General features: G+C 46.8%; 1 protein-coding gene and 1 long non-coding RNA gene across 3 annotated transcripts; both read left to right on the forward strand.

The window, feature by feature from the left end:
- Window positions 1–35,155: 35,155 nt before the first annotated feature.
- Window positions 35,156–42,647, forward strand: LOC109746846 (O-methyltransferase 1, chloroplastic). Of its 2 annotated transcripts, XM_020305951.2 has the most exons (7): window positions 35,156–35,543; window positions 37,728–37,903; window positions 37,974–38,094; window positions 38,471–38,595; window positions 41,167–41,295; window positions 41,387–41,557; window positions 42,321–42,647. In XM_020305951.2, exons 1-7 carry the CDS (start codon window positions 35,171–35,173, stop codon window positions 42,390–42,392), a joined length of 1,167 nt encoding a protein of 388 aa, XP_020161540.2. In that variant the 5' UTR covers window positions 35,156–35,170; the 3' UTR covers window positions 42,393–42,647. The 2 variants fall into 2 exon arrangements, with proteins under 2 accessions (XP_020161540.2, XP_040245204.1); XM_040389270.1 differs by lacking the exon at window positions 38,471–38,595 and having other exon boundaries at window positions 37,990–38,094.
- A 1,124-nt stretch (window positions 42,648–43,771) lies between these two features.
- Window positions 43,772–45,926, forward strand: LOC109746845 (uncharacterized). The gene is made up of 3 exons (XR_012184506.1): window positions 43,772–44,897; window positions 44,994–45,106; window positions 45,185–45,926. It is a non-coding gene; the product is annotated as an uncharacterized lncRNA (long non-coding RNA).
- The last annotated feature ends 26,163 nt before the right edge of the window (window positions 45,927–72,089 follow it).

Here is a 72,089-nt window from a genome sequence, read left to right on the forward strand (position 1 = left end):
CGATGAGACCTTCTCACCCGTAGCGATGCTTAAGTCCGTTCGAATCATGTTAGCAATTGTCGCATTTTATGATTATGAAATTTGGCAAATGGATGTCAAAACTGCATTCCTTAATGGATATCTTAAAGAAGAGTTGTATATGATGCAACCAGAAGGTTTCGTCGATCCAAAAGGTGCTAACAAAGCGTGCAAGCTCCAGCGATCCATTTTATGGACTGGTGCAAGCCTCTCCGAGTTGGAATATACGCTTTGATAGTGTGATCAAAGCATATGGTTTTATACAGACTTTTGGAGAAGCCTGTATTTACAAGAAAGTGAGTGGGAGCTTTGTAGCATTTCTGATATTATATGTGGATGACATATTGTTGATCGGAAATGATACTAAATTTCTGAATGGCATAAAAGGATACTTGAATAAGAATTTTTCAATGAAAAACCTCGGTGAAGCTGCTTATATATTAGGCATTAAGATCTATAGAGATAGATCAAGACACTTAATTTGACTTTCACAAAGCACATACCTTGATAAAATTTTGAAGAAGTTCAAGATGGATCAAGCAAAGAAAGGGTTCTTGCCTGTGTTACAAGGTGTGAAGTTGAGTCAGACTCAATGCCCAACCACTACAGAAGATAGAGAGAAAATGAAGGTCATTCCCTTTGCTTCAGCCATAGGTTCTATCATGTATGCAATGTTGTGTACCAGACCAGATGTGTGCCTTGCTATTAGTTTAGCAGGGAGGTACCAAAGTAATCCAGGAGTGGATCACTAAACAGTGGTCAAGAACATCCTGAAATACCTGAAAAGGACTAAGGATATGTTTCTCGTTTATGGAGGTGACAAAGAGCTCGTCGTAAATGGTTACGTCGATGCAAGCTTTGACACTAATCCGGATGACTCTAAGTCACAAACCGGATACATATTTTTATTGAATGGAGGAGCTATCAGTTGGTGCAGTTCCAAGCAGAGTGTCGTGGCGGGATCTACGTGTGAAGCGGGGTACATAGCTGCTTCGGAAGCAGCAAATGAAGGAGTCTGGATGGAGTCCATATCCGATCTAGGTGTCATACCTAGTGCATCGGGTCCAATGAAAATCTTTTGTGACAATACTGGTGCAATTGCCTTGGCAAAGGAATCCAGATTTCACAAGAGAACCAAGCACATCAAGAGATGCTTCAATTCCATCCGCGACCAAGTCAAGGAGGGAGACATAGAGATTTGCAAGATACATACGGATCTGAATGTTCCAGACCCGTTGACTAAGCCTCTCTCAGGAGCAAAACATGATCAGCACCAAGACTCCATGGGTGTTAGAATCATTACAATGTAATCTAAATTATTGACTCTAGTGCAAGTGGGAGACTGAAGGAAATATGCCCTAGAGGCAATAATAAAGTTGTTATTTATATTTCCTTATATCATGATAAATGTTTATTATTCATGCTAGAATTGTATTAACCGGAAACTTAGTACATGTGTGAATACATAGACAAATAGAGTGTCACTAGTATGCCTCTACATGACTAGCTCGTTAATCAAAGATGGTTAAGTTTCCTAGCCATGGACAAGAGTTGTCATTTGATGAACGGGATCACATCATTAGAGAATGATGTGATTGACTTGACCCATCCATTAGCTTAGCACTGTGATCGTTTAGTTTATTGCTATTGCTTTCTTCATAACTTATACATGTTCCTATGACTATGAGATTATGCAAATCCCGAATACCGCAGGAACACTTAGTGTGCTATCAAACGTCACAACGTAACTGGGTGATTATAAAGATGCTCTACAGGTGTCTCCGATGGTGTTTGTTGAGTTGGCATAGATCGAGATTAGGATTTGTCACTCCGATTGTCGGAGAGGTATCTCTGGGCCCTCTCGGTAATGCACATCACTATAAGCCTTGCAAGCAATGTGACTAATGAGTTATTTACGGGATGATGCATTACGGAACGAGTAAAGAGACTTGCCGGTAATGAGATTGAACTAGGTATGATGATATCGACGATCGAATCTCGGGCAAGTAACATACCGATGACAACGGGAACAACGTATGATGTTATGTGGTTTGACCGATAAAGATCTTCTTAGAATATGTAGGAACCAATATGAGCATCCAGGTTCTGCTATTGGTTATTGACCGGAAGTGAGTCTCGATCATGTCTACATAGTTCTTGAACCCGTAGGGTCCGCACGCTTAACGTTCGATGACGATCGGTACTATGAGTTTATGTATTTTGATGTACCGAAGGTAGTTCGGAGTCCCAAATGTGATCACGGACGTGGCGAGGAGTCTCAAAATGGTCGAGACATAAGGATTGATATATTGGAAGGCTATGTTTGGACACCGGAATGGTTTCGGATAAGTTCGGGCAATTACCGGAGTACCGGGGGGTTACCGAAACCCCCCGGGGAGTCAATGGGCCTTGTTGGACCTTAGTGGAAGAGAGGAGGAGGAGGCCAAATGCCCCCCCCCCAAATCCCAAGCCGAATTCGGGTGGGGGCCGGGCCCCTTTCCTTCTCTCCTTCTCCCTCTTCCTTCTTCTCCTACTCCAACTAGGGAAGGGGGGGCCTACTCCTACTAGGAGTAGGAATCCCCTTTGGGGCGCGCCATAGAGAGGGCCGGCCCTCCCCTCCTCCACTCCTTTATATGCGGGGGAGGGGGGCACCCCATAGACACACAAGTTGATAGTTGTCTTAGCCGTGTGCGGTGCCCCCTCCATAGATTTCCGCGGTCATATCGTTGTAGTGCTTAGGCGAAGCCCTGCGTCGGTTACTTCATCATCACCGTCATCACGCCATCGTGCTGACGAAACTCTCCCTCGGCCTCAACTGGATCAGGAGTACGAGGGATGTCACCGAGCTGAACGTGTGTAGATCGCGGAGGTGCCGTGCGTTCGGCACTTGATCGGTTGGATCGCGAAGACATTCGACTACATCAACTGCGCTACTTAACACTTCCGCTTTCAGTCTACGAGGGTACGTGGACACACTCTCCCCGCTCGTTGCATCACCTAGATGGATCTTGCGTGTGCGTAGGATTTTTTTTTTGAAATTACTGCGTTCCCCAACAGTGGCATCTGAGCCAGGTCTATGCGTAGATGTTATATGCACGAGTTTAAGACAAAAGTTGTGGGTGATAATAGTCATAGTGCTTACCAGCATGTCATACTTTGATTCGGCGGTATTGTTGGATGAAGTGGCTCAGACCGACATTAGGCGTACGCTTACGTGAGACTGGTTCTACCGACATGCTTCGCACACAGGTGGCTAGTGGGTGTCTGTTTCTCCAACATTAGTTGAATCGAGTGTGACTACGCCCGGTCCTTGTTGAAGGTTAAAATAGCAAACTTGACAAAAAATCGTTGTGGTTTTGATGCGTAGGTAAGAACGGTTCTTGCTAAGCCCATAGCAGCCACGTAAAACTTGCAACAACAAACTAGAGGGCGTCTAACTTGTTTTTGCAGGGCATGTTGTGATGTGATATGGTCAAGACGTGATTACATAAATTGTTGTATGAGATGATCATGTTTTGTAACACAGTTATCGGCAACTGGCAGGAGCCATATGGTTGTTGCTTTATTGTATGAAATGCAATCGCCATGTAATTGCTTTACTTTATCACTAACCGGAAGCGATAGTCGTGGAGGCAATAGTTGGCGAGACGACAACGATGCTTCGATGGAGATCAAGGTGTCAAGCCGGTGACGATGGTGATCATGACGGTGCTTTGGAGATGGAGATCAAAGGCACAAGATGATGATGGCCATATCATATCACTTATATTGATTGCATGTGATGTTTACCTTTATGCATCTTATTTTGCTTAGTACGATGGTAGCATTATAAGATGATCTCTCACTAAATTTCAAGGTATAAGTGTTCTCCCTGAGTATGCACCGTTGCTACAGTTTGTCGTGCCGAGACACCACGTGATGATCGGGTGTGATAAGCTCTACGTTCACATACAACGGGTGCAAGCCAGTTTTGCACACGTAGAATACTCTGGTTAAACTTGACGAGCCTAGCATATGCAGATATGGCCTCGGAACACTGAGACCGAAAGGTCGAGCGTGAATCACATAGTAGGTATGATCAACATAGTGATGTTCACCATTGAAAACTACTCCATCTCACGTGATGATCGGACATGGTTTAGTTGATATGGATCACGTGATCACTTAGATGATTAGAGGGATGTCTATCTAAGTGGGAGTTCTTAAGTAATATTATTAATTGAACTTTAATTTATCATGAACTTAGTACGTGACAGTATTTTGCATGTCTATGTTGTTGTAGATAAATGGCCTGTGCTGTTGTTCCGTTGAATTTTAATGCGTTCCTAGAGAAAGCTAAGTTGAAAGATGATGGTAGCAATTACACGGAATGGGTCCGTAACTTGAGGATTATCCTCATTGCTGCACAGAAGAATTACGTCCTGGAAGCACCGCCAGGTGCCAAACCCGCTACAGGAGCAACTCCAGATGTTATGAACGTCTGGCAGAGCAAAGCTGACAACTACTTGATAGTTCAGTGTGCCATGCTTTACGGCTTAGAACCGGGACTTCAACGACGTTTTGAACGCCATGGAGCATATGAGATGTTCCAGGAGTTGAAGTTAATATTTCAAGCAAATGCCCGAATTGAGAGATATGAAGTCTCCAATAAGTTCTATAGCTGCAAAATGGAGGAGAATAGTTCTGTCAGTGAGCATATACTCAGAATGTCTGGGTACCACAATCACTTGACTCAGCTGGGAGTTAATCTTCCAGTTGATAGTGTCATTGACAGAGTTCTTCAATCACTGCCACCAAGCTAGAAGAGCTTCGTGATGAACTATAATATGCAAGGGATGGATAAGACAATTCCCGAGCTCTTCGCAATGCTAAAGGCTGCGGAGGTAGGAATCAAGAAGGAGCATCAAGTGTTGATGGTCAACAAGACCACTAGTTTCAAGAAAAACGGTAAAGGGAAGAAGGAGAACTTCAAAAAGAACAGCAAACACGTTGCTTCTCAAGTGAAGAAACCCAAGTCTGGACCTAAGCCTAAGACTGAGTGCTTCTACTGCAAAGGGACTGGTCATTGGAAGCGGAACTGCCCCAAGTATTTGGCGGAGAAGAAGGATGGCAAAGTGAAAGGTATATTTGATATACATGTTATTGATGTGTACCTTACTAATGCTCGCAGTAGCGCCCGGGTATTTGACATTGGTTCTGTTGCTAATATTTGCAACTCGAAACAAGGGCTACGGATTAAGCGAAGATTGGCTAAGGATGAGGTGACGATGCACGTGGGAAATGGTTCCGAAGTCGATGTGATCGCCGTCGGCACGCTACCTCTACATCTACCTTCGGGATTAGTTTTAGACCTGAATAATCGTTATTTGGTGCCAGCGTTAAGCATGAACATTATATCTGGATCTTGTTTGATGCGACACGGTTATTCATTTAAATCAGAGAATAATGGTTGTTCTATTTATATGAGTAATATTTTTTATGGTCATGCACCCTTGATGAGTGGTCTATTTTTACTAAATCTTGATAGTAGTGATACACATATTCATAGTATTGAAGCCAAAAGATATAAGTTCAATAATGATAGTGCAACTTATTTGTGGCACTGCCGTTTAGGTCATATTGGTGTAAAGCGCATGAAGAAACTCCATTCTGATGGGCTTTTTTGGAATCACTTGATTATGAATCACTTGATGCTTGCGAACCATGCCTCATGGGCAAGATGACTAAGACTCCGTTCTCCAGAACAATGGAGCGAGCAACAGACTTGTTGGAAATAATACATACTGATGTATGCGGTCCGATGAGTGTTGATGCTCGCGGCGGGTATCGTTATTTTCAGACCTTCATAGATGATTTGAGCAGATATGGGTATATCTACTTGATGAAACATAAGTCTGAAACATTTGAAAAGTTCAAAGAATTTCAGAGTGAAGTGGAAAATTATCGTAACAAGAAAATAAAGTTTCTACGATCTGATCGTGGAGGAGAATATTTGAGTTTCGAGTTTGGTCTTCATTTGAAACAATGCGGAATAGTTTCGCAACTCATGCCACCCGGAACACCACAGTGTAATGGTGTGTCCGAACGTCGTAATCGTACTTTATTAGATATGGTGCGATCTATGATGTCTCTTACTGATTTACCGCTATCGTTTTGGGGTTATGCTTTAGAGGTGGCTGCATTCACGTTAAATAGGGCACCATCTAAATCCGTTGAGACGACACCATATGAACTGTGGTTTGGCAAGAAACCCAAGTTGTCGTTTCTTAAAGTTTGGGGCTGCGATGCTTATGTGAAAAAGCTTCAACCTGATAAGCTCGAACCCAAATCGGAGAAATGTGTCTTCATAGGATACCCAAAGGAGACTATTGGGTACACCTTCTATCACAGATCCGAAGGCAAGATATTCGTTGCTAAGAATGGATCCTTTCTAGAGAAGGAGTTTCTCTCGAAAGAAGTGAGTAGGAGGAAAGTAGAACTTGATGAGGTAACTGTACCTACTCCCTTATTAGAAATTAGTTCATCACAGAAATCAGTTCCAGTGATTCCAACACCAGTAAGTGAGGAAGCTAATGATGATGATCATGAAACTTCTGATCAAATTACTACCTAACCTCGCAGGTCAACAGGAGTAAGATCCGCACTAGAGTGGTACGGTAATCCTGTTCTGGAAGTCATGTTACTTGACCACGACGAACCTATGAACTATGAGGAAGCGATGATGAGCCTAGATTCCGCAAAATGGCTTGAGGCCATGAAATCTGAGATGGGATCCATGTATGAGAACAAAGTGTGGACTTTGGTTGACTTGCCTGATGATCAGCAAGTCATAGAGAATAAATGGATTTTCAAGAAGAAGACTGACGCTGACGGTAATATTACTGTCTACAAAGCTCGACTTGTTGCGAAAGGTTTTCGACAAGTTCAAGGGGTTGACTATGATGAGACCTTCTCACCCGTAGTGATGCTTAAGTCCGTCCGAATCATGTTAGCAATTGTCGCATTTTATGATTATGAAATTTGGCAAATGGATGTCAAAACTGCATTCCTTAATGGATATCTTAAAGAAGAGTTGTATATGATGCAACAAGAAAGTTTCGTCGATCCAAAAGGTGCTAACAAAGTGTGCAAGCTCCAGCGATCCATTTATGGACTGGTGCAAGCCTCTCGGAGTTGGAATATACGCTATGATAATGTGATCAAAGCATATGGTTTTATACAGACTTTTGGAGAAGCCTGTATTTACAAGAAAGTGAGTGGGAGCTCTGTAGCATTTCTGATATTATATGTGGATGACATATTGTTAATCGGAAATAATACTGAATTTCTGAATGGCATAAAAGGATACTTGAATAAGAATTTTTCAATGAAAGACCTCGGTGAAGCTGCTTATATATTAGGCATCAAGATCTATAGAGATAGATCAAGACGCTTAATTGGACTTTCACAAAGCACATACCTTGATAAAATTTTGAAGAAGTTCAAAATGGGTCAAGCAAAGAAAGGGTACTTGCCTGTGTTACAAGGTGTGAAGTTGAGTCAGACTCAATGCCCGACCACTGCAGAAGATAGAGAGAAGATGAAGGTCATTCCCTATGCTTCAGCCATAGGTTCTATCATGTATGCAATGTTGTGTACCAGACCAGATGTGTGCCTTGCTATTAGTTTAGCAGGGAGGTACCAAAGTAATCCAGGAGTGGATCACTAGACAGCGGTCAAGAACATCCTGACACACCTGAAAAGGACTAAGGATATGTTTCTCGTTTATGGAGGTGACAAAGAGCTCGTCGTAAACGGTTACGTCGATGCAAGCTTTGACACTGATCTGGATGACTCTAAGTCACAAACCGGATACATATTTTTATTGAATGGAGGAGCTGTCAGTTGGTGCAGTTCCAAGCAGAGCATCGTGGCGGGATCTACGTGTGAAGCGGAGTACATAGCTGCTTCGGAAGCAGCAAATGAAGGAGTTTGGATGAAGGAGTTGATATCCGATCTAGGTGTCATACCTAGTGCATCGGGTCCAATGAAAATCTTTTGTGACAATACTGGTGCAATTGCCTTGGCAAAGGAATCCAGATTTCACAAGATAACCAAGCACATCAAGAGACGCTTCAATTCCATCCGCGACCAAGTCAAGGAGGGAGACATAGAGATTTGCAAGATACATACGGATCTGAATGTTGCAGACCCATTGACTAAGCCTCTCTCACGAGCAAAACATGATCAGCACCTAGACTCCATGGGTGTTAGAATCATTACAATGTAATCTAGATTATTGACTCTAGTGAAAGTGGGAGACTGAAGGAAATATGCCCTAGAGGCAATAATAAAGTTGTTATTTATATTTCCTTATATCATGATAAATGTTTATTATTCATGCTAGAATTGTATTAACCGGAAACTTAGTACATGTGTGAATACATAGACAAATAGAGTGTCACTAGTATGCGTCTACTTGACTAGCTCGTTAATCAAAGATGGTTAAGTTTCCTAGCCATGGACAAGAGCTGTCATTTGATGAACGGGATCACATCATTAGAGAATGATGTGATTGACTTGACCCATCTGTTAGCTTAGCACTATGATCGTTTAGTTTATTGCTATTGCTTTCTTCATAACTTATACATGTTCCTATGACTATGAGATTATGCAACTCCCGAATACCGCAGGAACACTTAGTGTGCTATCAAACGTCACAACGTAACTGGGTGATTATAAAGATGCTCTACAGGTGTTTCCGATGGTGTTTGTTGAGTTGGCATAGATCGAGATTAGGATTTGTCACTCCGATTGTCGGAGAGGTATCTCTGGGCCCTCTCGGTAATGCACATCACTATAAGCCTTGCAAGCAATGTGACTAATGAGTTAGTTATGGGATGATGCATTACGGAACAAGTAAAGAGACTTGCCGGTAACGAGATTGAACTAGGTATGATGATATCGACGATCGAATCTCGGGCAAGTAACATACCGATGACAAAGGGAACAACGTATGTTGTTATGCGGTTTGACCGATAAAGATCTTCGTAGAATATGTAGGAACCAGTATGAGCATCCAGGTTCCGCTATTGGTTATTGACCGGAAGTGAGTCTCGGTCATGTCTACATAGTTCTCGAACCCGTAGGGTCCGCACGCTTAACGTTCGATGACGATCGGTATTATGAGTTTATGTATTTTGATGTACCAAAGGTAGTTCGGAGTCCCGGATGTGATCACGGACATGACGAGGAGTCTCGAAATGGTCGAGACATAAAGACTGATATATTGGAAGGCTATGTTTGGACACCAGAATTGTTTCGGATAAGTTCGGGCAATTACCGGAGTACCGGGGGGTTACCGGAACCCCCCGGGGAGTCAATGGGCCTTATTGGGCCTTAGTGGAAGAGTGGAGGAGGCGGCCAAGTGGGCCCCCCCAAGGCCAATCGTGTTTTGGTGATTGATGACAATGCTTTTGCGTACTAATCGTGTGCCTTGAGTTTCAGAGACGTTTCATCGCTAGGCACAAGACGGTTTGGTGCCCCTCGAAGATTATTGAAGACGGCGTTTTTCTACGTTTCTTTTTGGTGGATTTGAGTCGTAGGAAAGCCGTACTATTAAGAGGGGGTCCGCGTCAGAAAGGTTCGGGTGGAATCATCACATACACATTTTCTTCCTTGTCTCCACCTTTCCCGTGCACTTTGGAGCATCCTCCGTTTATCCTCTATGCATTATGCCTTGGTTGCTGATACTGGGCTTGCGGTAGTACTGCTCCCTGGAGCGGTAGTACCGCAGGCACCTGCGGTAGTACCGTACCTCGGCGCGGTAGTACCGCAGGAGCCCACGGTAGTACCGCTCCTCTGGAGTTGTAGTACCGTGGCCCCTAGGCCAAGTGCCGCTGCATTGCGGTAGTAGGGGCGGATGTAATTTTTTACATCCGCGCCTCCGCGGTAGTACCGCACCTTGTGCACGGTAGTACCGCGCGCGGCCTCGCTCAGCTGCCACGCGATAGTACCGCTCCTCCAGCTGTAGTACCGTGTCGGATTTTTGCATCGTCTGATTTTCAGCGGCAGTAGGCACGGATGTATTTTTATTCATCCGCGCCCTTCCCAGGCTAGGCCATTCCTGCCTTGCGGTGTACCGCAAGGGGGAGCGGTAGTACCGCGCCTGCGGAAGTACCGTTCTCAGCCTCTGTGCTTCAGGCTTGTTCTAGCTCCTGCCGTTGCAGCGGTAGTACCGCGGTCTCTCGCGGTAGTACCGTTTGGCTGTGCGGTAGTACCGCTTGTCAGGGGCGGTAGGACCGCAAGTCGCGGGCTGGTTAGGTGGATAACGGTTGGATTTCGTTCTCAACTATAAAAGGGGTGTCTTCTTCCTCTAGTAGACCACCTCTTCCAACTCTAAGCTCCATTGTTGCTCCAAGCTCCATTTTCTCCTGATCTCACTCCCTAGCCAATCAAACTTGTTGATTTGCTCGGGAGTGGTTGAGAAGGCCCCGATCTACACTTCCACCAAGAGAAATTTGATTCCCCCCACTAATCCCTTGCGGATCTTGTTACTCTTGGGTGTTTGAGCACCCTAGATGGTTGAGGTCACCGCGAAGCCATAGTCCATTGTGGTGAAGCTTCGTGGTGTCGTTGGGAGCCTCCAATTAAGTTGTGGAGATTGCCCCAACCTTGTTTGTAAAGGTTCGGTCGCCGCCTCCAAGGGCACCAATAGTGGAATCATGGCATCTTGCATTGTGTGAGGGCGTGAGGAGAATACGGTGGCCCTAGTGGCTTCTTGGGGAGCATTGTGCCTCCACACTGCTCCAACGGAGACGTACTTCCTCTCAAAGGGAAGGAACTTCGATAACACATCCTCGTCTTCACCGGCTCCACTCTTGGTTATCTCGTGTCTTTACTTGTGCAAGCTTATTTGTGCTATATCTCTTGCTTGCTTGTGTGCTTATTGTTGTTGCATCATATAGGTTGCTCACCTAGTTGCATATCTAGACAACCTACTTTGATGCAAAGTTTAAATTGGTAAAGAAAAGCAAAAAATTGTTAGTTGCCTATTCACCCCCCCCCTCTAGTCAACTATATCGATCCTTTCAATTGGTATCAGAGCCTCGTCTCTTTATTAAGGACTTTACCGTCCGAAGAGTATGGTTGACGTCGTAGAAGGTGTGGAGGAGCACTCCGGTGCGAATCCGGTCTCTTCTACGGGAGATGGGGGAACCGCGGTCTCTCGTGAGGAATTCAATGTGGCGTTGGACACATTGAAAACCTCCATGACGACCGAGGTCGAAAGCATGTTTAATAAAATTCTTAGAAGGGCTTAAACTTTCCACCGCACCGTTGAAAGTGGGTGATCCCGCCGACAAGGTGATGGATGCTACCTCCGACATGGGGGAAGCTACTAGTGAGAAAGCCCCTTCTTCTAGTGGTAAAAATGGCACCGGCATCTTTGCCCATGTGGAACCTCCACTTGTCTATGGTGGACCACTTCCTTCCACTCATTTGAATCATGCCGGCCCGGCCCCTAAGATTGAGAAGAATGTAGCATTTGATTCTTGGGTCTATCGTTTTAAGCGTCATTTAAATCATGTGAACACTAACCTTTGGAGAATCATTGAAGAAGGTTTCTATCCGCATGATCGAAGTAACTTCACTCCTAGAGAAGCCGTGGACAATCAATTCAATGAGAATGCTCTCTTCATCATCCAAGAAGCAATCCCACCCGAAGATCTTCCTCATCTCCGGCCCTACTCCATGGCCAAAGATGCTTGGCACCAAGTGGTTTCCCTCTATCGGGGAAGCGCAAGCATTCAACGCTCCAACTATGAAGTGGTGCAAGATGAGGCCGATGAGTTTGCAATGAAAGAAGATGAAGAACCTCGTGAGCTTTATCAGAGGGTAACGAAACTCGCGGTCTCTCTCCGAGATCATGGAAGTAAGGATACGGATGACAATTGGATCAAGCGCAAATTCCTCAAAGCAATGATGCCCTACCACAAAGCCATGTCCTCCGTCATTCGTCAAAGGCCGGACTTCCACACCCTGTCCTCAAGTGAAGTGTTGGATGAGTTCATTGCTATGAGCACCTTGGACAAGACCGCCGATAATGCGGTACTTCGCTCTCAAAGAGTTAAGAAGCCCAACCTTGCTCTAAAGGCCAAGGTTAGTATGGAGGAAGAGGACGAGGAGGAAGAAGAGGAGAGCAACCTCGAAGATACGAAGTATGCCTATCATGAACACATGGCGCTTGCTTCAAGGCAATTTTGGATCAAGAAGAACTCAAGGCCCAACTTCAACAAGAACAATTCAAGTGGCGCAAAGGGCAAGCAACGAGTGAGGACTTGTTTCAATTGTGGCAATGTGAGCCACTTTGTTGCGGAGTGCCCTTATGAGAAGAGGGAAGACAATGGTGGCAAGCTCATCCGAAAGGACAAGGCCAAGTCGTTCCCCAACAAGAGCAACTTCACCAAGAAGACTCCTCCCAAGGCATTGGTGGTACAAGAAGAGTACAATGAGGATGATGACGATGAGGAAGATGGTGAGTCGGTTGCCATGGCCTCCGTTGCCATTGCGACGACTCCACAGGTGTCTCTCTTTGACTCACCCAATGAGAACATCACCGCCAAGTGCCTCATGGCTAAAGCCACCAACAAGGTAACCCCCAACATCAAAACTACCATCATTAATCATCCTTCTTCGGATAGCATTGATGAACATGAGGGGACAAATGTGGAGGAGAATGAGTTTGAGACCTTTATGGGTAAACTCAAGGGTAAATCCAAGAAGCACTTTGTTGCTCTCTTGGAACAACTTGGTGAAGCCAATGACATGATCGAGGCTCACGAAGATACCATCTCTAAGATGGAGGGGCATAGTCGGGACTATGCTAATGAGATTTTGGATCTTTCCAATGCTCTTGACGAAGAGCGTGGTCTTCGTTTGGCTCTTGAGGAGTCACACAACGATGATCATGCTAAGTTAAAGAAAGACCTTGATCATGCTCTTGTTGTTTCTCGTGTGCTAAACTCTGAGAAGGCAAAGCTTGGGGTTGATCTTGCTAGACTCAAAGAGGAGTTTTACATTCTCGACAAGGCTCACAAAGTCTTGAAGGGTGTTCATGCTAGCCTCAAGGAGTCTCATGATCAACTCCAAGTGAAGCTAACCAAGGAGAAAGCCACCTTTCCTCATATGGTGTTAATTGATAATGCAAATGCTACTAACCCGTGTTGTGAGCATGTGCATCTTGTTGAGGAGAATGCTAAGTTGAAGGAGCAACTTTAGAAAGGCCTTGTGTCATGCATACAAGGTGAGAAGAACCTCAACGACCTTTTAAGCAATCAAAAGGAAGTTGTGGCCAAGGAGGGGATTGGGTTCGCACCCAAGCCCAAGAACAAGAAGAAGAATGTCAAGACCAAACGACCTCCTCCACTCAAGCAAACTATTGTGAAGGAGGGAGAGGGTGCTTCCAAGGAGAAGAAGAACAATGCGAAGGGTGGCGATGTCAAGAAGGGCAATGCCACCCCTCCCAACAAAGCCGGCGACTTTAACCCTTCTTATGTGTTATGCCGTGCTAGTGATGGGCATGTTTATGCCAAATTTGTTGGTTCTCCTCATGAGTATATTGAATGGTCTATTTGGGTTCCTAAGACCCTTGTTACTAACATCAAAGGACCCATTACAAAATGGGTACCTAAAACCAAGCATTGATCTCTTGTAGGTGTTTGCTTCTGGTGGGGGATCATGGTTGCTCGATAGTGGAGCTACAAATCATATGACTGGAAGCAAGGACTTGGTGGTGGACGTGCACAAGATTCCATCTATGCCCACCAATGTCGAGTGGGGTGATGCCTCGTCTTCTAAGGTATTGGGACTCGGCAAAGTTGTCATTTCTCATGATCTCACGATCGAGAAGGTCATGCTTGTTGAGTCCCTTGCATACAATTTACTTTTCGTTCGTCAACTTGCAATCATGGGCTTTGCCACTTTCTTTGATATTGATACCGTGGCCCTCTTGTGGAGCAAGACTCTTAAAGTAGCCTTTGTTGGGCATGTCGAGAACGGTCTCTATGTGATTAACTTTTCGGAGCGACCCACTAAGACCGCGACATGCCTAATGGCTAAAGTTGACGTGGGATGGCTTTGGCATTGCCGTTTAGCCCATGTCAATATGAGATCTTTGCAAAGTCTTCTCAAGGGGGACCATGTCCGTGGACTAACGAATGTTAGTTTTGCTAAAGATCGTGCTTGCAGTGCTTGTATCGAAGGAAATCTACATGAGAAGGCTCACCCTCCCACGACTATCATTTACTCGAAGAGGCCTTTGGAGCTCCTTCATTTGGATCTCTTTGGGCCTCCATCCTTTGATAGTCTTGGGGGTAGAAAGTATTGCTTGGTGATTGTGGATGACTATTCAAGATACACTTGGGTGTATTTCTTCAAGAGGAAGAGCGAGACCCAACAAACCGTCATTGACTTTGCAAATGAAGCCCAGCGTCAACACAATGCAAAGATCTTGACAATATGAAGTGACAACGGCACCGAGTTCAAGAACTACACCTTGGATGAGTTTCTTAGTGATGAGGGGATCAAGCATCAATATTCCGCACCTTACACCCCTCAACAAAACGGTGTTGCGGAGAGGAAGAACCGGACGTTGATGGATGCGGCAAGGACCATGATGGCGGAGTTCAAGTCTCCATACAACTTTTGGGCCGAAGCCATCAACACCGCGTGTCATGCATCCAATCGGCTCTACCTCCGTAAGGGTTTGAACAAGACTCCATACGAAATACTCACCGGTAACAAGCCCAACCTCAAGTACTTTCGGGTGTTCGGGTGTACGTGTTTCATTCTCAAGAAAGGTGTTCGGTTGTCTAAATTTGAGGCTAGAGCTTATGAGGGCATATTTGTTGGTTATGATACAAACTCTCATGCTTACCGTGTCCTCAATAAATCCACGGGACTTATTGAGGAGACATGTAACGTGGAGTTTGATGAGAATAACGGCACCCAAGTGGAGCAAAGTGGCACTTGTGATGTAGGTGATGAAATTCCTCCCCAAGCCATAAGAAGAATGGGTGTTGGTTTTATCCTACCCATTGAGGAACCCCTTGTGGCCGAAGGAGAAGGACAATGCTCCACTGAAGTGGAGCCATCACCAACCCAAGGCCCACATGCTTCCGAAGAACAAAGTGAAGGCCCTCAACCTCATGAACAAGACCAAGGGCAAGATCATCCTCAAGACGGTGTTGATACACCAAGTGATGCCCAAGCTCAAGTTCTCTCCTCCGAGCAAGTTCAATATCAAGAACAAGCTCAAGACGGTGCTCAAGATGATCAAGTGACCGCTCCTCAATTCACCACCGAGGAGGAATTGGAGCGTCGTGCCGCCAAGATTGCTTCCAAGCTCTCCACCAAGGGTCATCTCGTGAAGAATGTACTTGTAAGAATTCAAAAGGGGGTAGGCACTCGTAGACAATTGGCAAACTATTGTGAACATCACGCGTTTGTCTCTTGTGTTGAACCCCAAAAGGTATATGAAGCACTCGAAGATCCGGATTGGCTTAATGCCATGCATGAAGAACTCAACAACTTCGAGTACAACAAGGTGTGGAGATTGGTGCCAAGGCCAACGGGGAACCACAATGTCATTGGAACCAAGTGGATATTCAAGAACAAGCAAGATGCTCATGGGACCATCATTCGCAACAAGGCAAGATTGGTGGCACAAGGCTACTCCCAAGTCGAGGGTATCGACTACGGTGAAAACTTTGCCCCCGTTGCTCGCCTTGAAACCATTCGTTTGTTGATTGCTTATGCTTCTCATCACAACTTTAAGTTGCAACAAATGGATGTGAAGAGTGCTTTTCTTAATGGTCCTATTAATGAGTTGGTCTATGTCAAGCAACCCCCCGGGTTCGAGGATCCCTACTTTCTCGATCATGTGTATCAACTCGATAAGGCACTCTATGGGCTTAAACAAGCCCCACGTGCGTGGTATGGCCACCTTACCGAGTTGCTACAAGATCATGGGTTTGAAGTTGGGCTAATCGACCCCACTCTTTTTACTAAGAAGGTCAAAGGGGAGTTGTTTGTATGCCAACTATATGTTGATGACATTATCTTTGGTTCCCCTAACAAAGCTTTCAATGAGGATTTCGCCGCTCTCATGACCTCAAAATTCAAAATGTCTTCCATGGGAGAGTTGAAGTTCTTTCTAGGGTTCGAAGTGAAGCAAAGAAGAGAAGGAACCTTCATCAACCAAGCCAAATACACTCAAGACATGCTCAAGAGATTCAAGCTAAGTGATGTCAAGCTGGCTTCCACTCCAATGCCCACCAAGTGCCAACTTGACATCGATCCCAATGGTAAAGCGGTGGATCAAAAGGTATATCGCTCCATGATTGGATCCTTGCTTTATCTTTGTGCATCTAGACCGGATATCATGTTGAGTGTGGGAATTTGTGCACGGTTTCAAGCCGCACCTAAGGAAAGCCACTTTGTGGCGGTCAAGCGAATCTTTCGATATTTGGCTCATACCCCAAACTTTGGCTTATGGTACCCAAGAGGAGCAAACTTCAAGCTTGTAGGGTATTCGGACTCCGATTGGGCGGGAGACAAAGTGGATAGGAAGTCCACTTCCGGAGGGTGCCAATTCCTTGGTTGCTCTTTGGTAAGTTGGTCTTCCAAAAAGCAAAGTTGTGTGTCTCTCTCGTCCACCGAAGTGGAGTATGTGGCAGCCGGTAGTTGTTGTGCACAACTCTTATGGATGAGGCAAACTTTAAAGGATTACGGTGTCATTTGTGACAAAGTGCCTCTTTGGTGTGACAATGAAAGTGCCATCAAGATTTCTCTCAACCCGGTGCAACACTTCAAGACGAAGCATATTGAGATTTGGTATCACTTCATCTGGGATCACATTAGACGAGGGGAGATCGAGCTCAACTACGTCAACACTCATGATAACCTTGTAGATATTTTCACGAAGTCATTGGATGAAGCAAGATTTCGCGAGTTAAGGCATGAGCTAAATGTCATTGATTCGAGCAATGTTGCTTGAACCCTTGCACACCCCACCATACTCAACTTGTTGTCTTGTTTAGATGTAGGCATGGACATAGGGGGAGTGTTGTTCTCTCAATGAGCTCTCCCTCCCCCCATTATGCATAAATTGATCAACTCTTTCACATTAGCCATTTTTTATGGTACTTGTGCTTCAAAGACGAGTTTTGGTCATGGGCCCAAGGATAATTCTTCGCGGTGCCATACCAAGTGACTCAAACATAGGTGGCTCCGGCCACCGCCCTCTCTTTAGAGAGATGGTGTCTCTAGGTTGAGTCTTGTTGTCTTTTTCCCCTCTCTCTTCATGTTGACCGTGTGCTTGTGGTGTCTCGTTTGTTTGAAGTTTCCATGCAAAGACCTCTGTTTCTTTATGTTTGAAACGTGCTTTTTCTTGAGATCACGGTACTACCGCGGCCTGCCACGGTACTACCGCGTGTAGAGAGCACGGTACTACTGCACCCAGCGCGGCAGTAATTTTTTACTGCCGCCTGGGAGAGCGGCACTACCGCTTTGGTGCGGCTCTTCTGCCCGAGCGGTAGTACCGCGATGAAGCGCGGTACTACCGCGCTAACGAGAACGCGTGGGGGTTATGACTCGGGCAAGGGAGTTCCAACTCCCCATACCCATTCATTTATCTCTCATCCCCGCCGCCTCTCTCTCTCGCTCGCTCAAGAACGGCGCCGGAGACCCTCGCCGGATCTCCGTCTCCGGCCACTCTCCTCGGATTCCGACCGGTGGGATCGTTCCCCACCACTTCCTCTTGCCATGGACCAAGGTTTCTCCCCAACTCCCTCTCTCTTTTGGTTGTTCTTTTGCCTCTAGGTTTTTGGGGAGATGCATGTGTTCTTGAGATTTTAGGCCAAATCTATGCAAGAGTAGGATGTAGGAGAGTAGTGTTGCGTAGAAATTATACTTGATATGTTGTCCCGTGGTAGATTTGATCAATCGTAGTACCGCCGCGTTTTCGCGGTCTTTCTCAGATTCAAAATGGTTTGGATCTGCCGCCGTGCGGTACTACCGCATCTCCTGTGCGGTACTACCGCGGGTCCGGTACTACCGCCCGTTAGGTGCGGTACTACCGCACGTGGTGTGGTACTAAGATCCTACTACCGCTCCAAGCCCCGGTACTACCGTGTCTTCACACGGTACTATCGCGACTAGGAGCGGTACTAAAATTTTAGTACCGCGCGACCTGGCAGTACTACCGTTGTTGTCCAATCTTCTTTGTGGCAATTACCACGTATGCTTTCTACTTGTTTCCCTTGTTTTGCTAAGGTCTTTGCATTGATTCTTTTCGCTCTTTGTGTGTGCTTTTGCTTTGTGTCTTAGGTGGTGGCTCCGGTGCCCCTGCTCGCCGTTCCAATCCCAGTCGTGACACAGGCTCCAAGCGACTGCGCAATCAAGATGAAGCACCAGAGGGCTCCAGTGCCCCCAAGTGCAATGTCAAGACCTCAGCTAGCAAGTACAAGGAACCTGCTAAGGGCATCAACGAGATTCCACTTTCTGAGTTTATCCCTCGCAGGCAGATCAACCCATATGTGAATGCCCGTGCTATCTTCAGAGGCAATGACTTGTTCTGGACCAAGCAGCAGACTCTCATTTATGTGGATGTGATCAAGGCCAAGCAAAACACCTACGTGGATGTCAAGTGGATTGACATGAATCACATGAGGAAGGACAAGTATCGTGAGTACTTTGGGGAGGCTCTGGATTTGGTGGAGCAGTTTGGTATTGAACATGTGATCTCCTTCCATCTGGACTATGACCCTGAGCTTATCTGTCAGTTCTTTGCCTCAGTTCACTTTCACCCTGGGGAGGAGCGGAGGATGACTTGGATGACCAATGGTCGTCAGTTGACTGCTACCTGGAAGGATTTCATGGATCTGCTACAGGTTCCGGATGACGGGCTCACCACTCCCGTAGGTGTTCGCCCTCATGCCAACCCTAAGTCCGCAAGCAAGAACAGGCTCCAGCAGTACTATGTTGAGAAGGTGCTTCCCAGTGGCAAGTCGACGTTCTGTTTCCTCGCATTGGCGACAAGGACAAGGTACATGCCTATCTGGTGGATATGATGCTCCTGTGCGAGGAGGCACGTGTGTCTCAGACTCAACCACTTGATATCTCACACATCATGTGGTGTGAGCTTCTGTTCGCGGTGTTCAACCACAAGGTGCCTATCTATGGACCGTACCTGTTTCTGTTGATCTCCAAGACTTGGTAGCAGCTGTTCCCTGGTGATGAGTTACTTGCTCCCGACTGGATTCGGCATGAGTCCATCAGTCTCCGTGTCAAGCCCAAGTGGGCCAACACTACTACTCGTGCTGAGGCGTCTGCTGCTAGGAGGGCTGTTGTGACGGAAATATGCCCTAGAGGCAATAATAAAGTATTATTTATTTCCTTATATCATGATAAATGTTTATTATTCATGCTAGAATTGTATTAACCGGAAACATAATACATGTGTGAATACATAGACAAACAATGTGTCACTAGTATGCCTCTACTTGACTAGCTCGTTAATCAAAGATGGTTATGTTTCCTAGCCATAGACATGAGTTGTCATTTGATTAACGGGATCACCTCATTAGGAGAATGACATGATTGACTTGACCCATTCCGTTAGCTTAGCACTCGATCGTTTAGTATGTTGCTATTGCTTTCTTCATGACTTATACATGTTCCTATGAACATGAGATTATGCAACTCCCGTTTACCGGAGGAACACTTTGTGTGCTACCAAACGTCACAACGTAACTGGGTGATTATAAAGGTGCTCTACAGGTGTCTCCAAAGGTACTTGTTGGGTTGGCGTATTTCGAGATTAGGATTTGTCACTCCGATTGTCGGAGAGGTATCTCTGGGCCCACTCGGTAATGCACATCACTATAAGCCTTGCAAGCATTGTGATTAATGAGTTAGTTGCGGGATGATGTATTACGGAACGAGTAAAGAGACTTGCCGGTAACGAGATTGAACTAGGTATCGAGATACCGACGATCGAATCTCGGGCAAGTAACATACCGATGACAAAGGGAACAACGTATGTTGTTATGCGGTCTGACCGATGAAGATCTTCGTAGAATATGTAGGAACCAATATGAGCATCCAGGTTCCGCTATTGGTTATTGACCGGAGAGGTGTCTCGGTCATGTCTACATAGTTCTCGAACCCGTAGGGTCCGCACGCTTAACGTTACGATGACAGTTATATTATGAGTTTATATGTTTTGATGTACCGAAGGTTGTTCGGAGTCCCGGATGTGATCACGGACATGACGAGGAGTCTCGAAATGGTCGAGACATAAAGATTGATATATTGGACGACTATATTCGGACACCGCAAGTGTTCCGGAGAAGTTTCGGATAAAACCGGAGTGCAAGAGGGGTTACTAGAACCCCCCGGGGAAGTATTGGGCCTTAGTGGGCCTGAGGGGAGAGAGAGGGAGCAGCCCAGGAGGTGGCGCGCCCCCTCCCATGAGGAGTCTGAATTGGACTAGGAGAGGGGGGCGCGGCCCCTCTTTCCCTCTCCCTCTCCCTCTCTTTCCTTCCGCCTTCTCTCTTCCTAGTTGGACTAGGAAAGGGGAGTCCTATTCCTACTAGGAGGAGGACTCCCCCCTCCTTGGCGCGCCCCAAGGGCCGGCCGGCCTCCCCCTTGCTCCTTTATATACGGGGGCAGGGGGCACCTCTGAACACACAATTGATCTACGATCTTTTAGCCGTGTGCGGTGCCCCCCTCCACCATATTACACCTCGATAATATCGTTGCGGAGCTTAGGCGAAGCCCTGCGTCGGTAGAACATCATCATCGTCACCACGCCGTCGTGCTGACGAAACTCTCCCTCAACACTCGGCTGGATCGGAGTTCGAGGGACGTCATCGAGCTGAACGTGTGCTGAACTCGGAGGTGCCGTGCGTTCGGTACTTGATCGGTCGGATCGTGAAGACGTACGACTACATCAACCGCGTTGTGATAACGCTTCCGCTTTCGGTCTACGAGGGTACGTGGACAACACTCTCCCCTCTCGTTGCTATGCATCACCATGATCTTGTGTGTGCGTATGATTTTTTTTGAAATTACTACGTTTCCCAACAGTGGTATCAAAGCCTGGTTTTATGCGTTGATGCTATGCACGAGTAGAACACAAGTGAGTTGTGGGCGATATAAGTCATACTGCTTACCAGCATGTCATACTTTGGTTCGGCGGTATTGTGAGATGAAGCGGCCCGGACCGACATTACGCGTACGCTTACGCGAGACTGGTTTCACCGTTGCGAGCACTCGTTGCTTAAAGGTGACTGGCGGGTGTCTATCTCTCTCACTTTAGTTGAACCGAGTGTGGCTACGCCCGGTCCTTGCGAAGGTTAAAACAGCACCAACTTGACAAACTATCGTTGTGGTTTTGATGCGTAGGTAAGAACGGTTCTTGCTAAGCCCGTAGCAGCCACGTAAGACTTGCAACAACAAAGTAGAGGACGTCTAACTTGTTTTTGCAGGGCATGTTGTGATGTGATATGGTCAAGACATGATGCTATATTTTATTGTATGAGATGATCATGTTTTGTAACCGAGTTATCGGCAACTGGCAGGAGCCATATGGTTGTCGCTTTATTGTATGCAATGCAATCGCCATGTAATTGTTTTACTTTATCACTAAGCGGTAGCGATAGTCGTAAAAGCAATAAGTTGGCGAGACGACAACGATACTACGATGGAGATCAAGGTGTCGCGCCGGTGACGATGGTGATCATGACGGTGCTTCGGAGATGGAGATCACAAGCACAAGATGATGATGGCCATATCATATCACTTATATTGATTGCATGTGATGTTAATCTTTTATGCATCTTATCTTGCTTTGATTGACGGTAGCATTATAAGATGATCTTTCACTAAAATTTCAAGATAAAAGTGTTCTCCCTGAGTATGCACCGTTGCGAAAGTTCTTCGTGCTGAGACACCACATGATGATCGGGTGTGATAGGCTCTACGTTCAAATACAACGGGTGCAAAACAGTTGCACACGCGGAATACTCAGGTTAAACTTGACGATCCTAGCATATGCAGATATGGCCTCGGAACACGGACACCGAAAGGTCGAGCGTGAATCATATAGTAGATATGATCAACATAGTGATGTTCACCATTGAAACTACTCCATCTCACGTGATGATCGGACATGGTTTAGTTGATTTGGATCACGTAATCACTTAGATGATTAGAGGGATGTCTATCTAAGTGGGAATTCTTAAGTAATATGATTAATTGAACTTGAATTTATCATGAACTTAGTACCTGATAGTATCTTGCTTGTCTATGTTAATTGTAGATAAATGGCCCGTGCTGTTGTTCCGTTGAATTTTAATGCGTTCCTTGAGAAAGCAAAGTTGAAAGATGATGGTAGCAATTACACGGACTGGGTCCGTAACTTGAGGATTATCCTCATTGCTGCATAGAAGAATTACGTCCTGGAAGCACCGCTAGGTGCCAGGCCTCCTGCAAGAGCAACACCAGAAGTTATGAACATCTGGCAGAGCAAAGCTGATGACTACTCGATAGTTCAGTGTGCCATGCTTTACGGCTTAGAACCGGGTCTTCAACGACGTTTTGAACGTCATGGAGCATATGAGATGTTCTAGGAGTTGAAGTTAATATTTCAAGCAAATGCCTGGATTGAGAGATATGAAGTCTCCAATAAGTTCTACAGCTGCAAGATGGAAGAGAATAGTTCTGTCAGTGAGCATATACTCAAAATGTCTGGGTATAATAATCACTTGATTCAACTAGGAGTTAATCTTCCGGATGATAGCGTCATTGACAGAATTCTTCAATCACTGCCACCAAGCTACAAGAGCTTCGTGATGAACTATAACATGCAAGGGATGGATAAGACAATTCCCGAGCTCTTCGCAATGCTAAAGGCAACGGAGGTAGAAATCAAAAAGGAGCATCAAGTGTTGATGGTCAGTAAAACCACTAGTTTCAAGAAAAAGGGCAAAGGGAAGAAGAAGGGGAACTTCAAGAAGAACAGCAAGCAAGTTGCTGTTCAGGAGAAGAAATCCAAGTCTGGACCTAAGCCTGAAACTGAGTGCTTCTACTGCAAGCAGACTGGTCACTGGAAGCGGAATTGCCCCAAGTATTTGGCGGATAAGAAGGATGGCAAGGTTAACAAAGGTATATGTGATATACATGTTATTGATGTGTACCTTACTAATGCTCACAGTAGCACCTGGGTATTTGATACTGGTTCTGTTGCTAATATTTGCAACTCGAAACAGGGGCTACGGATTAAGCGAAGATTGGCTAAGGACGAGGTGACGATGCGCGTGGGAAATGGTTCCAAAGTCGATGTGATCGCCGTCGGCACGCTACCTCTACATCTACCTTCGGGATTAGTATTAGACCTAAATAATTGTTATTTGGTGCCAGCGTTGAGCATGAACATTATATCTGGATCTTGTTTGATGCGAGACGGTTATTCATTTAAATCAGAGAATAATGGTTGTTCTATTTATATGAATAATATCTTTTATGGTCATGCACCCTTGAAGAGTGGTCTATTTTTAATGAATCTCGATAGTAGTGACACACATATTCATAATGTCGAAGCCAAAAGATGCAGAGTTGATAATGACAGTGCAACTTATTTGTGGCACTGCCGTTTAGGTCATATCGGTGTAAAGCGCATGAAGAAACTCCATACTGATGGACTTTTGGAATCACTTGATTATGAATCACTTGGTACTTGCGAACCGTGCCTCATGGGCAAGATGACTAAAACACCGTTCTCCGGAACTATGGAGAGAGCAACAGATTTATTGGAAATCATACATACAGATGTATGTGGTCCGATGAATATTGAGGCTCGTGGCAGATATCGTTATTTTCTCACCTTCACAGATGATTTGAGCATATATGGGTATATCTACTTAATGAAACATAAGTCTGAAACATTTGAAAAGTTCAAAGAATTTCAGAGTGAAGTTGAAAATCATCGTAACAAGAAAATAAAGTTTCTACGATCAGATCGTGGAGGAGAATATTTGAGTTACGAGTTTGGCCTACATTTGAAACAATGTGGAATAGTTTCACAACTCACGCCACCCGGAACACCACAGCGTAATGGTGTGTCCAAACGTCGTAATCGTACTTTATTAGATATGGTGCGATCTATGATGTCTCTTACTGATTTACCGCTATCATTTTGGGGTTATGCTTTAGAGACGGCTGCATTCACTCTAAATAGGACACCATCGAAATCCGTTGAGACGACGCCTTATGAACTATGGTTTGGCAAGAAACCAAAGTTGTCGTATCTTAAAGTTTGGGGTTGCGATGCTTATGTGAAGAAACTTCAACCTGATAAGCTCGAACCTAAATCGGAGAAATGTGTCTTCATAGGATACCCAGAGGAGACTGTTGGGTACACCTTCTATCACAGATCCGAAGGCAAGATATTCGTTGCTAAGAATGGATCCTTTCTAGAGAAGGAGTTTCTCTCGAAAGAAGTGAGTGGGAGGAAAGTAGAACTTGATGAGGTAACTGTACGTGCTCCCTTATTGGAAAGTAGATCATCACAGAAATCAGTTTCTGCGACACCTACACCAATTAGTGAGGAAGTTAATGATAATGATCATGAAACTTCAGATCAAGTTATTACTGAACCTCGTAGGTCAACTAGATCAAGATCTGCACCAGAGTGGTACGGTAATCCTGTTCTGGAGGTTATGTTACTAGACCATGACGAACCTACGAACTATGAAGAAGCGATGGTGAGCCCAGATTCCGCAAAATGGCTTGAAGCCATGAAATCCGAGATGGGATCCATGTATGACAACAAAGTATGGACTTTGGTTGACTTGCCCGATGGTCGGCAAGCCATTGAAAATAAATGGATCTTCAAGAAGAAGACTGGCGCTGATGGTAATGTTACTGTCTATAAAGCTCGACTTGTTGCGAAAGGTTTTCGACAAGTTCAAGGGATTGACTACGATGAGACCTTCTCACCCGTAGCGATGCTTAAGTCTGTCCGAATCATGTTAGCAATTGCCGCATTTTATGATTATAAAATTTGGCAAATGGATGTCAAAACTGCATTCCTGAATGGATTTCTGGAAGAAGAGTTGTATATGATGCAACCGGAAGGTTTTGTCGATCCAAAGGGAGCTAACAAAGTGTGCAAGCTCCAGCGATCCATTTATGGACTGGTGCAAGCCTCTCGGAGTTGGAATAAACGCTTTGATAGTGTGATCAAAGCATTTGGTTTTATACAGACTTTTGGAGAAGCCTGTATTTACAAGAAAGTGAGTGGGAGCTCAGTAGCTTTTCTGATATTATATGTGGATGACATATTGCTGATTGGAAATGATATAGAATTTCTGGATAGCATAAAGGGATACTTGAATAAGAGTTTTTCAATGAAAGACCTCGGTGAAGCTGCATATATATTAGGCATTAAGATCTATAGAGATAGATCAAGACGCTTAATTGGACTTTCACAAAGCACATACCTTGACAAAGTTTTGAAGAAGTTCAAAATGGATCAAGCAAAGAAAGGGTTCTTGCCTGTACTACAAGGTGTGAGATTGAGTAAGACTCAATGCCCGACCACTGCAGAAGATAGAGAGAAGATGAAAGATGTTCCCTATGCTTCAGCCATAGGCTCTATCATGTATGCAATGCTGTGTACAACACCTGATGTGTGCCTTGCTATAAGTTTAGCAGGGAGGTACCAAAGTAATCCAGGAGTGGATCACTGGACAGCGGTCAAGAACATCCTGAAATACCTGAAAAGGACTAAGGATATGTTTCTCGTTTATGGAGGTGACAAAGAGCTCATCGTAAGTGGTTACGTTGATGCAAGTTTTGACACTGATCCGGACGATTCTAAATCGCAAACCGGATACGTATTTACATTGAACGGTGGAGCTGTCAGTTGGTGCAGTTCTAAGCAAAGTGTCGTGGCGGGATCTACGTGTGAAGCGGAGTACATAGCTGCTTCGGAAGCAGCAAATGAAGGAGTCTGGATGAAGGAGTTCACATCCGATCTAGGTGTCATACCTAGTGCATCGGGACCAATGAAAATCTTTTGTGACAATACTGGTGCAATTGCCTTAGCAAAGGAATCCAGATTTCACAAGAGAACCAAACACATCAAAAGACGCTTCAATTCCATCCGGGATTTAGTCCAGGTGGGAGACATAGAATTTTGCAAGATACATACGGATCTGAATGTTGCAGGCCCGTTGACTAAGCCTCTTCCACGAGCAAAACATGATCAGCACCAAGACTCCATGGGTGTAAGAATCATTACTGTGTAATCTAGATTATTGACTCTAGTGCAAGTGGGAGACTGAAGGAAATATGCCCTAGAGGCAATAATAAAGTATTATTTATTTCCTTATATCATGATAAATGTTTATTATTCATGCTAGAATTGTATTAACCGGAAACATAATACATGTGTGAATACATAGACAAACAGTGTGTCACTAGTATGCCTCTACTTGACTAGCTCGTTAATCAAAGATGGTTATGTTTCCTAGCCATAGACATGAGTTGTCATTTGATTAACGGGATCACCTCATTAGGAGAATGACGTGATTGACTTGACCCATTCCGTTAGCTTAGCACTCGATCATTTAGTATGTTGCTATTGCTTTCTTCATGACTTATACATGTTCCTATGACCATGAGATTATGCAACTCCCGTTTACCGGAGGAACACTTTGTGTGCTACCAAACGTCACAACGTAACTGGGTGATTATAAAGGTGCTCTATAGGTGTCTCCAAAGGTACTTGTTGGGTTGGCGTATTTCGAGATTAGGATTTGTCACTCCGATTGTCGGAGAGGTATCTCTGGGCCCACTCGGTAATGCACATCACTATAAGCCTTGCAAGCATTGTGACTAATGAGTTAGTTGCGGGATGATGTATTACGGAACGAGTAAAGAGACTTGCCGGTAACGAGATTGAACTAGGTATCGAGATACCGACGATCGAATCTCGGGCAAGTAACATACCGATGACAAAGGGAACAACGTATGTTGTTATGCGGTCTGACCGATAAAGATCTTCGTAGAATATGTAGGAACCAATATGAGCATCTAGGTTCCGCTATTGGTTATTGACCGGAGAGGTGTCTCGGTCATGTCTACATAGTTCTCGAACCCGTAGGGTCCGCACGCTTAACGTTACGATGACAGTTATATTATGAGTTTATATGTTTTGATGTACCGAAGGTTGTTCGGAGTCCCGGATGTGATCACGGACATGACGAGGAGTCTCGAAATGGTCGAGACATAAAGATTGATATATTGGACGACTATATTCGGACACCGGAAGTGTTCCGGAGAAGTTTCGGATAAAACCGGAGTGCCGGAGGGGTTACCGGAACCCCCCGGGGAAGTATTGGGCCTTAGTGGGCCTGAGGGGAGAGAGAGGGCAGCAGCCCAGGAGGTGGCGCGCCCCCTCCCACGAGGAGTCTGAATTGGACTAGGGGAGGGGGGCGCGGCCCCTCTTTCCCTCTCCCTCTCCCTCTCTTTCCTTCCGCCTTCTCTCTTCCTAGTTGGACTAGGAAAGGGGAGTCCTACTCCTACTAGGAGGAGGACTCCCCCCCTCCTTGGCGCGCCCCAAGGGCCGGCCGGCCTCCCCCTTGCTCCTTTATATACCGGGGCAGGGGGCACCTCTGAACACACAATTGATCTACGATCTTTTAGCCGTGTGCGGTGCCCCCCTCCACCATATTACACCTCGATAATATCGTTGCGGAGCTTAGGCGAAGCCCTGCGTCGGTAGAACATCATCATCGTCACCACGCCGTCGTGCTGACGAAATTCTCCCTCAACACTCGGCTGGATCGGAGTTCGAGGGACGTCATCGAGCTGAACGTGTGCTGAACTCGGAGGTGCCGTGCGTTCGGTACTTGATCGGTCGGATCGTGAAGACGTACGACTACATCAACCGCGTTGTGATAACGCTTCCGCTTTCGGTCTACGAGGGTACGTGGACAACACTCTCCCCTCTCGTTGCTATGCATCACCATGATCTTGCGTGTGCGTAGGATTTTTTTTGAAATTACTACGTTTCCCAACATGTTGATGAGGAGGAGGCTGAGGTAGAGGATGTTGCTGACGACCATGCTGCTGGGTATACCCATCGTTCCTCTGAGCCCTCATGGGCCAAGAAGCTGAAGGACAAGATGAAGACTCTGTTCTGCATGTAGGCAAAGGGGCAGTACAGGACTCACGTTGCCTCCAAGGAGGCTCGCCGCCGCGACAAGAGGAGCATGAAGGTTTTTGGTGAGGCAGAATCCAGCGGGTCAGAGAAGCACATCACCCCGGAGGCAGAATGGATGGCGAAGCAAGGCTACAAGTGGACTGATTCTATCGAGGACATCGAGGAGTCCGTCCCCGCCGCCGAGTCTGACGGGGAGCGTTGGAGCGATTTCTCTGCCTGAGCCACCCCTTGTGTGTAGGTGTCCTCTCTGCCTTTTTGGCGTCTCGATGCCAAAGGGGGAGAGAGTGTAGGGATTTGCGTGCTTGCGAGTCGTGTGTCGTGTTTGGTGTGTTTGCTTTATCGTTTGAACCTCGTTTGCTTTGGTTTGGTTTGCGCCTTTGAGACTTATCCTTCATATGGTGTAAGACATATGCACTCTATCCTATCTTAGCGAGCTTATGATATATTGTGCTACTTATGTTATGCTCCTATTTGCTATCTTGTCTAGTGTTAGTCTTTCTATTGCAAGATATGCTTTGTCTCTAAAATATAGGGGGAGTGTTGATCCTAGTATGTGTGATGTGCAGTCCAAAGCACCCATCTAGATTGCACACATCTAGGGGGGAGCCCGTCTATATCTTAGAGAGGAGGGGTTTGCGTTTGCTCAATTTTATTTCCCACTATGCAAATCTCGTATTGTCATCAATCCACCAAAAAGGGGAGATTGTAAGGGCATATTTATCCCTAAGGTGTTTTGGTGATTGATGACAATGCTTTTGCGGACTAATCGTGTGCCTTGAGTTTCACAGACATTTCATTGCTAGGCACAAGACGGTTTGGTGCCCCTCGAAGACTATTGAAGACGGCGTTTTTCTACGTTTCTTTTTGGTGGATTTGAGTCGTAGGAAAGCCGTACTATTAAGAGGGGGTCCGCGTCGGAAAGGTTCGGGTGGAATCATCACGTACACATTTTCTTCCTTGTCTCCACCTTTCCCCTGCGCTTTGGAGCATCCTCCGTTTATCCTCTATGCATTATGTCTTGGTTGCTGATATTGGGCTTGCGGCAGTACTGCTCCCTGGAGCGGTAGTACCGCAGGCACCTGCGGTAGTACCGTACCTCGGCGCGGTAGTACCGCAGGAGCCCATGGTAGTACCGCTCCTCTGGAGCCATAGTACCGTGGCCCCCAGGCCAAGTGCCGCTGCATTGCGGTAGTAGGGGCGGATGTAATTTTTTACATCCGCGCCTCCGCGGTAGTACCGCACCTTGTGTGCGGTAGTACCGCGCGCGGCCTGGCTCAGCTGCCACGCGGTAGTACCGCTCCTCCAGCTGTAGTACCGTGTCGGATTTTTGCATCGTCTGATTTTCAGCGGAAGTAGGCACGGATGTATTTTTATTCATCCGCGCCCTTCCCAGGCTAGGCCATTCCTGCCTTGTGGTAGTACCGCAAGGGGGAGCGGTAGTACCGCGCCTGCGGAAGTACCATTCTCAGCCTCTATGCTTCAGGATTGTTCTAGCTCCTGCCGTTGCAGCGGTAGTACCGCGGTCTCTCGCGGTAGTACCGTTTGGTCGTGCGGTAGTACCGCTTGTCAGGGGCGGTAGTACCGCAAGTCGCGGGCTGGTTAGGTGGATAACGGTTGGATTTTGTTCTCAACTATAAAAGGGGTGCCTTCTTCCTCTAGTAGACCACCTCTTCCAACTCTAAGCTCCATTGTTGCTCCAAGCTCCATTTTCGCCCGATCTCACTCCCTAGCCAATCAAACTTGTTGATTTGCTCGGGAGTGGTTGAGAAGGCCCCGATCTACACTTCCGCCAAGAGAAATTTGATTCCCCCCACTAATCCCTTGCGGATCTTGTTACTCTTGGGTGTTTGAGCACCCTAGATGGCTGAGGTCACCGCGAAGCCATAGTCCATTGTGGTGAAGCTTCGTGGTGTCGTTGGGAGCCTCCAATTAAGTTGTGGAGATTGCCCCAACCTTGTTTGTAAAGGTTCGGTCGCCGCCTCCAAGGGCACCAATAGTGGAATCACGGCATCTCGCATTGTGTGAGGGCGTGAGGAGAATACGGTGGCCCTAGTGGCTTCTTGGGAGCATTGTGCCTCCATACCGCTCCAACGGAGACGTACTTCCTCTCAAAGGGAAGGAACTTCGGTAACACATCCTCGTCTTCACCGGCTCCACTCTTGGTTATCTCGTGCCTTTACTTGTGCAAGCTTATTTGTGCTATATCTCCTGCTTGCTTGTGTGCTTATTGTTGTTGCATCATATAGGTTGCTCACCTAGTTGCATATCTAGACAACCTACTTTGATGCAAAGTTTAAATTGGTAAAGAAAATCAAAAAATTGTTAGTTGCCTATTCACCCCCCCTCTAGTCAACTATATCGATCCTTTCAGTTTAGTTTATTGCTATTGCTTTCTTCATAACTTATACATGTTCCTATGACTATGAGATTATGCAACTCCCGAATACCGCAGGAACACTTAGTGTGCTATCAAATGTCACAACGTAACTGGGTGATTATAAAGATTCTCTACAGGTGTCTCCGATGGTGTTTGTTGAGTTGGCATAGATCGAGATTAGGATTTGTCACTCCGATTGTCGAAGAGGTATCTCTGGGCCCTCTCGGTAATGCACATCACTATAAGCCTTGCAAGCAATGTGACTAATGAGTTAGTAACGGGATGATGCATTACGAAACGAGTAAAGAGACTTGCCGGTAACGAGGTTGAACTAGGTATGATGATATCGACGATCGAATCTCGGGCAAGAAACATACCGATGACAAAGGGAACAACGTATGTTGTTATGCGGTTTGACCGATAAAGATCTTCGTAGAATATGTAGGAACCAGTATGAGCATCCAGGTTCCGCTATTGGTTATTGACCGGAAGTGAGTCTCGGTCATGTCTACATAGTTTTTGAACCCGTAGGGTCCGCACGCTTAACGTTCGATGACGATCGGTATTATGAGTTTATGTATTTTGATGTACCGAAGGTAGTTCGGAGTCCCGGATGTGATCACGGACATGATGAGGAGTCTCGAAATGGTCGAGACATAAAGATTGATATATTGGAAGGCTATGTTTGGACACCAGAATGGTTTCGGATAAGTTCGGGCAATTACCGGAGTACCGGGGGTTACCGGAACCCCCGGGGAGTCAATGGGCCTTATTGGGCCTTAGTGGAAGAGAGGAGGAGGCTGCCAAGTGGGCCCCCAAGCCCAATCCGAATTCGGGAGGGGGCCGGGCCCCCTTTCCTTCTCTCCTTCTCCCTCTTCCTTCTTCTCCTACTCCAACTAGGGAAGGGGGGGGGGACCTACTCCTACTAGGAGTAGGAATCCCCCTTGGGGCGCGCCATAGAGAGGGCCGGCCCTCCCCTCCTCCACTCCTTTATTTACAGGGGAGGGGGCACCCCATAGACACACAAGTTGATAGTTGTCTTAGCCGTGTGCAGTGCCCCCCTCCACAGATTTCTACCTCGGTCATATCGTTGTAGTGCTTAGGCGAAGCCCTGCGTCGGTAACTTCATCATCACCGTCATCACGTCGTCGTGCTGACGAAACTCTCCCTCGGCCTTAGCTGGATCAAGAGTACGAGGGACGTCACCGAGCTGAACGTGTGTAGATCGCGGAGGTGCCGTGCGTTCGGTACTTGATCGGTTGGATCGCGAAGACGTTCGACTACATCAACTGCGTTACTTAACGCTTCCGCTTTCAGTCTACGAGGGTACGTGGACACACTCTCCCCGCTCGTTGCTATGCATCACCTAGATGGATCTTGCGTGTGCGTAGATTTTTTTTGAAATTACTGTGTTCCCCAACAGTGCTGTCCATCCTTGGTTCTGCTAGGGCACCAGGCACACAGAGAGTCATCCGTTGTTGGTGTTCATCCTAGTGCCTCCATTGCCGTCGCTAGTTGGTACCATACTTCTCTGGCCAACACACAGTTAATGCCAGTTGGCAGGCGAACGAACGGATAGCATCGCATGCGGGCGTTGTAGTAGGTTCCTGGGCAATTGTGCATGTGTAATGGAGGGAGGCGCATGGACAGGTGCCATTTGAATGCGGAGAGAAGGCGCGTCCCGTGCAGGCTTTGCTCTCGGCTGACGTTCCACTTAAATGCTGGCTCCAGTGAGAGGTCGCGTCTGGTATGACCCAACATGAAAGCGTCTAGCAGTGGTCCTGATGCCCGCAAACCTCATGTCTGCTTCCTGTTTACTGTTTACGGAAAACGGATGTTCGGACCAGTCCATGAAGGGATGCGGGGCCGCGTTGTCCGAACAGAAGGGGTCTAAGACTACCCACGATGGGAGTAACATATGTGGTAACATCACATATATTTAGACAAAATAGATGATGTAGCAAGTAATTATGAAGAAAGAGAGTGATGTGGTAGCATAGGTAGTTAGGCTAGTCGTAATGGGAGTAACATAAGTAGTAACATACATGCCACATAAGCAAAAAAGATGATGTGTCATGTACATTAAAAAGGAGAGAGAGAAATAGAGTAACATAATATGTTACCATCACATAGCGGTTTCCAATACAAAATGAGTCGACAAAGCAATAAATGAAGATATATATGTTACTACACCCATGACACTTCCACTATGAAGGTAGTAACATAGACTAGTGACATATATATGTTACTAGTCTAAGTTACTCCCCACTATGACTAGCCTTAGACTAGTAACATGCATATGTTACTAGTCTATGTTACTACCTCTATAATGGGGAGTAACATATGTGTGGTGTTATGCAACACTTCATTTATTAGGTTGTAGACTCATCTTGTCTTGGTATGTGTGATGTTACAGTAACTAGCTGTATTACCACATGCTCCTCTTTTCTCGTTAATTACTCACCACATCATCGGTTTTGCTTAGAGATGTGTGATGTTACCTTCTTTGTTACTTCCACTGTGGGTAGTCTTACTAGTAGTATGAGTAACATCACACTACCAAGACAAGATGAGTCTACAACTTAATAAATGAAGTGTTGCATGACACCACACATATGTTACTCCCCATTGCGAAGGTAGTAACATAGACTAGTAACATATGCATGTTAGAGCATCTCTAGCCGCACCCCCAACACGCTCCCTAGGCGATTTTTTCTCGCCGACGCCCAAAAATCGGCCCAGCCGCGCCCCCAGGAGCCCGATTTTCGCCGGTTTGGGCCGAAACTGGCGCCAGCGGACCCAGGCCGAACCCGACGCGCTGGAGGGCGCCTGGGGGCGCCGGGGAAAGCGATTTTGGCACGAACGGGGATGGGCCCGCCACGTCAGCGAGACGCCGCTTTGTCGTCCTCATTGCCTCGGTTCCCGCGGGAATCAATGCGAGGCTGGCCAAGGATGCCGCGCTGCCGCGCCGGTTAGCCTCCATTGATGCCTCACGGGCGGCGCAGTGAAGGTGCCACCGACGCGCGTCCCGCCCGCTCCCGCCACGCGTCGCCCGGCATGCAGGCTCTCGCCGCCCGGCTGCGGCTATAAAAGCCCATCCCCTGCCGGTGAACGCCACAGCTGCCACACCACGCCTCGCATCGCCACACAGAGCAGCACACCGCCCCCTTCCCGCCGACGAGCAACTGGCTGAGAGGTTCCACGGCGACGGCGAACGGCTTCGGCCGTCGCCATCTCCAAGAGCCGGAGGCGCGCCTCCTTTACGAGGCCGAGTATCCGGCGCCCCCGGACATGTGTGTGTCAGGGGCGTGGAGGCTGAGCGCCGGCGGTGCCACCGGTGCCCGAAGGGGCCGCACGGCGGGCCGAGATCGCCCGCATCCGCTCGTCCCTGCCGCCGGAGCAGCGGAACGAGCCAAGGTACGTCGCCGACAGCCACATGATGTGGACCATGTACTCCGCGCGCTGCCGTGAAGAACAGATCGCCTCCGCCAACGGCGTCATCCCCCGCGCCCGCCTCAACGCCGACGGGCGGCGCGAGTGGTGGGGCGTGCCAGGCCGCACGCTCGAGGCTATCCTCGACCACATCGAGAACGGCAACGTGCCACGCCTCGAGTACCCGCTGCGGCCGTCCTTCTCTCGCCGCCGTGGCAGCTCCTGGACGCCGCGGCGAATGGAGCCGGGGACGTCCTCGTCGTCGGGCTCCGGCTCCCTCTCCTCCGCCTCGCCGGCGCTTCGCCCGTCAAGCCGGAGCCAGAGGAGACGCCGCTCGGGCGCCGCACCCGCAGCGGCGCCCTCGTCATCAACGAGGGTGCCCGCCCCTCCCCGCGCTCCCTCCGCCTGGTCCGGCCGAAGCCCGAGCCGGGCCTGCAGCCGGAGCACGTCAGCATGGTGGCCCCCGACGACGAGGCGGCCCTAAAATGGGCGAAGAAGGACTACCTTCGCGAGCAGGTGTGCCGCCAGCGCCGAGCATACAAGGAGCTCCAAGCCCGGCGCCGCGGGCGCGAGGAGGGCGTCGTCATCGTCCTCGTCCTCGACAGCGACGAGGAGGACGAGGCCGGGCCGTCCAGCGCCCCACCGCATGTCGGCGACCCTGGCCAGGGGTGCAGCAGGGACGGCGGCGGCTCCGGCGGGGCGCGCGACAACGACGGCGGCGGCGACTACACCCGTTTCTACAGGCTTCTCGGCATGTAGAAGGCGGCAGTGGGCTCCGGCGGGCGGCGGCAGCGACGTAGTAGGCTAGGCTAGGTTAGGCGTAGTTGTTCTCTATTTTTTTTTTACAAATCTGAATGAAATCACGGAGTTTATGTCGCGTTTGTGCAAATTTGAATCAAATCGCCGACTTTGTGTCCTGTTTGCGCCGATTTGGGGGGCGGCATGAGGCGGCGACTGGGAACACAATCGCCCTCCACGCCTAAAAAATACGCCGGTTCGGCCTAGACGGCGCTTTTTCGGCGACCTGGGGGCGAACGGCTGGAAATGCTCTTACTAAGTTACACCCCAGCATGGCTAGTCTAAGGGTCAGCTTTGAAGTTGGCCCGGACAGCACGAATCATGGAGCAACCGTGGGGGTGGATATAGCAGGTCACCTGATTGACGAAAGGCCAGCATGTGACGTCCGCACCACCATGCCCGTGCTGCCGCCGCTCGCCGCGCCGCTGCTCTGGCCACATCCGCGTCTTCCTCCGCCACCGCCCACCGCCTTCTCCTCCTGGAACTGCCAAACGAAGAGTAGGCTCTTGCAACCGGGGCTCTTCGCCACCGGCGCCGACGTCCCCGGCCGCGGAGGCCCGCTCCCGGAACCAGAGCAGCGCGCCCCGCTCCTCCTCGCCGCTCTCCGCGCCACTCGCCTCAGGGACGAAGAATCACGCCGCCCAGGTTAGCCATATGCATCGGATGTTCTGGCTTGTCTGGGTCAACGATTGTTCTGGTGTTGGCACTACTGCGTTGCGCACAACGTGTTGGACGAATTGAGTGGATGCGTTTGCTCCTATGATCTGATTGGATTTGCTTAGGATTGCAACTTGTTTTCCCTTTAGGCAAGTCAAGGACTAAGTCAGGTTCTCCAAACAGCAGCCCTAATTTTTCCATTTCCCTTTTTGGCATGTACTCCAAATTTCTACTTTGGTTTGTCAAAGATTTTTAACAAAACTTTGGCCAGATCAACATAAAAAAATTAAACAACATTGCAAACTAGTTAAGTTCATATGTATGGGGGAAAAATTTGTCGAAGCATGCTTGCTCGTCAAAGACTAGGGTGTGGCAAGGGGCGCAGTCGAGGTGGCGGGTGGCCCAGGCTTCCCTAGCCATGAGGCTGCGGCGCTGAAAAGCCGAGGTCGGAGCTGATGAGGGGAGGGGAGGACTGGCTATAGAGGCCTCGGCAGCAGGTGCTTTATTGCTGCTGGAGGCGCGATGCAGGAAACGGTGTGGGCGGCGGGAAAAATAGGCTGCAACGGCTGCGTGTGGGCTGGACACGCGGTGGTGGCCATTGCTGGGCGTGTTTCCCGGTGCTACGGGCGGCAGCGTGATTGACAGGCAGAGGAAGAATTTACCTGAAAGTTCACTCCCTCCGCGCCGGTTCTAAAACAGCATCCCCAATGTCCAAATATGGAGGCTGCAACCCAGTTCTTGGAGTGCACTCCTTAATTTTTGAAGATTCAGGCGGGTATAGAGATTTACCACAGTAATTTGCTATAGAGAATTTCTAATTTGTATTAAATAAAAATAAGATATTATCGCTGGAATAAATTTTTATTTGATTTGATACATTGATACCTAACGTTGATGAATTAAGAAAAACGGAAAGAGAGGGATTGAAACCCTCGGTAAACAAAAGGCTACATAGCAGTTCTAGTGCTACACCTTGAACCGCTCGGCCATCTCTCCTAGATTACTTATTATGGAAAATAAACTGAGTGAATAGTGAGTTTTCTTATTCCTTACCACCCCTAGCCTCCATATTGGCGGTTATTAGGGAGGGAAGGGGTGTATGGTGAATCTGCTGGAGTTTCTTTTGCGAAGAAGTCCACTTTACCTCCTGAACTTGTCCTAGAGTTCACGTTACGGCCTCAAACTTTGTTTTGGTTCAGTTTACCCTGTGAACTCTGAAAACTGTTCGTAGTACCCCCTTCCTTCTCAATTGACTTTTTTTTTTACTCGTTTGACCTCGTATTGTGCTTCGCCATCCTGAACCTATTTTCCCTTTTCTGTGAAAGGACACAACACAGCGACTACCGGATGTAGCGCACTCTCTCTCTCTCTCTCTCTCTGCCTGCCAAATTGGCGTCCTCCAAGAAATGTGTTTCAGCACCTGATGTAACTTTGTGTGGATCTCTACATACAATGTATCATCTCACTTTCGATATGCTAAATTAGAACTAAGAACAGCTAGGTATTTTTTGGCAGCACAAATTGTGATCCTCAGAGATGTTTGGCATCACCTTTCATGCTGAATAACCATTACCCACAAAGGTTAATAATTTTTTCTGTGTCATTGTCAAGCTATAATGTCCTCAGCTACAAAACACAGACCATTTAGCCGTCAATGTCTCACCTTCTCTTGGTCATGGGACAAGTTCATTTTAGGGCAATATATTGATACCTGCCTGTGTTGAGTTTATTTGTCAAAGCACAATCTCATTTTGTTTGTTATTTCAGCACCATAAATTGATGTTTGCTGCACTAGACAAGCCTTTAACAAATAACAACCCATAGTGTGTGCTTTATGGGTAAAAAAGAAGTCGTAAATATGTATAATATCTTGTTTTTGTTCGTGATGACATGGTGTGATGTTTCATTTTGTTCCCTCACATGAAGTTTTCCCGTTCTAGTTGCATCTAGCATGCTCATTTGATTTCCGAAGTAGCTAATACAGCAACTATATCTCAGTCGCATACAATGTAAAGCTTGATACAGTTGTTTGAATCATGTTTTGCAAAGCTTGGATAATGATATTTGTAGACTGTAGAGTATTACTCCACATTTCTTTTGGAGGTATAAATGTGACTAATAATATGACTGTTTGCTGATTCCAATGTTTTATAATAATTTTTGTGGTTGCAGATCCCCTTTTTATTGATCCATATGCTGCTGTGCTACTTTCACTTGATGTGGCAGATCAAACTTCGGAATCTCTCGTCTCTCATTTAATGCCATCTGCAGAGCATTATAGGCTAACTACTAGATATCTTGATGACACATTGCAACATTTGATAAGCAGGTCAGACAATTTTAGACAGGTACTGAAATTAACCAGTTTTATGCCAAATATTTTCTGCTCCGCCTGTTACCAGGGCTTATTCCGTACAGATTGTTTTGTTGACAGATGGAATGGACACTCGCCCATATAGGCTTAGCTGGCCAAAGATGTCTATCATGTATGATGTATCACCTGGAAGAATCTTCAGTACAGCAGCCCAGCAACTCCGAGGTGTGATTAGTATTATGCTACACGAATTCTTATTCTGTCCCATTTTGAGGAACTGGTGCTTGTTTGTGATGTATTATTATCTTGGATGAGTGTTTAATATTTCATTTGTCTGCCGAGTGCTAATTGTTCGCAAATCTAAAACAGTAAGATATGTCCTATGCGAAGTTAAATAGAAATATAGACTCATCAAAGCTGTATTTTTATTACAGCATATTGAAGATCTGTTTCTTCTTCTCTACCGCTATATTCATAACTGTGGAAGACAAAAATAATACATGCTATCTATCATTTGCAAATTCAAAATTTATATGCTGAGAACTTGACAAAGGATTTTCACAAGCACGTATAATTTTATCTACTTCTTGGGGTATGACAGGAGCAGGAGCAAAAATACCGCGGAACTGTGTTCTCTTTCATACTCCTTTAGAGTCTCCTGATTTACAAGAGGGCCTGTGCAAAAATGGCTTCAATGGAAATAGGCCAAGCTTGTGGGTATTGCAGGTAATAACCTTACCATTTCAAATTTCTGCTAGCAATTCAACATAAAAAAATCCATCGCCCTTGATAGTTAATTTTATCAGTTCAAGGATGCTTCTGCATGAGCTTTTCAGCGGTGCATATTTTATGGATGTGGCACTGGCACAATTAGAGTGTTAGAATTAGTGTGGACTTATGGTTCAGTAGATAACATCAGCTTAAAAGGTCCAAACCAATTGCTGTGTCTTGATCTTGGATTATGCACCAATTGCAAACCGCAAAATCCAGTGTGCGGCACACTTGCTCTTCTTTTGCATTCACAATAACCAGCATATTTTCTCGCAAGAAAAAAAATGCAAAGTTACCACTTACTACATGCTTCCGTTACCATCCCATGCCATGTGTGCGCCAGAGTATAGGAAACAGCGCCCAGTGGGAAAGGGCTCGTCCCCAGATTTCCTGGTGGATGCAGGGTACCACAGTAGATTCTGCAATTGGGTTAGTTTCTCTGTTGTTTAACCTCAACTGTATATGTGGAATATTAGTAATACTGTGAGGTTGAACTTGAAGATTAAGAGCATCTCTAGCAGACCCCTTAAAATGCACGAAACTGTAAAATAACCGCCGATTTACAGTTTTAGGCGGAAAAAACGACCCGAATAGAACCCGTAGACGACTCCGACCTGTAATTTTTTTTAAGGGGCGCGGAAAACATCCACGCCAAACCCGTGAAAATAAGGATTTCGGAGGCAACTCGAGGGTGCGCTGTATATGTGAAAGACAATTGGCGGGAGTCCAACTGCCATCGGAACCTTCATGACTTGCTCCCGTCCGCCCGTCCCTGGCCGCCGGCTGCCCGCCCCGACAGCCGCGCCCGCCGGCCGTCCGCCCCGGCCGCCGCGCCCGCCTGCGGCTCTCCCGACGGAGTAGCTAGCTAGCTAGCTGAATCGATTGAATCGATTCGAACGGAGCTACAGCTAGCTAGCTGAATCGATTGAATCGATTCGAACGGAGCTACAACTAGCTAGCTGAATCGATTGAATCGATTCGAACGGAGCTACAGCTAGCTAGCTCTAGCTACGGCGAACGGAGGAGTCTGGCCGCCGCCCGCGCCGCCGCGGCCGCCTCTCGTCTTCCTCGTCCGCCGGCGGCCGCCCCCCGCGCCTTCCTCGTCCGTCCGTCCGCCGGCGGCCGCCCTAGCCTACGGTATGTGCCGATTCCAAATTGACGTGAGGAAGAGGACGGCCAGAAAAAAAAGTAGGCTAGCTATGGGCCTGTTTGGTATATTCAGAGAATATTCCTTTTTACGGGTTGATTATACGGGATCTGTTCGGCTGCAGCTAAAATCGGCCCTTAAAACACGTTTTTCTCGGCCGTTATAACGACTTTAAGGGTCCACGATATAAGGGGTCTGCTAGAGATGCTCTAAAAGTCTTGGGAATAACCAACAAAGCAGAACCAGCAAAAACTGACCATTGGATACACGAGATTACCCCATTTTGTGCACCTCTCAAATACCTCCTCTCAGATCAACTACAATACCAAATTGCTTCTGGCATATATCCTGAACTCCGAATCTGCAGAAAATGGGTAAAAGGCAAAAGTCTGAATTATTTTTGCCAGTTTCAGACGTTTAAAAAAAAAAAAAACTCAGAAATTTCATGCCTGATAACGGTTTTGGGTCTGGGAGTCTGGCTCTAGTGTTACAAAATCTGGTTAGTTGCCCTGTTAAGTTCTGAAAAGTTTTGTCAAATCCGGTGTCTACCAATTTAGCCATCATACACAATGCATATTAATGCTTGGCCTACAATACGCTCACAGTTCCGTGCACATGGGCAATGTCTTAGTAGTAGGAACAGACACGCCTGAACCAATCCTGTATTATCCAGTACTGATGGGTCGGGTTGGGTTTGTAACATGGTGGGAGTGTTTAGGCGGAGATGGTCCTGGACCCTTGTGACATGACGCGTAGTCAAAGATGGTGCAGTGGCACTGCAAGGGCAGGACTTGAAAGGGGAAAGGGGTAGATGGGATAACACTTTGCTTGCTTGATAATCAAATAGGGCCAGTCATTTAATAGCTAGCTTACATGCAAGGATGGGGAACACAAACAAGATAAGTATGTGTGTGGAAAATAACAAACCTGAAATATCTCTTAACAGATCCAGACTTCCTACTTGTAAAGAGTTTAGGGACTCTTATCCCTGTTTTGATGTGGCTGGCACTCTAGGGCCCACTTACCTCCCTATGGGGTTCTCTTTACAGTGAGGTATGACCCTTGAATTCAGGGTTAGCGTCCAACTGAAGAAGTGGTGGTTGGACTGGGTTGAGCCTGAGTAAACCGTAACTGTCAGACGCATTACCATGCTTCCAAGAAATCCCCGTTCGACCATGGCCCAATCAAAATATGCCAGAAGTGAGCAAAATATACCTTTTGAAGTTGACTTCCCTGTCGAGAATATCTCGCTCTTCTGTATCAGAAATTTAATCTGCACTGGGAAATTCTGTAGAAACATCAAATTTTCTGGTCTTCTATTCAATAGGAAAAGCTCTAGAAACTGCATTTTGTGTAACAAAACTTCCATGGCATTGCAGGGTTTACCTTTGCCCTCTTCTTCAAGCTTCAAAAGCCTTTTGCTCGTTATAAGCAATTTAGCAATGAAGGGGGGTATCTTCATAGGAGAGGTGCCACATTTTCCAGACTGGACGGCAGCAGCAGACATGGTTGATCAATTATTTACTACAGTACAAAATAACATCAATATACTTGTAAATTTCTTTATCTATAACAGTGTCATTGTCCTACGCTATGCAGGTCTCCGAACAAGACAGGCTAGAAAACCTTTTCTTTACCCAGGGTTTCCGGGTTAGCTTTGTTCTCTATGAAAATGTTGCAAAGGATTTCGGCTTAGATCTAGCTCCTCAAAGGGAACAATGTGGTAGAGTTCTTTTTGTTGCAGAACAGCTGCGGTTTTCAGATGCACAGGTAATAAAGCCAATGGAAGACACTTAACTTCAATTTTGCCTTTGATAATTTTGGAGATTGGTATGAGCTGGAATAGTTTATAATGACATCATTTTTACATGAGGAACCTGTCCATCTCTTTTTCTCACATCTGGACCTTGTTCCTAACCTCCTGATTCCAATCTCTTGAGTGACTGGACAGCCAAAGGATTTGGTATGTGTTGTTCAATGTTAGTTGCATCTATTGCTACAGTTGAACATTTCTCTGCCAAATTGCATCTTAAGCCCTTCAACTGTTTTGGTAATTGAGCCCCCAGCGGCCATCCGATTTTCATCAACGAAGTCCTAAAAATGTATAGGACTAGACACTTCCAACTAAGATATCTGTCACATGGTGTGATGGTCATTAATGTAAGCCAATGCGAGTTCAGTTAAATTAAATATAATAAGGCGATTGACTAAATTGATCATATTAACGCCCTTGGGAGATTTCTGATATATCATTCTCGTAGAATCTTGAAAGCAAAGTATAAAGTTTATTAGTAGTTAATTATTGCATCTCTTATTTGAGTTAATAATCCACCATGACATATATCGGCAGCACCATATTGTTAATGGTGCAATCAAATAGACCCAGTTAGATAAACCAAATAGTGCATGGGACTTGAATTGACAGATTGAACCAAAAGAGAACGATTGCACGAATGATTGAATCATTAAGAGGCTAAAAAGAACAGTTATACTTCAAGTTGACCCCATTTTCCTTGTTTGCATGTGTTGACAGATGGAGAGCTTCTGGACGCATTTTGAAAGAACAGAGGAGGACGCTGATGAAGAAGGATTCGAGGAACTTTAGTTCCATATTGGATGCAGTTGAGGTTTGAGAATGGTTTTGACTTGCCGGGAAACGTGGAGAGTACCAAGTAATCATCGATTTTCTGTTGTGTGTTGTTGGTTACAGATATCTCATTTTTAACTCTGGCACCTTTTGAAAGATCGGGTACTTTCCAAGACTTTTACACGTTGTACGACTGTTTTCAGTTGTTTCGTCTAGAGGAATTTCGATTACGGACATACTTCCTTCGTAACTTAATATAAGACGTTTTTTTGACATTGTCGTAAGTAAAAACATACTCCCTCCGTCCCAAAATTCTTATCTTAAATTTATCTAGATATGTACGTATTTAACACTAAAATGTAAATAGATATATCTGTATGTAGATAAATCTAAAACAAGAATTTTAGGACGGAGAGAGTACTTATTATAGGACTGTGATATTTGACACATGTATGCTATATAAGTAAAATTGCCACACTTCTACTTCCTTCACTTTAAATACATACATACATTAGTTTGATTCCTCACATCTCTACTTCCTTCACTTTAAATACATACATATATTAGTTTGGTTCTTTTCCCTTCAATGTGCATTTCTCCTCCTAATTATATGCTTACACTAGAGGACAAAAAAGTTGATGTCATTCTAGATTCTCTTTATTCCAAAAATTTAAAATATTTTGTAGCTCGAACCGCCGGTCCGATGTAAAAACCATTTTTACATAAAAGATTCGTCGCGACGAGATCTTCGAAATTAGATCCCATATTGACATGTTCCGATGACTTTTTTGAGCCAAAATTTACCACGCCTAGGCTATATAAGTTACCATGCCCATTATATGCAAGTTACCGTGCTATTTTCACATAAGTTATAGCGGCATAAAAATGGTTCACTGACTCTGCAGTTCATATATTACCATGCTGTATTCATATAAGTTATCGGGCCTGCGGTTTTTATATTATCGTGTTGTTTTTAGGTCCGCGGTTCGTATATTACCATGCTCTTTGGTCAATATTATAGCGGTGCTTGTACATGAGTTATCAGCCGTATATTATCATAATGTTTTCATATAAATTACCGGGGTATGTTTTTAACATTTTTCCGCTTGATCAAACTTACCGTGGTGTTTGTACGTAGGTACGTGATGTGTATGTAACCATGCTATTTACACAAAATTTACGGGGTATGTTTTCAACAATTTCCCCATCAAGTCAAATATTATCATGGTATTTATACGTAAGTTATCAGATATGCGATGGGTATATTACTATATTATTTACACGGAAGTTCCGAGGGTAGCTTTTCAATAAATTTTTTCTTCGGATCAAATTTACCGCGGTGTTTGTACGTAAAAATACCGACCTATTTTCACATAAGTTATCGGGAGTGCGCGCGGGGGGGGGGGGGGGGGGAGGGGATGTTTTCCAGCAACATCTTTACCCCCTTGGCTAAAATTACTGCGGTTTTTCTATGTAAGTTATTGGGTATGCGGTTCGTATATTACCGTATTATATTCATAGAAGTTATCGGAGGTATGTTTCTCAACAACTTTTTCTCCTCCTTGATCAAAGTTACTGTGGTGTTTGTATGTAAGTTATCGAGTCCGGATGCTTAAAACATCATGCTATCTACACAAAATGTTACTGGGTATATTTCCTCAACTCTTTTCCCACGGGTTAAAAAGTTACCGCGGTGTTTTGGACGCAAGTTACCAAGTCAGTCGTGCATATAGTATCACGTTATTCACACAGAAGTTACAGGGGTTATGTTTCAACAAATGTTTTGCTCAGGTCCGAATTATCACGGTGTTTTCATCAAAGTTATCACGTCTGTGATGTGTATATTACCATACTATTTATACAAAAGTTGCTGAGGGTATCTTTTCAAAATTTTCTTCCCCATGGTCAAACTTATCACGGTGTTTGTACCTAAGTTATCTGGTCTGTGATGTGTATGTTATTATGCTATGTACACAAAAGTTACCAGGGAAATCTTTTCAACAATTTTCGTCCTCATTGTCAAAGTTATCAGGGTGTTTTTATCTAAGTTATCAGTTTTGTGGTGCATATATTATCATGCTAAACAAAATTTTACCGTGTGTATATTTTCAACAACTTTTTTCCTTGGGTTCAAAATATCACGCTGTTTGCACCTAAGTTATCATACCTACAGGGCATATATTACCATGCTATTTTTACAGAAGTCACTGGAGGTATGTTTCCAACTTTTTTTCCTTCGACTCAAAATTACCACAGTGTTTGTATGCAAGTTATGTAATGCAGTTTGTGGTACGTATACTACCAATGTTACGTACGCAAAAATTACCGAGGTTATGTTTTTCAACAAATGCTTTTTTCGCCGGGTCAAAATTGGTACCTAAGACACTAAAGGGACAGCCGGTAACTCTGCGTTAGAGATTAGGCCTTATGTCACTAGCAGCACTGCAATTGTTGCAGCAAATCAGGAATTCTAGGATACTTTGGACGGAGGCTGGTGGAGTTTCTTCATGTGTAGTACAAATGGTAATGTGTTTGCTTCAGACATTTGACCGTTTATATTTAGCAGGGATACTTATGCTTCTCAAATTCCTCATGTTTGTGCTCCTGCTGCATGTCAAGTTCGTCCTGATTGTTCTGCTGTTCCACCTCATGAATAATCTTCAACACCTTCTGCCAAGAACCCTGGCTAAAAATAGCATGCCACCACCTCTACACATTTTTCCTTGAATCATGTAAGTACAGAAACTTCTAGAATTTGTGATGTGGTGGGATTTTGGCAGAAGAACACACCATAATAACTTCAGAAAAAGAAGTTAATTACAGCCCAAACTTCAGAAGAAGTGAAGAACAGACCAACACAACACAGAAACTCACTTGGACAAGGCTAGGAACAGATCGACGGCGAGAAGCGCAAAGCATCTGACTGTGGCCTTCACTTATGAGCGTCAGGAAGCTCGTGTTGGCACCGTAACTGGCAAGTAGCAGTGGAAGAAAGAAGTGGGGGCAGGCATGGTCATGTGGCGTCAAGGAGACAGCCGACGCCGTGGGCAGTAGCAGCATGGCCAACAGAGAGGGCTCGACGGCGGGCGCAAACGGACATGGAGGGCGAGCATGAGGTCAGGGTCAGAGGGGATCAACCTGCACATGGAGGCGTGTGGAGGCGAGATCCTGTGTGGCGGCGCGATCCCGGAACGCCGTCAACTCGCCGGCGGGAGGAGTTGCTTCAGCGTGCGACTCCACATATGGGCGCAGACGAGCGGATGACAAGGAAAGAGAAGGGGCGATGGTGCTGCACGATTGGATCAGGAGTTTTCGACCACGATCGGACTGGATTAGAGTCGTTAGTCGTTTTGGCAATCTGCCACACAGTTGCCAAATACTCCCTCCGTTTCAAAATAGATGATCCAACTTTGTACTAACTTTAGTACAAAGTTGGGTCATCTATTTTGGAACGGAGGGAGTACATATTTTGTTTATCATATTAAGTTAGTATGTGGCGAACACATGAATCCTACGGCTCGGTTGTTAACGGTAAATTTGTATTTGTTCCTATGTATGTTATTCCATCTACTCTTTCGTCCCAAAATAAATGTCTCAACTTTGTACTAGCTTTAATACAAAGTTATACTAAGATTAAGACACTTATTTAGAAACTGAAGGAATACTTTTTTAAAGGAAAGGCCAAGGCCCGATTTTAAATTAACAAAGCCACCAAGCATCACAGATAAAGTTCCAAACAAACACACCAATCCAATGTAGATGTACATACAACAAAGAGGAGCACCACAACCGGGAAGATAAGGCACACAGGCCAGACTAGCGAAGATAACTAGAGATAGAAACCAAGGCGACGACAAGAGCCCCAACAAAGAGTTCGCCGTAGCCCACACTCAAGGGATCAAAACCTCCACAGCCACCTTGTCGCTGTCTTTAGTCAGAGATTTCCATTGCTGCATGAGAATAGACATTTTGAAAATGCAGTCACCAACCTTGTTAGGGAACACGAGTTCAATAGTAAACTTATTCCTGATAGTCCATAGAGTCTAGCACATAGCTGAGAATCCGAACTAAAAAAAGCCTCATAGTCTGGCTCACAAGCGGGGACACGAGGGTTCTAAGCTCACCAAAGTTATTCGGGGCCCAAGTCACCCCTAGCCATTCCATATGGCAGCTCTAGAAAGTTTAGCCAAAGGGCAACGAAAGAGGATGTGTTCAGTATCCTCAGCAAGGCCACATCAAAACCAGGATCATTCCTCTTCTTAATTTGATCTGCAGCGGGCAACTAGCCACGGATTGCTTGCCACATAAAAATCTTACTTGTGAGAGGAATGCGAGCCTTCCAAACTCCATTGAAGCGAGAAACCACCGGACCCACCAAAAGCTTACGATAGCAAGACTTAAGAGAAAACAACCAGGCGGCAAGTGTAGCCAAGAGACCACATCAGTAGAATCCGAGAGTGAGGGGAATAAGGCAGCGAGACGATGCCAGTCTTCTAGCTCTACAGGCGACAGGGCCCGACAAAAACCAAGGTCCCACTGTCTAGTCGAGAGATCCACGATGTAGATCGAATGGGAAGCAACAAAAGAAAAGAGAACATGAAAAGAAACCGAGAGCGGGTCATCCCCAGTCCACCAGTCTAACCAAAACCTAACCAAGGAACCATCACCAACAAAAAAATTAACCAACGCTCGAAAGTCATCACGAACTTTGACCAATTGACACCAAAATTGGGAGCGGCCAGCTCCCGAAGCAAACAAAGGATTAGAGTTCCGGAAGTATTTAGCTTTGAGAATCCACAACCAGAGCGACTCCGAGCCAGAAGAAAGGATATGCCACCACCATTTCAAAATAAGGCATTTGTTCATAATCGAAGGCTCGATAATACCCAACGCACTAAGGCTATCAGGGCGACATGTCGTTTTCCATTTGACAATTCTATATTTCTTATTATCCGCCGTATTCCAGAAAAAGCCACCTCTATGTTTATCAAAGCCCGTGTGTGTACCCCTTGGCAAGCGGTAGAAACCCACGAGGAACATAGGCAAGGAGGACATATCGCATTGATGAGACAAACCCTACCAGTCGTCGAGTTGTAGCGCCCCCTCCAAGGCATAACTCGGTTACCAACCTTGATAACCGAGAAGGTAAAGTCCTTAGAAAGAAATTTGAAGGGAGAGATAGGTAGCCCAAGGTATTTGAAGGGGAAGGAGCCCAAGTTGCAATTGAGCAGGTTGGCCACACGACAAGCCACAACATTAGAAGCTCCTGTAACAAAAAGTTCGCTCTTATAGAAGTTGATTTTGAGGCCAGACAAAGCCTCAAAGCAGAGTAGAAGGAACTTAAGATTCGCAATACACTGATCAATATTCTCAGCCAAAATGATCGTGTCATCCGCATATTGCAGATGAGAAATGCCAGCCGGAATTAGATGAGAAATAACATGAGAGATATGACCCGCCTCCGCAGCACGGTTAAGAATACATGAGAAAGCATCAGCTACAAAGGTGAAAGGCAGGGGTGAAATGGGGTCACCCTCCCTAAGGCCTCGACCATTTTTGAAATAAGGTCCCGCCATCCCATTAACTGAGATAGTCGTGTGACCACCATAGACCAACTACATAAGGCGCGGGACATACGCACCATAAAACCCTTTGCCCTCGAGCACGTCATGAAGAAAAGGCCAACTAACCGAGTCATAAGCCTTCTCGAAGTCTAACTTTAGGATCACGACATTGCACTGCCTATCTCTTAAATCATGAACGATCTCGTGAAGGCTAAGAATACCATCTAAGATAAATCGACCTTTAATGAAGGCCGATTGTTGTTGGCCTATAACCTTATGTGCACTAGGAGAAAGACGCGTCGCGGAACCTTTGGAAGGAAACTTAGGGATGTTATTGATTAAAGCGATAGGACTATAAGGCGAATGAAATCAACACCTGTAACACCCACGATGCGGCTATATCTCCCACGTGTCGAGGCACGACTTAGAGGCATAACCGCATTGTAGGTATTGTCGCAAGAAGGGTCATCTTCACACAATCCCATGTAATGAACAAGAATGGGATAAAGAGTTGGCTTACAATCGCCACTTCACACAGTACATAAATAAATCATACATCAATCAGAGAACACACATAGGTCCGACTACGGAACCAAAATAAAAGAAGACAACCCCAAATGCTAGATCCCCGATCGTCCCAACTGGGCTCCACTACTGATCATCAGGAAACGAAAACATAGTAACGACCAAGGTCCTCGTCGAACTCCCACTTGAGCTCAGTTGCGTCACATGCACTGGTATCATCGGCACCTGCAACTGTTTGGAAGAATCTGTGAGTCACGAGGACTCAGCAATCTCACACCCGCGAGATCAAGACTATTTAAGCTTATAAGAAGGATGGGGTAATGAGGTGGAGCTGCAGCAAGCACTAAGCATATATGCTGGCTAACATACGCAAATAAGAGCGAGAAGAGGAGCAACGGAACGGTCGTCAACTAGTAATGATCAAGAAGTGATCCTGAACTTCTACTTACGTCAGACATAACTCAAAAGCCGTGTTCACTTCCCGGACTCCGCCGAAAAGAGACCATCATGGCTACACACGCGGTTGATGTATTTTAATTAAGTCGAGTGTCAAGTTCTCTACAACCGGATATTAACAAATTCCCATCTGCCACATAACCGCGGGCATGGCTTTCGAAAGATAATACCCTGTAGGGTGTCCCAACTTAGCCCATTATAAGCTCTCACGGTCAACGAAGGATATTCCTTCTCCCGGGAAGACCCGATCAGTCTCGGAATCCCGGTTTACAAGACATTTCGACAATGGTAAAACAAGACCAGCAAGACCACCCGCTGTGCCGACAAATCCCGATAGGGGCTGCACATATCTCGTTCTCAGGGCACACCGGACAAGCTAAGCGTACAGGTATCGACGTAACCCAAGTTGCCAAGGGATGGTCCCGCACGGTGCTCTAGTTTGGACCAACACTCAGAGGAGCACTGGCCCGGGGGGGGGGTGTTAAAATAAAGATGACCCTTGAGTCTGCAGAACCCAAGGGAAAATGCTTAGGTGGCAAATGTTAAAACCAAGGTTGGACCTTGCTGGAGGAGTTTTATTCAAGGCGAACTGTCAAGGGGGTCCCATAAAACACCCAACCGCGTAAGGAACACAAAATCAAGGAACATAACACCGGTATGACGGAAACTAGGGCGGCAAGAGTGGAACAAAACACCAGGCATAAGGCCGAGCCTTCCACCCTTTACCAAGTATATAGATGCATTAATTAAATAAGAAATATTGTGATATCCCAACATATCCATGTTCCAACATGGAACAAACTTCATCTTCACCTGCAACTAGCAACGCTATAAGAGGGGCTGAGCAAAAGCGGTAACATAGCCAAACAACGGTTTGCTGGAAAAGGTGGGTTAGAGGCTTGACATGGCAATATGGGAGGCATGATATAGCAAGTGGTAGGTAGCGTGGCATAGCAATAGAGCGAACAACTAGCAAGCAAAGATAGAAGTGATTTCGAGGGTATGGTCATCTTGCCTGAGATCCCGCTAGGAAGAAGAACGAGTCCATGAAGAAGACAAACGGACGTAGTCGAACGGATCCTCACAACTCCGGAACGAAACCGAAGCTAACGAGAGAAGCAAACCGGAAAGAAGCAAACAACATAGTAAACAACCACCACATACACATGGCATGATGCACAATCAAGTATGATGCATGTCCGGTTTAAATGAAGCATGACATGGCAAAATGCAACAAACAATACTACAAATTAGGTGGAGCCCAATATGCAACGAGTTGCATATTGACGAAACACCACATTCAAATATTTAGTTCTCTCTCGGTTATGTACCCAACAATATTAAATGTTATTAAACATGGCAAGGGGTGAAGCATAGTAAGACTATCTATCTAGGCAAGTTTAAATGAGGCCGGGACAACAAACAACAATTCCGAAAAATCTCCATGTCATTTAGCAATTTAATGGAAACAACAAATATAAACATTTTAAATGTTGTTATCATGATGCGGATGACATATGCAAGTTTTAAGAAATTTTATGAAAATGTTGACATGAGCATGTTATGAAGCATTTGGTCACCATGGCGGAACGAAAGGGGTGCCACGGCAACGACAACGAAAATGGTGCCACGACAACATTCCGATGATCCTATACTCATTGAGATACCGGTGCAAAAGAGCAAGTGTGCGGATGTGCGAAACATGCAAAAGATGGTGGGGTGATCCCGATTATCGGGTGTCCCACATGTCGGTGGCATGGAAACAAGGAACACGCAAGCGACAACTGGGACACGGTTCGAACATGAGCAACTCATACATCACAATCATTCGTTCACGGGCATCGTCTCGGCGGTTATACCTTCGAAGTGTGCATTTTCGGAGTGGATCGGGTTCGACGGTAGTGGAAGTAGTTGTTCACGGGTCGCCGAGGGAAGTAGTGGTACACGGCGACGGTAGTGGTACACGTTTTCGTAGATGTTTGGGGTCGTCGGTAGAGGTACTTGACGTCCATGGGGTCGACGCTAGAGTTACACGCGTTGTCGGGGTACTTGTTGTTCCGGTCTTGGCGATGTACACGGCAATCGTAGTGGTACTTGGCGGTTCCGTGTAGTCGAACTTGACGATCCGAGGGGGTACTTGGCGCATCACCGGATAGTTGTACATGGGTCAAACAGAGACATTGACACATCTGGAGGGGCATCGAGGACTTGTCAAGGCCCTGCCTCGGGAGGTCACAGGAGGTGCGTGGAGGTAGCTCGAGCTGCTGGTCGTCGGGGCATGGCCGAGCAGCGGCTGGAAGAAGTGGCCGGCGTTGGTCTTGGCATGAAGCAAGGGAGGCGGAGCTCCTGCTAGGGCGATGGCGGCGAGCAGGCAACGGAACTTGGCGTCGACGTACAGGCGCAGCCGAGAGGAGCAACGACTGGAACGTGCAGCAGTGGGCGAGGGACTCCGGGACGCGCGGATGTCGAGGAACTCGGCCGGTGGCGTGGCTTGGAGCAGATCGGGCGCGAGGAAGGTCGGAGGCGCCCGAAGCGAACGACGGAGGGGCGCGAAGGGCGGCGCTCGACACTAAGGAGGTGGAGCAGAGGAAGGGGCGGAGCGGACGAGGCTGGCGAGCGGCGTGGAGCTTGACGGCGAGGACTCGAAGCATGGCTCCGACAGCGCCGGGAACAGCGAAGACGGGTGAATCCAGCCGGCCGGCGCCGGATCCGAGCAAACGGCAGCGTGAACAGAGCTCGGGGCGGAGGAGCTTGGGCGCGGGACGGCGGCCTGGTGGCGTTGGCGCTCCTGCGGGCATTCATGGCGGCGGCCTCCTGCTAGTCGGGTGGCTGGACTCTGGCGACGAGGAGGCAGAGGGGAACGGAACGAGGGCGCGGCGCTGGTCTCTCTCTCTCTGGCGGCGCATCGAGGGAAGAGGGGATCGAGCAGGGCTCTCCTGGCTCGATGCCTGCGTGTGTGGGTGGCGGCGGAGGGGAACGAGAGGGGTCGAGCGGCTAGGGTTAGGAGGGTTAGGTGGGCCGACGCTGGTTGGTTAGGCCCAAGAGGCCGGCTGGGCTGCAAGGCTGCACTCTCTCTCTCCCCCTCATATTTCTTTTAATAGAAAAGAAATTAGAGAGAAGAAAAGAAAGAGAGGGTTAGGGAAAGAAGTTGGACATGGGGATTATTTTTCCGGACTCCCAAAAATGTGCTTGAACCAGGAAAAATAGAAGTGGGCATGACCGAAAGTTTAAATTCAAACTCATTTGATTTAAAATTCAAATGGTTTGAATAGGAAGCGAGGGTTGGGAAGGTCCAAAAATGTTGAGAATTTTGGTGGGGCTTCGGTAGATGAAGAAAGAATTATAGACAAGGTTAGAGAGATCGACTTAAAGCAGAAAAGGCATAGGATTAATTTTGCACGGGTGTTATGGTGATTCCCAAAGAATGGAATACTTTGTTATAGCTCCCTAATAATATTGGGAGGATATGTTATAAAGAGAAAACACCATGTGAATTCCCTCGATTTAAATGGATCGAAGATCCATACAATTTATTTATCTGAGTATTTAAAAAAAAGGTTGCATGATGACATGATGCAATGCAAGAGATGCAACAAACAAAACAAATCACACGACGAAACTCAGAGCATCTGGAAGTCTTCTGGAGCGTCGGTCTCGGGGCGTTACAACACTCCACCACTACAAGAGGATCTCGTCCCGAGATCTAGGATGGCACCGGAGAGAAACGGAAGAGGAAGAGGTAAAACAAAGTTGCTTCTTTGACAAACGAGTGAAACCAAAGAACCTTGAGAGGTCGCAAAGCTTGAAGAAATGACACGACGGAGGTGAACAAAATTTAAAACACTCCGTTCAGCAAGAGGAACAAGGACCATTACAAGAACCTTGTAGGTTGAAAACATGGAAATAAGAGCTTCACGAACGAACAGAATATGACCACACCGATAGAAAAGAGAAACAAGGAACACCATGTGAACTTTGGAGTTTGCAAAGCTATGAATGGCGAGAACAATGGACGAGAAGTACATGCAAGCACACCGGTTGAAACGAGATGTACAAGGAACGATAAGGATCAATTACGATAACGCTCCGGTTGGAAAATGGAAGGGATAGAATATGAACTTGGCAAAATGAAAGCACTTGGATGAGACTCTAATTAAAAGAGGAATGATAGACACAACACTCCGGTTAAAACAAGATAAAAAAGGAATAAGAATGATATAATTTGGACAACACTCCGACTGTAAATGGAAGGAATTGAACATGAACTTTACAAGATGAGAGGATACTTAATGAAATCAGCAGCACACTGCCTCCGGAACTATTGAAAGAATGGCACAATGGGTCAGAAAGATTTCATACAGCACTCCGGTTGAGAAGGGACGCAAAACTTGACAGAATGGGAAGAACTTGAAAAGAGGGCACGACACTCCGGTTGGAAATGGATAAGCACGAAAAGAACACGGTCCTCACAAATCGAGATGATGAGTGAAGAGAGCAACATCACCATGCCTCCGGAAGAAAAAAATAGAAGATAGATCATTGGAATAAAGGAATGGAGAAGAAAATGACAACTTCTGCCACAAATGAGCTTGGAAAGCATCCTTCCAAGAAGGTTATAACGGAGTTGTTGGGAAATCAACAACGAAAAGAACAAGCTTGTTGTGGGCTTATGGAACACATCTCAAAATTATGAGGTGACAACCCGCCACCAACGGAAGCAATTGCTTGCTTGAGATCAACGAAGAGATGAAAACTTCTCTCGCCGAGAGGATAGGAGAAAACTTGGATCATTGATAGACACCACAATTAGCAACATTCCTTAGGAAATGCTTTAAGCGGAATATGACACAAGATAACTCAAACGAAGAGATTAATGGATTTAAAAGATCTCTTGAACAAATTGAAATTGATGGTTTTAAAATATGTCATTCCGGACAACTTGTGAATCATGAAACGCGAACTCAAATTGTCAAGAATGACATAACACCACCTCAAATGATAAGGTAGAATGAATTGCACTTTAGAATGCAAGATGAAGAATGCTTGGACTCCTCAAAACAAAACATGTGTTGAACACCATGTTTATTTTGGAGTAAGCTTGACGGATCATAACTTCGAGAGAAATCTTGAAGAACAATTGAAGAATGAAAAAAAATCCTTGATGAACCACCATGTAGAGCCTCCATGAAGAACTCCGGTAATAAAAGAATGATCAAACGAAAGGGAAAGTTGAAAAGAACTCCGGGAGAAGCCTTGCAATGATTAGATGAAGCTTTGAAATGATATAATTGAAATAACTTGGAGCTCCGGAAAGAAAAATGAACAAATGAGATCAAGAATTTTGATGAATCTCCGGAATAAGGAATTAATCACTTGGATGAAACAAGAATAAGAATTACATTATGCTTAGCCTTCACCCATTTAGATTGATGACAAGCAACAGATTTTGCATAGTACTTATTCTCGTAGAAAGGATTAAGATATATATGGCGCAAACTTGGGAAGGTCTTCAACGAACCACCGGTAGGATTGGAAAGAACGAATGAATCTATATGATAACGAAGGAAGAGAACTCTTGAACGAACCACCGTAAGAATTGAAAATGAACGAATAAAAGATCAAGAAACACCGGGAAGAATTAGAAAATGAACGAAGATACTTGAAAGAATTTAGATACAAGTGAAACGAAGATATCATGAACTGATTAGAGGATATTTGAACGATGCACCGGTAAGATTTGGAGAACGAGAGCTGAATGTTGAGAACGAATAAATCTTCTGAAATGATGGCCTTCGGAGAATCAAACTGAAAAGACTCTTGAATTGTTCCGGATGGGTGAAAAGAATTCTCACAATCAAAACAATTATGAGAGGATGGCATCAAGCTTGAACTACGCATCTTTGGAAATACGGGTAAGGATTAAAGAGGGACTCTTCTTCGGTCTTCAAAATCCGAGAATGACGATGAGAAACACCATGAATTGTTGAGGCACTCCGGAATGAAGAATAGAAGGTTGAACCAACGATGAAAAGCATTTGAAAGATCTTGGAGAAAGACATTTGACTGATGATAACCCATTCTTACGTCAAACTTTGAAATGAATTTTAGAAGCTCCGGGAAAATTAGAAGAGTCAGGTAAGATCCTAGGAAAAGACCTGTGGGTTAGGGCCCACTCAAAAGAAACACCGTTGAATGGTTAAAAGAAAGATTGCGCCGGTTGAATTAAATAGCTTGAATGAGGTAACAACCTCGAAATAGTTAGAATTGATGCGGAGTGGATACACGAATCTTCAGAGATATCTTCAACACTCCGGAACAATTGAATAGCAAGCGGGGAATGATTAAGAGATATACCGGCATGAGAAAGCATTTGAAGGGAGGAAAGGGCTATAATCAACACTGAAAGCTTCAATTGAATCCACCGGAAAAGAATACGAGAATGAAGAATGATAAACTTGAAGCTTCCTGAGCATCTTCCTGAGAATCACCGGATAAGAACATTGATTGAAAAGAATGAAGAAACTTCACCTCCATAAGATGGATACATGATTAAGAAATCTGAGTCCTTGAAGAAAGAGGGTGGGAGGGCGGGAAAACAAAGGCAACTTGGGGCAGATGAAACAAACAACGTTGAGAAAACTTATTATTGATCTTCCGAATGGGGAGAATGATGGGATCATCTCGAAGAGAAACGCACCGGTTGGAAATAGAATTAAGATGGCAAACTCGATGATCACGAAGGATTAGTATCCACATAGGAATATGAGAACACCGCTTAGAATAAGGTATGGAATCAACACTTGTCATTGAAGCAACTCGAATACCACAAAACAAAAGAAAAAACAAAGGATTTGGCTTGCAAAATAAGCCGGAACAAACATATGATAGAGATTTCGTCCGAAGTTTTCATGGTGGGGCCCACACGGGCTCGATCGTACAACACCATCATGTACAAGGCAGTGCACATGACATACGAAGCGTCCCCGAGTCGGCATAGCCAAGGACTCTTTAAGACACTACGAGACCACTGTAAAACCAACCGTGGAAAGGCGGACCACTAGACGTCGAACCCCAATCTCATATCATGCATCTGTCGAAAAGATATCCTAGGAGCTACTTGAATTCCCACTTATAAACTCCCAAAACTTTCTGGTTATGCAATCAGGTGTTGGGGATACAGGGGACACAATATATCTCACCCAAACTAACAATACCAAGATCCAGCTGTATCCATCCTTCAACACATAACCAAGAAACCTTCGGAAATCATTTACCTCAACCTTCGAAAAGCATCCGTTATACGAGTTATGGCAATACTCCCGAACTCCCGCCCCAGTATTGGGTGGCGTCGAGGTGATCTCACCAACAACTGCATAAAAGAGATTTTCGATGTCGGCGAAACTCAGGTATTCTAGAACTGCAACGATAAAATTGTGACGACAACACCTCTGAGCTCAACTCCCCGGGACACTGCCACAACCCCTAAATGTCAGGAGGCACCAAGAACAATGTTCTCGTCACAAAACCATCGGAACGATTCCAAGATACCCGCGTGATCCTAAATTTTTTTTAGTGAAATTTGAGGAGAGAAAAGTCAAAACTTCTACGTCAGGAGGCCTCACCAGAGCGACGAAGGGACTGAGGAGTAAAAAGAATCCTACTCTCCGATATATATAATCCTAAGACTCAAAACATTTTTGTTCTAGACTCAACAACGCCAGCGATTCGATCAAGCAGGGGGCTCCTAAGTCGGGGATGGCTCTGATTACCAACTTGTAACACCCACGATGCGGCTATATCTCCCACGTGTCGAGGCACGACTTAGAGGCATAACCGCATTGTAGGTATTGTCGCAAGAAGGGTCATCTTCACACAATCCCATGTAATGAACAAGAATGGAATAAAGAGTTGGCTTACAATCGCCACTTCACACAGTACATAAATAAATCATACATCAATCAGAGAACACACATAGGTCCGACTACGGAACCAAAATAAAAGAAGACAACCCCAAATGCTAGATCCCCGATCGTCCCAACTGGGCTCCACTACTGATCATCAGGAAACGAAAACATAGTAACGACCAAGGTCCTCGTCGAACTCCCACTTGAGCTCAGTTGCGTCACATGCACTGGTATCATCGGCACCTGCAACTATTTGGAAGAATCTGTGAGTCACGAGGACTCAGCAATCTCACACCCACGAGATCAAGACTATTTAAGCTTATAAGAAGGATGGGGTAATGAGGTGGAGCTGCAGCAAGCACTAAGCATATATGGTGGCTAACATACGCAAATAAGAGCGAGAAGAGGAGCAACGGAACGGTCGTCAACTAGTAATGATCAAGAAGTGATCCTGAACTTCTACTTACATCAGACATAACTCAAAAGCCGTGTTCACTTCCCAGACTCCGCTGAAAAGAGACCATCACGGCTACACACGCGGTTGATGTATTTTAATTAAGTCGAGTGTCAAGTTCTCTACAACCGGATATTAACAAATTCCCATCTGCCACATAACCGCGGGCATGGCTTTCGAAAGATAATACCCTGTAGGGTGTCCCAACTTAGCCCATTATAAGCTCTCACGGTCAACGAAGGATATTCCTTCTCCCGGGAAGACCCGATCAGTCTCGGAATCCCGGTTTACAAGACATTTCGACAATGGTAAAACAAGACCAGCAAGACCACCCGCTGTGCCGACAAATCCCGATAGGAGCTGCACATATCTCGTTCTCAGGGCACACCGGATAAGCTAAGCGTACAGATACCGACGTAACCCAAGTTGCCAAGGGATGGTCCCGCACGGTGCTCTAGTTTGGACCAACACTCAGAGGAGCACTGGCCCGGGGGGTTAAAACAAGGATGACCCTTGAGTCTGCAGAACCCAAGGGAAAAGGCTTAGGTGGCAAATGTTAAAACCAAGGTTGGGCCTTGCTGGAGGAGTTTTATTCAAGGCGAACTGTCAAGGGGGTCCCATAAAACACCCAACCGCGTAAGGAACGCAAAATCAAGGAACATAACACCGGTATTACGGAAACTAGGGCGGCAAGAGTGGAACAAAACACCAGGCATAAGGCCGAGCCTTCCACCCTTTACCAAGTATATAGATGCATTAATTAAATAAGAGATATTGTGATATCCCAACATATCCATGTTCCAACATGGAACAAACTTCATCTTCACCTGCAACTAGCAACGCTATAAGAGGGGCTGAGCAAAAGCGGTAACATAGCCAAACAACGGTTTGCTGGGAAAGGGGTTAGAGGCTTGACATGGCAATATGGGAGGCATGATATAGCAAGTGGTAGGTAGCGCGGCATAGCAATAGAGCGAACAACTAGCAAGCAAAGATAGAAGTGATTTCGAGGGTATGGTCATCTTGCCTGAGATCCCGCTAGGAAGAAGAACGAGTCCATGAAGAAGACAACCGGACGTAGTCGAACGGATCCTCACAACTCCGGAACGAAACCGAAGCTAACGAGAGAAGCAAACCGGAAAGAAGCAAACAACATAGTAAACAACCACCACATACACATGGCATGATGCACAATCAAGTATGATGCATGTCCAGTTTAAATGAAGCATGACATGGCAAAATGCAACAAACAATACTACAAATTAGGTGGAGCTCAATATGCAACGAGTTGCATATTGACGAAACACCACATTCAAATATTTAGTTCTCTCTTGGTTATGTACCCAACAATATTAAATGTTATTAAACGTGGCAAGGGGTGAAGCATAGTAAGACTATCTATCTAGGCAAGTTTAAATGAGGCCGGGACAACAAACAACAATTCCGGAAAATCTCCATGTCATTTAGCAATTTAATGGAAACAACAAATATAAACATTTTAAATGTTGTTATCATGATGCGGATGACATATGCAAGTTTTAAGCAATTTTATGAAAATGTTTACATGAGCATGTTATGAAGCATTTGGTCACCATGGCGGAACGAAAGGGGTGCCACGGCAACGACAACGAAAATGGTGCCACGACAACATTCCGATGATCTGATAACTCATTGAGATACCGGTGCAAAAGAGCAAGTGTGCGGATGTGCGAAACATGCAAAATATGGTGGGGTGATCCCGATTACCGGGTGTCCCACATGTCGGTGGCATGGAAACAAGGAACACGCAAGCGACAACTGGGACACGGTTCGAACATGAGCAACTCATACATCACAATCATTCGTTCACGGGCGTCGTCTCGGCGGTTATACCTTCGAAGCGTGCATTTTCGGAGTGGATCGGGTTCGACGGTAGTGGAAGTAGTTGTTCATGGGTCGCCGAGGGAAGTAGTGGTACACGACGGCGGTAGTGGTACACGTTTGCGTAGATGTTCGGGGTCGTCGGTAGAGGTACTTGACGTCCACGGGGTCGACGCTAGAGTTACACACGTTGTCGGGGTACTTGTTGTTCCGGTCTTGGCGTCCGTAAATGTACACGACAATCGTAGTGCTACTTGGCGGTTTCGTGTAGTAGAACTTGACGATCCGAGGGGGTACTTGGCGCATCACCGGATAGTTGTACATGGGTCAAACAGAGGCATTGACACATCTGGAGGGGCATCGAGGGACTTGTCAAGGCCCTGCCTCGGGAGGTCACAGGAGGTGCGTGGAGGTAGCTCGAGCTGCTGGTCGTCGGGGCATGGCCGAGCAGCGGCTGGAAGACGTGGCCGGCATTGGTCTTGCCATGAAGCAAGGGAGGCGGAGCTCCTGCTAGGGCGATGGCGGCGAGCAGGCAACGGAACTTGGCGTCGACGTACAGGCGCAGCCAAGAGGAGCAACGACTGGAACGTGCAGCACTGGGCGAGGACTCCGGGACGCGCGGAGGTCGAGGAACTCGGCCGGTGGCGTGGCTTGGAGCAGATCGGGCGCGAGGAAGGTCGGAGGCGCCCGAAGCGAATGACGGAGGGGTGCGAAGGGCGGCGCTCGACGCTAAGGAGGTGGAGCAGAGGAAGGGGCGGAGCGGACGAGGCTGGCGAGCGGCGTGGAGCTTGACATCGAGGACTCGAAGCATGGCTCCGACAGCGCCGGGAACAGCGAAGACGGGTGGATCCAGTCGGCCGGCGCCGGATCTGGGCAAACGGCAGCGCGAACGGAGCTCGGGGCGGAGGAGCTTGGGCGCGGGACGGCGGCCTGGTGGCGTTGGCGCTCCTGCGGGCATTCATGGCGGCGGCGGCCTCCTGCTAGTCGGGTGGCTGGACTCTGGCGACGAGGAGGAGGCAGAGGGGAATGGAACGAGGGCGCGGCGCTGGTCTCTCTCTCTCTGACAGCGCATCGAGGGAAGAGGGGATCGAGCAGGGCTCTCCGTGCTCGATGCATGCGTGTGTGGGTGGCGGCGGAGGGGAACGAGAGGGGTTGAGGGGTCGAGCGGCTAGGGTTAGGAGGGTTAGGTGGGCCGGCGCTGGTTGGTTAGGCCCAAGAGGCCGGCTGGGCTGCAAGGCTGCGCTCTCTCTCCCCCTCATATTTCTTTTAATAGAAAAGAAATTAGAGAGAAGAAAAGAAAGAGAGGGTTAGGGAAAGAAGTTGGACATGTGGATTATTTTTCCGGACTCACAAAAATGTGCTTGAACCAGGAAAAATAGAAGTGGGCATGACCGAAAGTTTAAATTCAAACTCATTTGATTTAAAATTCAAATGGTTTGAATAGGAAGCGAGGGTTGGGAAGGTCCAAAAATGTTGAGAATTTTGGTGGGGCTTCGGTAGATGAAGAAAGAATTATAGACAAGGTTAGAGAGATCGACTCAAAGCAGAAAAGGCATAGGATTAATTTTGCACGTGTGTTATGGTGATTCCCAAAGAATGGAATACTTTGTTATAGCTCCCTAATAATATTGGGAGGATATGTTATAAAGAGAAAACACCATGTGAATTCCCTCGATTTAAATGGATCGAAGATCCATACAATTTATTTATCTGAGTATTTAAAAAAAAGGTTGCATGATGACATGATGCAATGCAAGAGATGCAACAAACAAAACAAATCACACGACGAAACTCAGAGCATCTGGAAGTCTTCTGGAGCGCCGGTCTCGGGGCGTTACAGCACCCTTCACCTTAGGGATTAAAGAGATGATAGCATAATTCAGCTTGGAGATATCCTGTAATGCCCCGAGACCGACGCTCCAGACGCCTTCCATATATTTCGTGATCGCCGTGTGTTTCTTTTTGCTTGCTCTATTTATTTTGCATTGCATCATGTCATCTTGCCATCATGTCATTTAATTTTTAAAACTTAACTAAATAAATTGCATAGATTTTTGATCTATTTAAATCGAGGGAATTCATATGATGACTTCTCTTTATAACATATCCTCCCAATATTAGGGAGCTATAATAAATATTCCATTCTTTTGGAATTAACCATAACACACTTGCATAATAAACGCCATGCCTTTTCCATTTCAAGTTTGTTCCCCAAACTTTGCCAATAATTCTCATCTCTGTTATCGAGGATCCTCTAAGATTCTCAACATTTTTTGGACACTCCTAGAACCTCGTCCTAGTTCAAACCATTTGAATTAAATTCAAATGAGTTTGAATTCTACTTCACATGTGTGCCCACTTCTATTTTTTCGGGATCAAGCACATTTTTATGAGTCCGGAAAAATAGCCCCTTGCACAAATCCTTTCCTTAACCCCTCCTTTCTTTTCTTCTCTCTAATTTCTTTTCTATTAAAAGAAATATGAGGGAGAGAGAGAGAGCGCAACCTTGCAGCCCAGCCGGCCTCTTGGGCCTAACCAACCAGCGCCGGCCCACCTAACCCTCCTAACCCTAGCCGCTCGACCCCTCAACCCCTCTCATTCCCCTCCGCGGCCACCCGCACACGCATGCATCGAGCCAGGGAGAGCCCCGCTCGATCCCCCCTCTCGATCTCACCCTCTCCCTCCCGCAGCGCCCCCATCTTCCCGCAGCGCCCATCTCCCTCGATCCCCTCCTTCTTCCTTGCTTCGCCAGGGAGAGGAGCGAGACCTGTGCCCGCATCCGTCGTCCTCCGCGTCGTCTTCGTCGAGCGCCAGTAGCTCAACCCCGAGCCTCTCCACGCGCGCCCAACCTCCTGCTCGCGCCTGCACCTCTCCGTCGTCAGCCACCTCAAGCTCGCCACCGTGCCAGGACCTCCTCGCCCGCCTCCTCGTCTACACGGCGCCACCGCCTCATCAGCTCCCTCGCCAGGGAGGAGCCCCTCGATCCGTTCCCTTCGGCCCCGACTCCGGCGAGCGCCGCCCCGTCGACTCTCCTCCACGCGACGCCTCCCCTCTGCTTCCTCGCCCACCGCCGTTCCTGTCGCTCCGCCGCGACTTGGGCAAGCCGTCGACCTGACCGCCTTCCTGCACGCGCGTGCCCGCTGCTGGTCTCGTGCCAGGGCCCCTCCACCTCACGGCCATGGTGTCCGTCGTGGCTGTACAGTGCCGTCACGTTGCTGCTGCTTCGCCGCCCGCCTCCCTTCGTTGACCACCAAGAACCGAGGCCCTTTTGTGTTGCTTCACTTTGGATGCGCCAAGATCCTCTCTGACAAGTGTACGACTACATGGTGACACGTCAAATACCTCTACCGCCGTCTCCGGAATCGCCAAGGACGCCAAGTACCACGATGTCTTTGGGAGACCCGTGAACACCAAGTTCCCCTGCCACGAACGGTCACAGTGTTGTGGATCCGGCAAGTACCCTCTCCGGAGCGCCAAGTTCGTCTACAAAATGTGTACCACTACATCGGAGACCTCGGATCCTTCAAGTTCTTCTTCGAGACATGAACCACTACTTCCCACGACGCCCCATGAACGACTACTTCCCTCGACAATTTTGAACCGCTCTAAAAATGCACGCTACGAAGGTATACCGCCGAGAACGACGCCCGTGAACAAATGCATGTGTGTTGTATGAGATGCTCGTGGTTGCACCGTTTCCGAGTTGTCATTGCACGTTTCTCCTAGTTTGCCATGCCGTCGACCCATGGGAACCCGGTTACCCGGAGCACCCCACCATCTCTTGCGTGTTCCACACATCCGCACACTTCTCTTTTGCATCGGTATCTCAATCGAGTTACCGGTACCGATATGTTGCCGTGGGACCCTTTCGTTCTGCCATGGTGACCAAATGTTCTATATCATCCTTCATGTCAACATTTTCATAAATTGCTTAAACCTTGCATATGTCATCCGCATCATGATAACATTTAAAATGTTTAAAATTGTGTTTGCATTAAATTGCTATATGCATATGGGGATTTTCCGGAATTGTTGTTTGTTATTCCGGCCTCATTTAAATTGCCTAAAATGTGTAGTTTACTTATGTCTCACCTCTTGCCATGTTAATCAACATTTAATATTGTTGGGTACATAAACGAGAGAGAACTAAATAATTGATGTGGTGTTTTGTCAATATGCAACTTGTTGCATATTGAGCTCCACTTAATTTGTAGTATTGTTTATGCACTTTGCCATGACATGCCTCATTAAATCGGACATGCATCATACTTGTTTGTGCATCATACCATATGTATGTGGTGGTTGTTTACTATGTTGTTTGTTTCTTTCCGGGTTGCTTCTCTCGTTAGCTTCGGTTTCGGTCCGGAGTTGTGAGGATTCGTTCGACTACATCCGTTTGTTTTTCTTCATGGACTCGTTCTTCTTCCTAGCGGGATTTTAGGCAAGATGACCATACCCTCGATATCACTTCTATCTTTGCTTGCTAGTTGTTTCGCTCTATTGCTATGCCGCGCTACCTACCACTTGCTATATCATGCCTCCCATATTGCCATGTCAAGCCTCTAACCATCCTTCCTAGCAAACCGTTGTTTGGCTATGTTACCGCTTTTGCTCAGCCCCTCTTATAGCGTTGCTAGTTGCAGGTGAAGATGAAGTTTGTTCCTTGTTGGAACATGGATATTTTTGGGATATCACAATATCTCTTATTTAATTAATGCATCTATATACTTGGTAAAGGGTGGAAGGCTCGGCCTTATGCCTAGTGTTTTGTTCCACTCTTGCCGCCCTAGTTTCCATCATACCGGTGTTATGTTCCTTGATTTTGCGTTCCTTACGCAGTTGGGTGATTTATGGGACCCCCTTGACAGTTCGCCTTGAATAAAACTCCTCCAGCAAGGCCCAACCTTGGTTTTAACATTTGCCACCTAAGCCTTTTTCCCTTGGGTTCTGCAGACTCAAGGGTCATCTTTATTTTAACCCCCCGGGCCAGTGCTCCTCCGAGTGTTGGTCCAAACTAGAGCCCTTTGCAGCGCCACCTCGGGGAAACTTGAGGCCTGGTTTTAGTTGTACGGACTGCTCATCCGGTGTGCCCTGAGAACGAGATATGTGCAGCTCCTATCGGGATTTGTCGGCACATTCGGGCGGCTTTGCTGGTCTTGTTTTACCATTGTCGAAATGTCTTGTAAACCGGGATTCCGAGACTGATCGGGTCTTTCCGGGAGAAGGAATATCCTTCGTTGACCGTGAGAGCTTATAATGGGCTAAGTTGGGACACCCCTGCAGGGTATTATCTTTCGAAAGCCGTGCCCGCGGTTATGTGGCAGATGGGAATTTGTTAATGTCCGGTTGTAGAGAACTTGATACTTGACTTAATTAAAATACATCAACCGCGTGTGTAGCCGTGATGGTCTCTTCTCGGCGGAGTCCGGGAAGTGAACACGGTTCTTGTGTTATGTTTGACGTAAGTAGGAGTTCAGGATCACTTCTTGATCATTACTAGTTGACGACCGTTCCGTTGCTTCTCTTCTCGCTCTTATTTGCGTATGTTAGCCACCATATATGCTTAGTCGCTGCTGCAACCTCACCACCTTACCCTTCTCCTACCCATAAGCTTAAATAGTCTTGATCTCGCGGGTGTGAGATTGCTGAGTCCTCGTGACTCACAGATACTTCCAAAACAGTTGCAGGTGCCGACGATACCAGTGCAGATGACGCAACCGAGCTCAAGTGGGAGTTCGACGAGGAACTTGGTCGTTACTATGTTTCGTTTCCTGATGATCAGTAGTGGAGCCCAGTTGGGACGATCGGGGATCTAGCATTTGGGGTTGTCTTCTTCTCTTTTGGTTCCGTAGTCGGACCTATATGTGTACTCTGAATGATGTATGAATTTATTTATGTATTGTGTGAAGTGGCGATTGTAAGCCAACTCTTTATCCCATTCTTGTTCATTACATGGGATTGTGTGAAGATGACCCTTCTTGCGACAAAACCACAATGCGGTTATGCCTCTAAGTCGTGCCTCGTCACGTGGGAGATATAGCCGCATCGTGGGTGTTACATATCCACCATGCCCAAGCAAAATCGATGATAATCGCGTAAACAAGATGTTTTAGCACCGGCCAAAACTTCTTAAAGAAGCTGATCGAAAACCCATCTAGGCCAGGAGCATAATTAGAATTAGAGGAGGAGACCACCTCATCGATCTCTTCCGGTGATAGAGTCACCATGAGGGCAGTGTTGTCCTCAGTAAAGATATGGCATCAGGAGCCCGTAGATTAGAGGAGATGCGAAAACCACACGAAGGCACAACAAAGAGAAGGGACTAAAAGAAAGAGTAAATATGATTCTGGATGATGGCTGGGCCAGCCACCACCTCCCCATTGACAATAAGTCCAAAAATTCAGCACCTCCTACGCCTCCCATTGGCAATAGCAAAGAAGTACGCAGTGATAGCATCACCTTTAAGCATCCAGGACAACCTCCTACGCTGCTGCCAGTACACTTCTCCTGGCAGTGGATATCGAGAAAAGATCTGTTTCTAACTCATACCTATGAGCCCAACTAGTAGAATCAAGCCCACCCGAGTCCGCAAGGGAGTCAATGGCCTTGATGCTATTCAGAAGGAGATCTTTCTCCCTATGGTTCGGTTCAGGCCCCAACCTTTCAGAAATCCACGCAGATTAGAGGAACACAAAATCCAATCATCCGGAGGACCAAAGGAATGGTGACTAGACAAAAAGAGGGAGGAAATTTTGTCCGACACCAGCGGGATGAACCCATCCACCAAGAGACAGGAGGAATCAAATCTAAAATGGCGAGAAGGGGCAAAGGCGTGTGATCACTACCAATGTGAGATTGAGCGATGAGGGAGGACCTTGGAAAGATGATACCCCATTCATGAGAGATGGGCACCCTATCCAACACCAATCTAACTGGATCGGGCTGATGGTTGGACCACGTGAACCGAGCACCAACCCTATGCAGCTCCCTTAGAGTAAAATCAATGATGAATCGTTAAAACCTTTAGCTCTAGACCACGAGAAATTCGAGTTGTTCTTATCCCAAGGGAACCCGAGAAGATTAAAATCCCCACCAATGAGAAGAGGCAAAGTCGAAGCCTCGACTTTAGCAGATAGTTCAAGCAAGAACTCATGAGAGAGAGAGAGAGTGATCAGCCGAACCATAAAGTCCAACAACTTCCCAGGTCTTATCAATAGCATGATGGTGCAAAAACATGCTAGCAAAGTACACACCGGCATCAAAACAGGCAAAGTCAAAAACATCAAAATGCGCACCCAAAAGAATACCACCAGAATGACCAACAGCCGACAACCACTTCCAACAAAACAGATCAATACCCGCAATAGAGGAAAGCTCAGAATGAGAGAAGGAGTCCTTGATCGTTTCCTGTAAGCACACTAAGTGGATATGATGATCCCGAATGTAATCCCTAAGCTGGTTATGACGCCCCTAGCTCCGAACCCGCGCATGTTCCAAAAAAGGGCCCTCATTTGTAGGAAAGATTCTTGACGCGAAGACTAGCCATAGAGGGCAACACCGAAGCCGTCTGCTTCTTACGTCTCAGCCGCACCAACGGAACCGATTTGGGAATCGAAACATCAAGAAACGACGACGCAACAGGATCGCCGACACCTCCCTCACCCACTACCCGGGGGGAGGGTTGGTCAGACCACCCAAGTCCCTAGCCTTGGCCAGGGCTGCCTACGCAAGCTTGTTGGCACAGATCACAGAAAGAAGAGCCGAGGGAGACCCAAACGAAGCACCAAGGAAAAAACCAGAATCACAAGCAACTTTCAGGAAATGCGAATCGGAAAAAATAAAGAAGAATAGTATGCTTTGGAGAGGTGGGAAGAGTATCTGCAACCACATGATCCTTCTCCTTCACCCTCCTAGCCGCGCGGACCAGAAACAATTCCCGAAAAACCTTAGCATGTCAGCTCTTGCACGCCGTCAAGGTAGGAGTGTGCATAAGAACAAAATGATCCAAGGGGTGGGGGTGCCATGGGAGCCATCGAAGAAGCCACCTTGCCAAGATCACAATCAAGTCTACAACACAACCTACTCATTGAATGCACCAAAGCCCCCGAACCACCGCTGCGCTGTTATGTCCATTTTCATCATGTTTTCCTATTGTTAATTATACTATTTTTGATCAATATTTCACTTTATAATGCAATTCCAATGCCTTTTCTCTCTTAATGTGCAAGATTTATATAAAGAGGGAGATTGCCGGCAGCTGGAATTCCGGACCCAAAAGAGCTACAGTAGAGATAGCTATTCTCCGGAGCTCCAAATGACCTTAAATTTCAGAGATTTTTATTGAATAAATATAAATTACTGGAGTGAAGATCCACCAGAGAGGGGCCACCAGTTGCCCATAAGGCAAGAGGGCACGCCTACCCCCAAGGTGCGCCCTGATGTCTTGTGGGGCCCATGGAGGCCCTCTGGTGCCCTCCTTCTCATATATGAGGCCATTTGCCCTAGAAAAAAATAGTCGATACTTTCGGGACGAAGCGCCGCCGTCTTGAGGTGGAACCCGGGCAGGAGCACTTTTGCTCTCCGGCGAAGCAATTCCACTAGGGATACTTCCCTCCGGGAGGGGGAAATCGAAGCCATTGACATCACCAATGATCCTCTCATTGTGGGAGGACTCGTCTCCATCAACATCTTCACCAGCACAATCTCATCTCAAACCCTAGTTCATCTCTTGTATTCAACCTTTGTCTCAAAACCTCAGATTGGTACCTGTAGGTTGCTACACTACAAAAAAAAGACACATCCGTGACATTTTGGGCCGAATGAATTTTTTCCTGTCATGCTTATGACACTTCTATGATGATAATTGTGACAAAACTCGATATCATTATAGACATGGTGGGCTCCTAATTCTATGAAAATAATCGTGACAGAAAATGGGCTTGTCGTCCTGGGAGGGCCGGAGACGCAGCTGCATGACATTCTTTGGGCCGTCCATGACGGAAAAAACCGTGGTAGAAGCGAGGGCGAGGAAAATATCGGGGAGTTCCCGGTTACGGTGGGTGGTCGGGGGCCGAGCGATGCGCGTCTCTCTCGTACATGTACGCGCGTGGGTGTGAGGTGTTGGGCTCTAACTGAACCCGAGCGAGGCATTCGCCTACTGAACCCGAGCGATTGCACTGCAGGCTACACATTACTGAACCCGAGCGATCGATCGATCCCTTGCTGTTAACTGAACCCGAGTGATTCCTTCGCTACTGCTGCTAACTGAAGTCGATCGATGCTGCCTCTGGATGAACAGTGAGCGTTGTTGGGGGGGGGTTGGATGAACAGTTCCCGGTGGGGGTGGATGAACAAGACCCCGTGGTGTGCCGCTGGATGAACAGGACCCCGATCGAGCCGGTTGGGGGTGGATGAACAGGACCCCGTGGAGGGCTAGATGAACAGGACGACCCCGTGGAGGGCTGGTAGAACAGTAGCCGGTGGAGGGCTGGATGAACAGTAGCCGGTGGAGGGGTCGTTGAACAGGACCCCGTGGAGAGGGCTGGTTGAACAGTAGCCGGTGGAGGAGAGCGCGGTGGAGGCTGGATGAACAGGAGCCCGTGGATGAATAGTCGCAGGTGTAGGCTGGAGGAGGTCGACGGTGGATGAATAGTAGCCCATGGAGGCAGTCGACGGTGGAGACGAACAGTATCCCGTGGAGTCCCGTTTTGCGGTACGCCACACCCCTCCCGATGAACAGGACCCCCGTTTCGACCGTAGCGCTCCAACACAAGTCCGTTTCCTCCATTTTGCTGTACGCCACACCCCTCCCGATCAACACCGTTTCAACCGTAGGAGGTCCAAGAGAAGTCTGTTTCCTCCGTTTTGTGGTACGCCAGACCCCTCCCAATGAACAAGATCTCGTTTCGACCGTGGCCGGTCGAACACAAGCCGTTTCCTCTGTTCTGCGGTACGCTAGGCCTTGTTTCCATCGGCTGTTCCATCCAAGCCGGTTGGCTCCCGATGAACATGACGACGCATTCCGTTCCGACCCAGCCGGTTGGCTCCCCATGAACACGACGACGACGCAGTTTCTCCGTTCCGACCTAGCCAAGTACACGAGACCTGGCCGTACGTATGCACGAGTAGGCGTTAGAGACCCCGCCCGTATGTGGCAGCCAAGAGTCCACACAAGGGCAAGGACCAGCACGCGCCGGAGCATTATTTCGAGGATGTCTTAAAGGCTGCCCGCTTGATAGAGGGTCAATGCTCGAAGGACATAATATCCTACTGAGGTGTGTGGGAATTGTAAAAGACAATTTTATAATTAATCTATTTTTATGTTTTGCTCGAAAGCTTTTGCTCCTGTGCGGCCGTTTTTATACAATCTGAAAGTTTTCCAGTCGTCGGCTTCAGCCCCCTCGTAGGAAGTACGGGGGTATTCGGAAAAGCATTTGATCACTCTTGACCCAACGTCTTGGTCCATGAAGGAGGTGATAATGCGGCGAACCAGGCAATCAGACTATATGGCGTTAACACTTTCACTTAGCCATAGGAGTTTTATGGTGGGTCTATGATATAGCCCCTGGTATGCACGCAGCTTATTTTAATGCGACGCGTTGCAAAATTGATCTGAAAAAGATCCTTCGTATGACACGGAGAGAATCGCTAAAGATTCCGATAAGTCGTCGAGTGGTTGACCAGCTCTCGCCGCATCATGATAGTCAGTTTTCGGCTTTCTCTACTGAGGTGCTTGACCAGATGAACCGGAAGCACAATCGCAGTAGTTCTCCCTTTACTTCCCTAGCCGATAGAGCAGAACGTAGGGTAGCAAGCACAGGAGCCGGGCAACCCAACTATTGACCCAAGACATGATTTGGAGCTGATGCATATAAGGACAAACTCGCAACGCCGAAGTGCGCTATAAAGCTGTTCGGACTTGCCGGCAACTCATTTGTTCCCATACCGAGCCCCTGGCAAGTTATGCTGAGGTGTGTGTGTAACACAACCACAGGAGCAAAAATTTGGGTCGATTAGGAAAGAGTCAATACTGGACACTGGTTACTTTTACTGGGAGCTGAGTGATATGCCAATTAATATATAGATAACAAAGCCGCAACCCTGGCTATTTGACATGCCAGGGGTCGAAGGCTGAGGAAAAAGGCATTTTACAGGCTTGAAATAGAGAGCACGGTCTACAAAAGGTTATTTTGGACCTCCTGTCGCACGTCTGCGCCGCCTGTCCTAGGTTAAGGGACTCCTTAACAGGAATAACCCTTGGATGATTGTACGAACCCAAACTCTAGTAGACTCCGCGGGGTGACCGGCCCTTGAGCTACCTGTGGAGGGGATAATAAAAAGGAAAAAGGCAGTTAGAAAAGTAGGGGGGTGCAGGCCCACCCGTATTGTGCTTCCGCCGATGCCCAGGGTATTTCAAGTGCATATTTATGCATGCGTGGTACCCACTTCGAAGGCATACTAGGCGAACGGCGGAGGCCGAATTGCTAGTCCAATATGGACATTGATCGGTCACGTTGAATGGAGACCGACGGCATGATGGCCGACGTGGTATGCGACGTGATAAGGCCGCTGCATAGTTCGGCTGACGTAGCCGTAGTATGATCTCCTGTACGGAGGGAGTGTTGCATGGGCTCACCTCTAGGGGTGTGTGTCACGTATACCATATTTACTGTTTTTGCTTTGGGGGGAACTACTTCTGACCCCCGTTGTTTGGTTGGTGAGCCTCTTCGTCGTCGCTATCGCCAGGCGGCCTCTTCCCCTTGTGTTCGGCATTTAACTTGCCGGCCTGTTTTAAGACCCAACAGTTTATGTTGGTGTGATTAGCTGGTTTATTGGGGTGGCCGTGAATCTGGCAGGGCCTATCCAATATTTTGTCTAAATTGGATGGTCCGTCTTTGTTTCCCGTAAATGGCTTTTTCCGTTGGCCGGGTTTGGGGCCGCTGAATCCAGCGTTGGCCGCTTTGTCCTGTGTGCCCTCATTATTATTGCGATGTTTGTTTTTATTGCATCATGGCTTTCCATTACCGTCCCGCACTTCGGAGGTGCCCGGATCGCTGGCGCTATTGCTTCTACGGGCGAGCCAGCTGCCTTCTCCCGCACAAAAGCGGGTCATCAAAGCGGTAAGGGCTGACATGGACTTTGGTTTTTCCTGACCGAGGTGGCGGGCAAGCCACTCGTCCCGGACGCTGTGTTTGAAGGCCGAGAGGGCTTCTGCGTCCGGACAGTCAACAATTTGGTTCTTTTTAACTAAGAACCTAGTCCAGAGATTTCTGGCGGACTCTCCGGGCTGCTGGACGATGTGACTTAGGTATCGGCATCCGGTGGCCGGACATATGTACCTTGAAAGTTATCGCGGAAGGCATCTTCCAACTCCTGCCAGCTGCCAATTGAGTTTTCGGGCAGACTGTTTAACCAGTGCCGAGCTGGTCCTTTGAGTTTTAACGGGAGGTATTTGATGGCATGAAGGTCGTCTCCGCGGGCCATATGGATATGGAGAAGGAAATCCTCAATCCACACCGTGGGATCTGTTGTTCCGTCGTATGATTCAATATTTACGGGTTTAAACCCTTCTGGGAACTCGTGATCCATTACTCCATCAGTGAAGCAAAGGGGGTGTGCGGCGCCTCTATATCGGGCCGCATCGCGGGGTATCTCCGATGGAGTCCGTCTGCGGTTTTCAGCCCGGGCGTGACTAGGCTTGTCGCGTCCGAATAGATAGCCATCGTCGCGAGTCGAGGTACGTCCTCGCGATCCGTAGATCGATCTGGTATATCCTGCTTTACTGTCCAGGTCCTGCCGAAGGTCGTATGTATCACCCCGCGCTGTGTTGTGTCTATTTTTACGTGGCGGTGGGGCAGGTTGCTGTTCGGCTTGAATTGCCGCTTTATCCCGACCAGGTTGTGGTTGGCCTGCCGCATTGTCCCGACCGAGCTGTTGTCGGTCGGCCACGTGG

Source organism: Aegilops tauschii, chromosome 5, assembly GCF_002575655.3.
Source record: "Aegilops tauschii subsp. strangulata cultivar AL8/78 chromosome 5, Aet v6.0, whole genome shotgun sequence".
Taxonomy (NCBI): domain Eukaryota; kingdom Viridiplantae; phylum Streptophyta; class Magnoliopsida; order Poales; family Poaceae; genus Aegilops; species Aegilops tauschii.

Bases quoted from the DNA above. Each gene is read 5' to 3' on its own strand.
- LOC109746846 (XM_020305951.2), top strand. From the start codon at position 35,171: ATGGCTAGTCTAAGGGTCAGCTTTGAAGTTGGCCCGGACAGCACGAAT. The intron at 38,095-38,470 runs GTGTGATTAGTA...GGGGTATGACAG, and splicing joins AGCAGCCCAGCAACTCCGAG to GAGCAGGAGCAAAAATACCG. The intron at 41,296-41,386 runs GTTGATCAATTA...TACGCTATGCAG, and splicing joins GGACGGCAGCAGCAGACATG to GTCTCCGAACAAGACAGGCT.